This window comes from Cygnus atratus, chromosome 9 (assembly GCF_013377495.2).
Source record: "Cygnus atratus isolate AKBS03 ecotype Queensland, Australia chromosome 9, CAtr_DNAZoo_HiC_assembly, whole genome shotgun sequence".
In the NCBI taxonomy this organism is placed as follows: Eukaryota; Metazoa; Chordata; class Aves; order Anseriformes; family Anatidae; genus Cygnus; species Cygnus atratus.
Genome location: NC_066370.1, coordinates 10,741,015 through 10,811,606, shown reverse-complemented (window position 1 = coordinate 10,811,606; position 70,592 = coordinate 10,741,015). Strand labels below are relative to the sequence as shown.

The window sequence follows — 70,592 nt, the reverse complement described above, 5'->3', positions numbered from 1 at the left end:
GCAACAGGGAGACCAGGGGACATGGCCTCGGCCACCCATGGCCAGACCTTCCTCAAGAAGGCCAGTGGGGACACCTGGGTAACCCTCGGCCTCTTCCATTATTCATCCAGGTCTCACGGCAGTGGTTGGAAAGGTCGGCTCAGTATTAACGTGCTGAATGGGAAGACGCTATAGGCTGGAAATTGAGCCTGTCACACCAGACTGATTCTCATTGACGGCGTTTGATTTGCCATTAATATTAATTGTAGTTTTTGAGGGACACTCAGTGCCACAAGTTAAGAGTCTCAGACACCAGCATTTGCTGCTGGAGGAGCATAAAGGCCATCCAGGAGTTGTTCTCAAAGGCAGAACTTCCTCCTGCAAAGAAGCACAGACCCGAGTGAAGAAGAGGTGCCTGGGAGACCCAAGGGCAGCAGGTGAAATGGAGCCTGTAAGATATGCCACCTTGCATTCACAAGCCATCCCAAAGCTCCTGGGATGGCGAGAGAGAGGACAGCAGGAATCTCCTGAAGTCCAGTCAGGACATGAATGGGATACACAGAAGGCAGATCTATTCTCAGAGAGCCCAACCACCTCAGCATGGATCCCTGATTTCCAGGGTGCTTTTCTGCTTCTCCATCAAGGCTGGAAGCCACATCCACCCTCTTTTCAGCAGTGGAATGGCATTGCTCAGAGGAATGGGGATGGATTTGTAGCACCTGTGGGTTGGCTGATGAAGAAGGAAAGGGAGCCTGGTGTTTCGAGGTAAATTGCACCACAGAGGGATGCCACTGAAAAGTAAAGCACAACACTGGTTTTCTAGGCTCCTTCCATACTCTATGGAAGGTGAGCAACAGCTCCACATTCTTAGGCACTGGGTTTTGGAGAGAATGAACCATCCTTTGGTCAGTCAGTTTGCCCTGCTGCTCAAGGAAGAAGTGCAGATGATGAGGCTGAATGAAGCACTTCGTTTTAAAATGGCCTCAAGTGGTAAAGCGTTATCTCTTGTTGGTCATTTGGTTGACCAGAAATAGCCGTAAACTTTCACCAGTGTTTCCGCAAAAGTCAGGGGAAAACATGCAGGAAGATTAAATGTTTCTTTTCGGTCTTTTCAGAATGAAAAGATTCACATTTACATTTCAAACACTAGCTCAGGATCAAGTGAAACCTAAATGGTATTACCAAAAAAAGGAAAGAAAACTTGTCTCTGCTAATGAGTGTTTCACCAACTTTTTGGGCAAGCAGGCTTCATTTCTGGAGGAACACAGAACTTTTCCAATCTGGACCCAGCCAAAAAAATAAAACAAAATAAAGATAAAGATAATAAGAATAATAAACTGTTAAAACAAAAGCAAAAAATGTTTTCTGCCAGTCTGCTACAAGTAGAGCCTGGGAATAGGCTGGGATGGAGGTGACATGCCAGCCAATTTATGTTATGTTAGCTAAGAATTACTGCTTAAGAAAGATTTTTACATCTGGCTTGCGGACTTTGAGGAAGATCCAAAGTAAGGCTTCAAAGTGTGCCTGGAGGGGACTATTTGTTATGTCATTGTCCCAGACAAGAGTCTGGTGCTCGGGTGAATTGTTTGTTTTAGTGGAGCTTTTAATCTACAGACAATTGAATAGATGCAACCTAGCTTCTGAAAGGGCATTTGAAGATGGGGGAAGGTGCAGGGGCTAGAGAACTTGTCTTGGGGCTGGAGACAAATCTCATTATATCATTCCTTAGTTATCTGTTTGTGTTTTTAAGTATCTTTGTCATCATTTGTTTAAAAGAAGGTGGAGGAAGACTGCTTTAAACTGTGTAACATTATCAGTATGTTACTATTGTATTTTCCTGGGCAGAGAACCAAAATTCAAACCTACTTGGCTTTGAGAATACAAGTGAGGGAAATGTTCCTGATGCAGTCTGTATGGACTGATGTATGGCCCACGAACTGGAGAGGTCCCTAGCTGCAGGAGATGAATGGTGGGCTTCTGCCCCAGCCTGGGTCTTTGACACTCACATCTCCATGGTCCAGAGCTGGTCATGGAGGAGGACTCCAAGCTGCTTCATGTGGCTGTTCAGCCACACTTTAAAGTTCATCCACAATTAACTCAGGGAGATGATGCTGAGGGAGAGACACTGGTTTCTGCTGTGGGGCTGACTTAGAGGCTGAGTATTACCTACATACGAAACTGGAGATGTTAATACCAGAGAGTATTAGTGTCTTTTTCATTCCTGATGTGAAGTGGGGCTTGATATATTTGCGAGAATCACATGTTGAAACTTCTTTTTTTTTTTTCCCAAATGCTGTAGACAGCTTCTGTCAGTCCCACTGTCCCAGAAAAGTTAACACTAATGAACAGAGAATCAGAAAAACGTCATGCAAAAACTAGAGAGGCATCAACGAAATCTGAAAAATGTATACTTCAAGCAACCATTAAAAAAAAAAGTTTTCATACAGTGGATGCTTGAATCAAGGAAGTCCTTTGCACAGAGAGCTACCAAGGCTGAGGACAGAGCAAGATCTGAAAGGTGATGCAACATTTGTATGCACACTAAAAGCTGTCGGAGCTGGCGACAATAACCGATTCGAAAAGGTGAAGGTGAGCACTTATTTATGACTGTGTCCTGACCTCTAAATATTGAAGACCTTTAATATCACATCAATGATGTGATATCAGGGTCTGGGCATGAAGGAAATGGAATGCTGTTTGCTGGGTCTCCTGCATCACCTGCTGAAGCTGACCTTTGCACTGGCTGCTGCATTCAGAAAGGCAGCGCAGCAAGGTGCATCGAGCAGCACCTTCTCAGACCCACCATGGTGATTGCACTCAGGTGGGAGGAAAGGGATATTTGCTGTGTTTGCTCATGAGACAAAGACCTTGTGGAGATTTGCACAAAGCAACCCTCCTTCCAGACTGCTTTAGAGTCCTACAGCCCGCCTCAGTTTAATTGAGAGATGTGTATATCTACCCAAGCACATGCAGCTGGGAAGGATACTCACAGAATCACAGAATCACAGAATTGTCTAGGTTGGAAGAGACCTCCAAGATCATCTAGTCCAACCTCTGTCCTAACACTAACAAAACCTCCACTAAACCATATCACTAAGGACTACATCTAAACGTCTTTTAAAGACCTCCAGGGATGGCGACTCAACCACTTCCCTGGGCAGCCCATTCCAATGCCTAACAACCCTTTCAGTAAAGAAGTTCTTCCTAATATCCAACCTAAACCTCCCCTGGCGCAACTTGAGCCCATTCCCCCTCGTCCTGTCACCAGGCACGTGGGAGAATAGACCAACCCCCACCTCTCTACAGCCTCCTTTAAGGTACCTATAGAGAGCGATGAGGTCTCCCCTGAGCCTCCTCTTCTCCAGGCTAAACAATCCCCAGCTCCCTCAGCCACTCCTCGTAAGACTTGTTCTCCAGACCCCACACCAGCTTTGTCGCCCTTCTCTGGACTCGCTCGAGCACCTCCATGTCCTTCTTGTAGCGAGGGGCCCAAAACTGAACACAGTACTCGAGGTGCGGCCTCACCAGAGCCGAGTACAGGGGGACAATCACCTCCCTAGACCTGCTGGCCACACTGCTTCTTATACAAGCCAGGATGCTGTTGGCCTTCTTGGCCACCTGAGCACACTGCTGGCTCATATTCAGCCTGACTATCAACCAGTACTCCCAGGTCCTTCTCTGCCAGGCAGCTTTCCAACCACTCATCTCCCAGCCTGTAGCGCTGCTTGGGGTTGTTGCGCCCCAGGTGCAGGACCCGGCACTTGGCCTTGTTGAACTTCATACAGTTGACCTCAGCCCATCGCTCCAGCCTATCCAGATCCTCCTGCAGAGCCTTCCTTCCCTCAAGGCAGATCGACACACGCACCTACCTTGGTGTCATCTGCAAACTTACTGACGGTGCACTCGATCCCCTCGTCCAGGTCATCGATAAAGATATTAAAGAGGACCGGCCCCAGCACTGAGCCCTGGGGGACTCCACTAGTAACCGGCCTCCAACTGGATTTGGCTCCATTCACCACAACTCTTTGGGCCCGGCCATCCAGCCAGTTTTTAACCCAACGAAGCAGTACGCCAGCCCAAGCCGCGAGCAGCCAGTTTCTTGAGGAGAATGTTGTGGGAAACAGTGTCAAAAGCCTTACTGAAGTCAAGGTAGATCACATCCACAGCCTTCCCCTCATCCACCAGGCGCGTCACTTGGTCATAGAAGGAGATCAGGTTCGTCAAGCAGGACCTACCTTTCATAAACCCATGCTGACTGGGCCTGATCGCCTGGTTGCCCTTCAAGTGTCTCGTGACGACATTCAAGATAATCTGCTGCATGAGCTTCCCTGGCACTGAGGTCAAACTAACAGGCCTATAGTTCCCCGGGTCTACCCTCCGGCCCTTTCTTGTAGATGGGCGTCACATTTGCTAGCCGCCAGTCAACTGAGACCTCTCATATTCATACTCATATTCATGCCACTCTAAACTGCATATTAAGGGCACATGAATCCTCCTTGCATACACAGGGGAGACCTAAGCATGGCAACATCACAGAGAACCACAGCAAGTCACAGCCCTCTCCTGTCTCCCTGGCATGCACACACCCACACACATTTTAATGCAGGATTTTCTGCAGGTATTAAGTTCCTCTGGGTTTATCTGAGAGCAGGCTGCTCTAGTTAAAATAACACTGTGCAGCAGAACAGAAAATAAGATGTCACGGCAAACTAAACATCTTCACTTTCGCAACATACTAAAAAGCTCTGGGGTGAGTAGAGATGGGCGAGCAGCAAAGGGACCATGCAGCCCTGCCTGGCCCCTCGATGGGTGGGTTTAACCACTCATGCATTTCTATCTTGTCATCATTCCCAGGGAAGGGCTGGGTGAGATGGGCACAGGCCAATCCTATCTTCCAAGCCATCTTTAATTTTTGCTGCTGAAGAATACATTTCATTTGCCGTAACATCTTATTTTCTGTTCCACTGCACAATTTTATTCTAACTAAGGTGGTTTACTCCTGGATAAACTCTGAAGAACGCTCTGGCTTTCTTTTCAGTAAGAAGAGCTTTGGAACCCCTGCCTTTATTTATTGGTTCATTTTATTTCCTGTTCTTTTTCTGCCATGTTTAGTATGACTGAGTGACCAATTCAATAAAAAATGGAAAACTTGTGCGGATTGTGTAATAAAGCAGAGCAGGTTACTGAAGGCTCTGTATTATACTTTCAATATTCTTCACAAAATACAGATCTGAAATAGAGATATGCTGAATAAGATGGGTTGCTGATATTTCATTTCAGTTCATATTGTTATGAATAGGAACGCTCACCAGTATATATCTTCTGAGCCATCCAAAGGGAATACACTCTTGGGAACAGCCCTGTTTCTCCCTGTAAATACAAACCAGAGCCCTGGAAGTGGTCTTCTCCAGCCTCAGGAGATGAGAGTAAAAGATCTTCGGGCCAGGATGTGCAGTTTGCAACACATGTAGAGCAGTGCCTGGCATGAAGGCATGGCACCTCCTGCTCTTAGGAAGCAGTAACTGTGTCTCACACAATGTGTTTTGCTGAGAAGCCCATCCTAACTCAGCACATCTCCTGCACAGCCTCCCTAACTCACAGCTTTCTGCATGCAATATTCACTGTATTTTCCCTTGGCTGGATAAATATTGAAGGCTCAGTGCAGAAGCTGCTAGCATCCAAGGGGAAAGGAAGGTACAGAGGAGAAGCGAGGAGGGCAGGAGGTTGTCTTCTCCATTTAAGGGGTAGTGCACCAGGAGATCTGCAGAAATGGCAACACCATGGCAGTACTGGTGATATATGAGGCACTAAGAAGCTTATTTTCACCTCCTTTTTGTGGCTTTTGGAGAAGTAGCAGTGGGGTTGCAGTGCAATCATACTTCTGCACAACGTAGTTTTTGTGGGTTCATTTCCAGGTGGTTTCCACCCATCTCTGGTGGCAGCACAGAGGTAGCACGGCTCTGTGCAGGTAAAAAGTTCAGCAGCTTATGGAGAAAATGTTATCCCCCAGCAGCTGCTCATGAATTCTTATGTGCCAGCAGCAGTGCATGAACCATTCTTTGTTGTAAGATAAAATCTGACAGAAAAGCATAGCTCCTGACAGAAAAATCTGATGCAATTAAGTTTCTGTGCACAGCTCATAAACTTTGATATGGCAAATAATGGCTAAAATTGATCTTAAATCCAACATTAAAAAAAATCCCCAAGCCCCCCACGTTCCACCAAACTGACTCCAGGTGTCCATCTACACCAACTCTGTGTAGGCAGGTCATGTTTTTCTTTAAAGAGAAATATTAGCCAACAACTACTGCTACAACAACAAAACAACAGGAGGACAACAGGTCAATTCCAGGAAAAAAGTCAGTTTCCAGAACTGCATATTAACAAAACTAATTGGGGGGGTGGGGGGGGGGTGGGGGGGGGGAGGGGGGAGGGAAGCACAAAAATGACAGAGAATAACCCTGAGGATTTTCTCTGCTTGGAATAGACGCCTAAGCAAAACCAGGACCACACATCTGATTTGTCATCCTCTGTAACTGGGAAGTTGCCACCAGACACCTTTGTGTCTCTGCTGTTTTCACCTTTGATCCAAAAGATCTCTTTGGTTGGAGATTAAGCTTTTTTTTGCTTGTGCCACATGGTGACGAGCAGGAGAGGGGGATATTGGCACCAGTGACGCACCATGGCCCTTGCTGGGAGGAGATGTGCACGGAGCGCAGGTTGGAGACAAAGCAGTCAGGTAGTTCTCCATCTGGTGCAAGGAGACTGTGAACCTACAAGGCAACTCAAGCTGCTACATCACCGTGTTCAGAGCCACCTACCAGCCCTTGGTACAGCCTGGGCACCCTTCTTCTATCAGATGTGACTTCAGGGCCATTGTTTTTCCTCACCAAAATATTCCCTTACTCCAGAGAAGCTTCCTCATGAGCTCTCCCATCATCACTGAGAGAAATTGTCTGTCTGTGGCTACTTGACCAGCTCTGCTTTAAAGGCACGGCAGGGCTCGTGCTGCACCCAGCTTTGCAGGTGGAAGGACATGGGAAACACTTCATACTTTTTACAGGATATTAAGAGCAGATCATGTGTATGTCTTGAGTGTGAAACCAGATAATGTGGAGAGGGAAAATGGGAAAAAGACATTGGGAATACCAGAAATACCAAACCACTGCATTGAGCAAAACTTCCTATAGTCTTAGCATAAACCTCGATATTTAGGTCCCTACTCTTGGAAATGAGAACCATGCTAAAGATCAAAAATTAATAATAATAATAATAATTATTATTATTATTATATTGAAAATTGAGTTTGTGCTATTTATTCATCTTTCTGGAAGACAAATTTAAGTGTGATCTCCATTCTTGAGAACACTTCAACTCCTAGGACAACATTTAACCCATACTAAATTTCCTGTTCCTTCTGCCAGCTTGACCAGCACAAATTCCTGCTATTTCAAGCCTTTGGGGGCAGAGGAGCACAGCTCTGGAGCTTAGCATATGCTATTAGCTGAGCAGCGTCTAACATAGTCCAAGTGAGTTGAACGTCAGTGTGGAATAAGCCTCTTTAAATATGAATAACGGCATCCAAAGTGGACTGAATAGCATTCAAATTAACTAAGCTGCCAACAACATAAAAGAAAGACTATTAAAACAATAATAAAACAATATCTGGGAGCAATCTCAGCTAAAGGAGCACAAGATTCTTTGGCTCCATGCACGCAAAATTTGGGGGGTTTTATTTTGAGTGCTGCATGGCCAGAGCCGAGCAGTCACCAATCGCCCCATCACTGACAGGTGAAAGCAGACACCTGAGCCAAACCTGCCTGCAAAGATTTTCCTCAGACACCGCGCTTCAGGAGATGCCAAATGATCCTATTACAGAGTTATCAAAGCAGCGGGGATTAGCAGAGATAAAACAACTTTCAGCACTGGTCTCTGCCTTTCTTTGCTCTTTTGTTTGTCTAAATAGCTGTTTTGGTGAGTGCAGAGAAATAATAGGAGGCAATTATTGCTTCATGTAATGTTCCATGTTTGGTTTTGTAATCCTTCAGTTCCGTTTATTTTCATTTTAAGCAAAAAACTTCCCCCTGGAATATTATAATCGTCTTTCAGCTTTCCACACTCTTCTCCTGAGAAGAGCTCCTGGCCTTGTGTGCACCTGATGGCACCACAAGGTCAGTGGCATCCCCGGGGCCCCAAATGCCAGTTGTCGGGGCTGCAGCACCATTGCTGACACAAGACATCAGGAACAAATCCCCCAAGCAGTTCCCCGGCTGCCTCCCCCTTTGGCGTCTGTGGCTCAGCTCCTTTCACCTTCAGGAGCCCGGGGAGGGATTGTTGAGAGGGGCGGAAAAGCCCGGTGAAGCAGGAGAAACCAGAGGGCTTTTCAAAAGCAGCTTTGCAACAACCTTTGAAAATCTGACCTTATCTGAGCTTTTAACCAGCTTTGAGACCCTAAAAATTTCTAGCCATCCTCTCCTTAGCAAGTGATCTTTTCTAAAATCTCCTTAGGAAGATCTAGTGGGGGGTTCACCTATGCCTTCCTCTGTTTCCTTGCCTTGTTCATTCATTCTCTCCAAAAGAGGGACAAGGACATATCCAAAAATCACTGCTGTCCATAGAGTGCCATTTTGGTGTGTGTGTGTGTGTGTGTGTGTGTGTGTGTGTACAAGGCTCTGGAATCTCTGTCACATGCTTTTGTGGGTAGCACTGGGGATTAAAACTGAGAGCATACAATTTTTTTCTACTGATTGTTTCCTTGGAGGCTGAATCAGCCTCCTTGACTGGGATCTCCAGCCGCCAGGTTGCAGGAGACGGCACCCCAGCAGATTTAAGGCCTGGTGCTCTCATACACATTTTGTATTGGTGACGGAGGCTCTCCAGAAGTGCATCTGCTGACTTGGCCAACTTGGACTGGTGCACCCTCTGGTGTCCCAATGCAGCTCCAAGGTGATGGTGTTTGCTCTCCAGACCCCTCTTGCAGTTTGGCCTGGAGTGCCACCAAACCAAAAAGGTATATCTGAGGAGAGATGTGAATTTTACTAGTTTGAATTCTGTATCAGCCTGCCACAAAGGCACCCCAAACACTTGATGTATGACCACTGGGCCGTTCCTCACCTGCTTACACCACATTCTGAGGACAATACCACTCCTTGAGGCAACAGGCTTGTGGACTGTAACTTCAGCACAGGGATGCTCCAGTGGACACTGAACATAAACATGCACTTAAGTGTTTTGCTGAGCTGAGAGGCAAAACTGCTGTTCAACTTATGGTTTGAAAATATGAATAGCGGCTTTCTTGTTGTGCCTGGAGTGTCTTTGTTTCATTCATGCAAGTTAGTTTGCCTGGCTCCGTAAATCCTGCAGCTGGCAGCAGGGAATTACATGCAGTAGCACTTTGCGTTGGCTTGGTGGGCTTTCTGTTCTCGCTCACACGCCGACCACGGTAATCAAACCCAGGCTCCTCAGCTAAGTGTTCATAGCAGATTAAACACCAAGCCTTAACCGATACTTACTGACAGCAGCTCTCACAAAAAAAGAGAGGACAGGTGACAATATTCAAGAAATATACATAATAAAGCTTTGGACAAGTGTGCTTGGGAGCTGGTGCGGGGGGGGGGGGAGGGGAGGGAAACAGGGAAAATAATGCATAATTCACAAGGCAAGTTAATCAGTCCTCTTCCTTCTGCCTGTTGCAATTATATTGAACACGAATAATCAGCATGTTACTATTTTTATTATTATTATTTTTGTACCAGAAGGCTAAGCAGTGGAGATGGTGATATTGGAGTGAGGATGAGCTGAAAGCTGCAGTCACGTTTAGAGTGGTGCCTAACCAAGATTTCTATCTAGTTGTGCTTTCATTGTGGAAAGGGCTTTTTTTTTTTTTTTTTTTTTTTCTTTTTAATTCCTTCCCCTTTACATTGGTGGGGAGTTGTGGAGAAGGAGGGCGGGGGTTGGTGCGCGTTAGAGCAGAGAGATTGGGTAAAATTATTTTCCTTCATGCTTGGTTGGGCCTCAGTGTGAAAAAGGGGACCCAGCTTAGGGCTGGTGGGAGATTGCAGATAAAAGCAGCTTCATTTCTAACTGACCTTCCATGCATTCGGCCGGCCGGGGGAAGGCGGGGGAAGGAACAATGAGAGCCACCTCGAGAAAAGCCGTCCCTGAATACCTACACCAGCTCTGGTGAAACGAGATGGGAAAAACAAAGGCCTCTGAGGGGCTTTGTACAGCTGTGGGGTGGGAAGCGAAGGGCTTCGACGTGGCTGTGGGGATGGGGATCCCCTGGGACCTGTGGTGGTGTGGGATCTATGCAGCCAGCAGGGCTCTGGCCCAGAGGTGTGCGGGCAGCTGGAGGGTGTACACGAGTCAAACCCAGTTCCCATGTCAGCAAGGGGCTTCATCCAACAACTGTCAGCAGCACCAGCTGCAGGCTTGAAATGCTTGTGTGAACCTTGCTAGCCTGACATTTTCACTTCAAGACCCTTTGGAAAACACACACAATTTATATCTTAGGAGGAAAAAAACTTGAAGTGAGCAAAGGGACTGATTAAGGGCGCAGGGTGCAGCCAGCCCTCCTCGGCAGGGGTGGGGCAATTCACCAAGGGCCTGACGGGCTGAAACAGGGTCTCAGCAGGGCTCTCCCTCTTGGGGCTGAGGGTGTTGTGGTTGCTGTAGCATGTGTTTCTCTATGCAACCCTGGAGTGGCCACTTCTTTTCTCTAGCAATCCAGCATCAAGTTTTCTATTCCTCTTCCTTTGTGTAGGGTCGGGCCTACACGGTGAACTTCTCCAGGGAAGGCCTGGCAGTCATCACCTCAGCAGGAGAGTGTCTTATTGGGGTGAAAAGTCTGTGGCAAAGGTTGCTTGAGCTGGGGTGTGCTTCTTTTTATGAATAGATAAATCTGTGGCAAAAGTAGGCCTGAGACTTTTGGGGGTGGAAGTTGCTGTAATCCTCGGACATTTGGGTGAACAACCTAGGTACTCTGTGGTGTCAGATATCAGAGTTACAGGCTGCTTCACACTCCTCTTTCGCAGCCCTGGGCAGGTGGGGTGGTATCTCAAGTGGGGTGGGTGTCTCAGAGGGGCTCTTGGGGTTCCTCTTCAGCTGCACAGGGCTGGCTACAGGCACCTGGATTCTGGTGTCACGATAGCAAAGGTAAATAGATATTGTTCTTTCCTTGCTCTTTTCTGGTGACTGCCATGAGCGACTCAAAGTGCAGCTTCTTCCCAGCACTCTCATGGTGATTGCATGGTGGGATTCACTCAGTAATTTTCTTATCAAGTGCCTTTAGATTACAGAAAGCTCTTTCTTGTCCCAAATTCTAGGCTTGTTTCTCCATTTTACAGAAAGCCCTCAGCACCTGAAGGTCCTGATAGCAATTTCAAGCCTTCATTGATGGCAGTGTAGCATCGAGATCCTATTGCTTGCAGCACATCTTCAAGCCCTTTTAATTCTTCTGGGATCGCTTAAGTGCTGATAGTGTCATTGAGCTCTTTTGCACCTTTCTCTATGCTTGTGTGCGTTTGCAGTTCTTTGAAGAACTGAGTGATGGGGGGTGAGTCTGCAGTTTTGCACAGGGAAAATCCTGGGACGTGGCAGAATTATTTCCTTTCACCTACCCAAGCTTAAAAGCAGATATAAAATAAATAAGCAGAACATCCATCCTTGTGTGCATGGTTTCCAAAGCAAAGCTGAGACAAAGTGGCTGTGGAAATGCTTCCTCATTTTTTCTGTTCCTTTAAAATAAAAGGGGAATGAACCTTTTTTTAAACTTAAATTTCCACTGGCATAAGAGACTCATCGGCCCTTGGGTTATCTCTGTGAAGTGTCCACATTCAGGGGATGGTTTCACTGAACTGCTGAGGACACCTTCCAGATGTCCTGCCTCCAACATGCTCCTACTGGTGGATGGTGCTCTCAGGGACTCCTCCAAAGGCAGACTGGCCAGCACAATTAAATCAAAAGGACAGTAATTAGACAAAAGACACCTTTTTGGATGATGCTACGTTATAGGTGATGGAAGAAGTGCTTTTGTTTTGCTTGTTTATAAATGGTGTTGGTAATCAGGAGCCTATTTCCTGAAATTTTCTTTGAAATGCCACTGGAAGTTGAGCAATTAGCTCCCTGGGAAACCTCAGCTTGTCACTTTCATAAATCTTGAAGTATTATAACTTTAAACATAAACATCAGATGTATTTCAACTAGCTTCCTAGCTGAAGCTTTTCCAAGAAACTTTATTGTCTTGTTCAAAAGGCTTGCATGTGAAAATAGCTAACAGAGGCATGCTCTCAGACAAAAGGCCTGACATACAATGCTTTCTGTATATAAAATGAAAGGTGTAATGCTTCCTTCTATTCCTTTCAAGTGCTCTTCCAGCAAGAACCAGCCTCCTGCCATCAAGAGCTGGGAACAGCTCATAGGCATCGTTGCTGAGCCCCCCAGGTGCCTGTGCAGGACTAAGCTGAAATAGGGCCTGGGGGAAGCTCGCTGAGAGTTCTGCCACATTTTTTTGAGATACTGGGGTCCTGGGGTTGCAGATGGGTCATATCCCTATCCCTCTGTGCTGCTAGCCTGGGAAGCCCTGCTGTGTGAGCTCTTGTACCTGCGGGATGTTACTGGTGCCTGGTTCTCCCTGGCTTCTAAAAGAGTCCCCTAAATTCTGCTGTCTCCTATTGCTTCAGCTCCTCTGTCCTCTCCCTTGTCTGCCCTGGCATTACAATAAGACAAGGACCAGCCCAGTGAGTCTTCTAGGGAGAACAGATGTGGAGTAAAAATGCTTTATTTCCCTTAAAGGAAAATAAAAATGGTTTCTGATTTCTTCAGAGGGGAAACTGCACCTACCAGTCTGTTTCTCAGGCCTCAGCTCTGTGAAGTACTTCAGCACATTTCTAACTTGAATCACATGGGTTTTCTTTCTGCCTGGCTTTGGTCGAATGACTCATGGGTTTCTAAGTTGGTCATGTACTTCAGGATCCCGCTGAATTAAATGGAGCTTTCCTTTTCCCTCCAGCTCAAGGATGAAGAATCTGAGCTGGTGTCAAACAGAGGGCTGGTCCTTCAGCATCTCACCGTCTTGCCTCCTGCTGAAGCTCATGTCAAAATGTTCTGCTTTGGAAGTTGCATTATGGTTTTGTTTGACAAGAAGTACAGAGACATGCCAGGTACTTCATCATATTTCATGGGGAAGATGATTTAAACTCTTAAGTTTAAAAAAAGAAAAAGTTTTTTCAGTGTCTTGCTAACCTCTTGCTGTCCAGCTGAAGGAAATATTGAGAATTTTGATTCTGAGTTAAGTTAAGGACACCTTCCATCATGAGTTAAACCTGATGGGCTTCACCAGAAGTAGGGCCCTGTGATGCCCAGGTGTGGGCTGCAGCGCTGGGCTGAGCCTGTTTTGACTTCTGCACCCTCAGCACCAGAGAGCTGTCAAAGAGACCTGGAGGAGGCTTTCACCAGACTATAAACTTGATCCTACACACTCAAAGTGTTGCCTCCTTCTAGTGCTCTAAACATCCTAAGGGAAACTGTAGCCGTTCTCAGTGTTTTGTTTTGTCTTGAGCATGTTCTAGGAAGCCCAGTGAGTGTGGTCATTCTGCTCCTTGCAGGCATTGCATTATTTCTCTTATTCTTACAGGGCTTGTCTCTATTAAAGTGTCAGCTCAAGCTTGTGCATTAAACGGTGCACAGCCTGAATTTCTCCTACTGTTTCTGCCCTGAGAGCTGGTGCAGATATTTTCCACTCATACCACCTTCCACTGAAGGAGGAGAGCACTGGTCTCGGGATGTGTCTTGGGAAGGGATCTCAGCAGAGGTTTCTGCTGCTTTAGGCCCCAAAGATGAACAGGAGCTGTTGTTTTCCTCATCCTGCCATATAACCTGGGGTGATGATGAGGGGCCCTGAGATGTGGCAGCAGGGCAAACACTGCTGTTGTCTTTTCCCATCTGGCTCTCTCTGTTCTCTCTTTTTTTTAATAACAACCGACTGTCCTGCTCCTGTACACCACAAGTCCTATCTAATGTCAGGAAAGCCTTCTATCTAACATAGTTTTCAAATTAAAAAAAAATTACTTGTTATCCATCCAATTTCTGTGAGAGGAAATTCTATTAAATTCCCAGAAGAAAGTGCATTATAGCTGTACTTTCAGAAGCAGACCCTTGAATAAACTTTTTTAGTTATTTCACATAACTTCCATTATGACTGTCATTATGAAGCAGATGAACATTTTCTTGAACAATTAGATGCGGGTGTATGGAATAAAGAGTGTAGTTCGCCTGAGATCATTGAAACCTATCTGTTTGGGTGATTCATTTTCTTCCAACTAGGCTGCCCATAATAAGCTTTTCTTCTCTGCCTTTGTCTTGTTTCCCATTTCAGACGGCCACAATGCTCGAAGAATTGAAAGAATGTCTTTCCCCATGTCCTTGTGCTGCGACTGAGCCTGGCAAACAAAAAAATAAAATATTTTTTTCTTAAAGCAGAAAAGAGGAGGAGGAAGAGCAGATTAAAAATAAAGCACTGTTCCTTGTGGTGACAGCATCTGAGGGCATGTAGGCCTTGGGAAACATTGTGGAGGAAAGGATGGAAGATGGACTCTTTCCTCTCTCAGTTGGAAGTGAAAATGCATCTGGGTGCACTGAAAGATGCAAATATCAGCTGTGTTGGCCCAGCAGCCACATCAGGCGGAACTATGTGCAGGCATGCGAATGCACAGGGAACCTCATCTCCTGCTTCCACTGCTTCAGGTAAGTAACCTGTGTTTGGAACGTGCTCCTGCTGACCTGACGGAAAATCAAATGCCACTATCTGGTATACAAGTGCTGCAACCATGTTTAACAACCACTATGCAGAGATGAGCCCAAAGAAACTTAAGCTACGGTAGGCTCACAAAATCCTTACAAATATAGGGTGTCTCTGTGCATCTTCCCCATGCTCCCACCCTGCAGTCTGGGATTGCTCTCAGGGGCCTGATGAGCTCAGCTCAAGGTTTTTCTCAGGTTATTTCCTGACAGCTGCTCTTTGGAGCCGATCCTGATGTTGCAGTGATGCACAACCAGGCTATGTGGTTAATGTGTCCAGCACTGAGGACAACATCTGTCCTGCTGCAGGCATCTCCTCCCCAATACAGCTCCCTTTCCCTAAAGGCAGCAGCTTTAACCTGCATGTAAAAACGTGGCTTACTCCTCCTGTACCTTACATTGTGCCTTAGCGGCTCTGATTTCAAGTGGCTTGAGCCTGAATTTCCATGTGTTTGATGGCTGTATGGCCTGTGTCTTAAAGCCTGCTGTGAAATCATGACTGCACCTCACGTGGAAGCTCAGGAGTGGGTGCCGCTGAGTCTCCTGCTTGGAGAGCTCAAAGCAGTAGGTGTTCTTCCTGCACAGACAATGTACATAAATATATCTGGATAATGAGAGATGCCTGATAATACAGGCAGGTTTGTTGAGGATCTTGTCACTTGACAAACAAGTAGGTTTGTAGTGGGCTAAAGCCTTGCTTCCTTTGTTCATCCAAAATTAAACACTAGCCTGCTAGGCAATCCCTGGCTGTTTTACCTCTTCTTGCAAGCAAGACAACAGCAGCACTGCTAAAATTCATGTCTAGTGGATAGGAGTGTAAGTGTTCATTTCCTGGGGTGGTTATCACCCAAGTCCCCACGCAGCAGCCTGATATTTAGCTAGTGCTGCTGCAAATGATATGGAAATCTCCTGGCCACCTCTAAGAATGCTTTGTATAACAGTTTGCAACTCAAGAAATTGCTGGAGAGTCTAAGAAAATAAAGAGCTTTATTTGGTTCTTTTAAAACAGCAGAAGCAGCTGACTAGGGGTCTGCCCTGGGCTTCTTGTGGAGATATATTAGCAGGGATTGAATTGAATGGAAGCTACTGGAGAATGTGAGGCAAGGGAAAATGTTTTTATAAGAAAAAGAAATGGCAAAACTTAGGGAAAAAAGCGGAGAATGTGAGACCTTGAACTGAGCCTCTTGGGGGGGGGGGGGGGGGGAACTTAAAAAGGAAAAAAGTGCCCGCTTGAATAATAGACTAACTAGCGACCTTGAACATATACAGTGTGCATAATAAGAGTGAAACAAATGAATCTCTGAATATGAGGCATTCTTAGACCAGAGAATAATAATCACAAGTAGCAAATTTTAAAAAATGGAAGACGTGTAATCTAACAGAAGTAATGGGGACCTGAGCCAACCTGAGATGAGAGGAATGACTGAAGGCGTGTAGCAATAGACTGGGCTAGCGAGCGGCCTGGGTGCTACTTGTAGCAAGAAGAAAGCCAAGATTTTCTGCTCCAGAAGGATTGTACTGAGTTATTATATTTGTCCATCTGTAAACTTCTTTCTCAGACTGCTTTCCAAACTGGAGAGGGGGGAGTTTCTCAGCTCTGTTCTTCTGTCCAGCCACCATCTCTTTCCATCCATCCTCCTTCTTCCCTCCCCAAAGCACATCCCGGCCCCAGCAGGGTGGCTGGCAGGGACGGTGACACCAGTTGGTACCACGGGGTGACGGCAGCTCATGCTGGTGAGGGATGGGGTGTGATGCTCACCGCAGGACTCACTGGATCTGGTGTGGTCAGCGGGTCTGTGGGCTCCCACCGGGGTGGACCCCATCCCAGAGCTGAGGGCTGGATCTGTGCTGTCTGGTTTTTGCATGTCATTGCATCTTGCGTGCCAAGGATCTGAGTGGGCATCACTCCAAATGCAGGCATGGGTTCCAATGCTGTGTGCCCAGGCATGAGCTCTGCAGGGCACACAACTCACCTGCTCTTTGGTTTCAAGCCAGTGCAAGTGAGAAAAAACAAAAAGCATAACCACACCTCAAAATTCACTGCTTCTGAACTGAAAAGTGACAGCATTCCCAGGCCACTACCGGCTTTCTCCGTAAGTGCTGGGAACTAATGCATACACTGAATTAGCAAGGGCTGGTACTGCTTTCCCAGTCTACTACAGCGTCTTGGGTGAGTGGTGGCAATTCCCTGAGATGATGTGACTGCTTGTTTTCTTGTTCCATCATGAGCACAGGTCTAAACCAGGCAAAGTCTCTGCCCGCTTGGTAGCTTTCCAGGTTCTGTTCCACACTGGGTGTGAGAGCTGTAGAATATTTAATCCCAAGGTGTGATACCTTGCACTTTTCCTTTATGCTGTAGCCCCTTTCTAACTAACTTGCAGCTGTTTCTGATTTGAATTGAATACTTCCAGAAGAAAAGTCTTAAACACCTTCAAATCAGCACTCAGGGATAGGTTTTTTGGTGGCTTTCCATCCTACGAGAATGCCACTTTGCTGCCAGATTCTTCCTATGAAGAACCCATTCCTTCACATAGCCCAGTGGGTCCTGCTAGGCTCCCTGCTGCTTTGTGTGGATCCTTGTGTTGTCCTCAGTTTTCACACCACAAAAGATTAAAGATAATACTAATACTAATAATATAAAAATGCCCTTCTGAGAATGGCCTGCCAGCTGGTATTATACCATATAAAGACTCTGTGAAATAGCTTGGGTAATTTACACTCATTAGGAGGAGAATGCAGTAGATTAAAGGTAGCAAGGGTGAATAGCTTCCCATTTTTGTCAAACTTGCCTAACCTTTTATTCACCTGCCGAAGCCATTATTTTATAATAAAAAAGAGGAGAAAGAGCCTTGCATGAACCTGGGGAGAAAGGGAGAGAGTGCAAGCTAGAAGCTATTTTCTCAAGAGAGAGAAATGCAGCATTATAGATTAAAGGTGAAAAGACAGCCCTCATTTAAATCAATCCACCTCTCCGAAGCATATTTATTCACAGATTAATTAGAGTTGCAAATGAAAATGATCTGGTTGGTGGGAACATTATTGAGGCCTTTAAAGTGCGGGAGCGAAGATTAAAAGGAAGCACACTTACCCTTTCCTTATGATCTAAAGAGGAGATCAAAAGAGTCGGTGTCAAATTAACAGCCCTGATGATTTCTCTCTTCTCCCAGTCCTTCGTTTATTATCTAAGGCTCATGTTGATACATGCAGGATGAAGACCTGCTTCCCTATGTGGCTGGTGCATGAAGTGTGTAGGGTCCCTTTAGGATCAGTTAGGAAGGCCCAGGGCTACCTGAGCAGGCACACGGGGAATACATGTGTGTGTACAAGGGAGGGAAACGTCAGAGCTTTGGCTGTCAGCTGAGATGGACAGGGGAAATTTTGCATCTCACGTATCGGGGCATTGAAGAGAATTGGTCAGGCCACAGTAATGTAGGACAGCCAAGTTGCAGATTAATTTACTCAATCCATGGTTAAAACATGTTTAATTGAATGCCCAGCCTCTTGTGAGGCAGTGGGATAAATCTGGGACTTGCTGTTGGAGAAAGAAATGATTTTACTTGGCCCGGAGGGAGGGGAGGAAGGTTCAACCCTTACAAGAGTCCACCAGGAGTGGGACAAATGCAGCGAGGGAAGACAATTAAACCCTTCTGGAAGAGGACACCAGAGGTGACTTAGCACCAGAAAAAAAATGCTGTTTTGTTACGGGCTCTAAATATATCTCTGTTAGAGACAGGGTTAACAGAATTGCAAATTCAGGTGCAGACTGGTCTGGAGCAGAGAGGGGACACTGCAGCACTGCCAGGGAACATCCCAGCAAAGTCACACGGAAGCTTCTCACTGGTGGGATCATAGGTGCTCACTGGGCAGAATGATACCAGGTTGAGTACATAGGGGAGGGAGGCGCATTACTGGTTGTGGTACCATAACCACAAAATCTTGCTGGCTGACTTGGTGGATTGGCTAGATTATGGCTAATTTAGCTGGTATTTAGCAGTGCGATTCTACTGCCCTCCAAATGTAAGAGACGTGGCAAGCACTGTGGCTGCAAATAAGGGTTACCAGCTCTGTCTCCCTCTTTGTTCTTAAATTTCAGCCAGGTTTCCAGCCTCAGCCAGGACTTACTGCAAAGCACCAAGCTCGGTTGCATGAAGCAAATGAGAAGAAAGAGCGATTAATAGCATCACTCTCTGGGAAAAACTTCATCTTCCTGTCCTCATCTTGCCCCATGGAGCATGTCATCAACTTGAGAAACTCCCAACAGGAGAGAGAGCAAGTTCACATCCAGCTCCCTGCAGTCCCAGGCTTGAAGATAGCTCTGCTCAGAGAATCTTTTCAGAAGGAGCAGAATTAAATTTCTCTTCCTGAGCTTTTCAGAGCATGAAAGCTGTATTCAAACATACGAAGAGGTAGCATTTTGCGAAAATATGTTCATTTTAATATCATCTTTAAAGAAAACAAAAACAAACACACCTTGGATTGTTCCTTATTTAATTTTTAAAAAATGAAGAGAAAGGAGCAAGACAGGATATACCAAGGACATTTTCCCTAAGCATGCCATCTGTTTTCTGAAATTTGAAAGCTGGAAAAGAAACATTGCCTGTAATCTTTAATCTTGTTTGCTGGTTGTTTTTTTTGTTTGTTTTTGTTTGTTGTGTTTGTTTGTTTGTTTGTGCTTTTACATGGTGGCCTCGTGTGTAATGAATGCTATATATGCTCATCCCTCCCACCACAGACTAGCTCCGCTCTGGTGTTTTGGATTTTTCCCAATGCGTCTAGTGAGGATAAAGGTAGCAATAGCTTAGACAAGGCTCAAGGGGTTGTTCAGCAGGTCCCCAAATAATCAAGGTCTCTCTCCCTTTGCAAGCATGCCAACATATTATAGATGCTGCAGGTGTAACATAAATGCACTTACTGCAGTAGTTCTTTATTTTTTTTTCTGAGCCCTATTAGAAAGAAGAAATGAGGAAGGGAAAACCAGCTGAATCCTCAGTCTGCTTTCAGCGTGGGCAACACAGAATGGCCCTGAAACACATATGGGAAGGAGGAGAAGCAGCAGACAGATGTATTTACCAGTCTCTTTCTGAAACCAGACAAAAGCTTTCATTAAGGACAGCCATTTGGGCATCTTCCTCAGGCTCACCATCTGATAAAAAGGCCGAACATCACTCTGGAGGAGCCGTGCAGAGGGTTGTCCCAGGGTCTGGACTGGGTGCAAACAATTGAGTCCATCCTGAGCTAGAAAGAAGGAGAGTCTTGGCTAGCTGTCGGCAGTCTTCTTGTACCTGTGGGTGCTGGTGAATCCAAACACATCCAGACATTCTGGTTCCTGGTCCTCTTTTGTGGCAGAGGGAGATTTGCTCTAAAAAGTGGTCACTGCTGTCCTGAAACCCAGCCCTGAGAGGTATTTAATGACAACCTAGCCTATCTCTGCTCCTAGCACTTTGGTCTGTTTTCAGAGGATGCCATTGCCCTGAACTCCTGAGGTTTAATAATTTTTTCTGAAGAAGTCTGAAGTGGGAGGTATAAGTCGGGTGCTAAAGGCATGGCACCTTTGACTCCTGAGAGGTCATACAGCACTTTTGGTGACCATTACAAATGGACCAGAGCTGAGTGAGGCAGCACCTAGAATGATCCTGCCCTGCAGTGGCACAGGGCAGCTTGCTTCCATGCAGTGGAGGGCCTCCTACTGCTGCTGGAAAGCAAAGATGGACACGCATCCCTTTTGGATGCACAAAGCTGGACATGCATCCAGTCCAGACGCACAACGCTGGGCATACATCCATGTTGGATGCATGTGTTGCAGTCCCTGGCTTGCTGCTGATGGATGGGATGCCATGGGGATGTGGCCAAGGTGACCCCCCCGTGACAGCAAGGGAGCTGGCAGCAAACTGTGGGGCACATCACAGGGCATGAGGTCTTCTGCAGTGCTGTTGCCTTCTCCACGGGTGAGCAGAACCAGGCTCTTCTGGGCTGCTGGGAAGAAAAGCGCTGCTGAGGTGCTGGTGTCTGTGGCTGAGGGCTGGCTGGGACAAAGGGCAGGGAGAGAAATGCTGGAAATGTGTTTTGGAAAGTGTGCCCTGGCTTTGCCAAAGGTTGGCTTGCTGAGCCTGAGAAAGGGCTGGAGACGCCTGTTCCAGACGGCGTGGGCTCTGCCAGACTTCCTCCTCTCTGCTGCAAAGCGAGCAGGCATCCCAAGCGCTGTGACAGGCACCTTGCTGATGGGGACTGGTCCTTCCCAAAGCCTTCCTTAGTGCTGAAATCTTCTGTATGACCAGAAAAGCCTAATTGTGAAGGTTTCCACGGAAGGGGTTAGCTCTGGCCTCTGCTAGTGACAATGGTAATCTCTCTGCAATGGCTGAAATGGTATTTTTCAGTTTAAAACACCTACTTTTCTCCTTGAAGCAGGGTTTGCATTTGTATGTGGATGCAAATGAGAAACCCAGTCAGGTTTTTTTACTCTAAATGTTTTGTTTCTGGTATGAGAAAACAAAGCAGCTGTGTGTGAAGCTGCCGTGTGTGTCAGCTTTCATGTTCTTATTTTTGTCTTCATTTTGACCTGTCCACAGTAGGACAAACATTTTGCATCTAAAACATTTAAATGAGTCGGGAGACTTGTTCCCCTCCCAGCCCTGCTGACAGGTTCCAGGGTGCTTTCAGATGCTTTCCTGAATTGATGATTTCTAGGTCAAGGAGAGTGTTACCTTTTTTTGACCGTTTGTCTTCTGCTAATCGCTGTCAGCCCAGAGATTTATGCATTGATAGTGACAGCAGATGGGGTCACTTTTAATAGGAATTCACACACCAAAGAGTGAAAGGCATCTCAGGGTGTTTGGAATGGGAGCTTTTACATGGTAGACTACAGATACCTAGGGACTCCACTGTACTGAAAACGTTTGTGTTTTTAATGAAAGTCCACAGGCTGAAAAGTTGTTATTTTTCTTGGAATAAATGCATTTAAATGCACTTTTTTTTTCTTTTCTTTTTTCTTTTTGTAGCTTTTATGGGAAATAGACCCATTTCTTGCCCAATGCCTGTGGGTCTGCCTGTGTGCTTCGTTGTTACCCGGTGTACAGTAACTGGTCCTGCACTGTGAATGGCAAGTCTGGTTCGGGGGGTCTCCAGCTATTCTCTAAGCATGTGATCATTTCCTGCAACGCAGACTTCTGGTACCTAATAGCAAAACATCCTTTTGCATCCTGGTTTCTTTTTCTGTTAGAAGGACAATCTGCTGGGAGAGAACAAACATGGAGGTGTCAAGAAAGCCAGAACAAACCACTGCACCTAAGTGGCATCCTCTACTGCTGGAAGAGGTATAGTCTTCTCTTCACATTACTATTCAAGTATACGTAAAAGTACGATTCCTAGGAAATCCAGAGTATTTATTTCTTGTGACTTTGTCCTGTCAAAGACCATACACATCAAATTCTGTTTTTCTTCATGGTGAATCTGGTTGTTCAAAGGATGACAGGAAACTTCCTCACTTTTGCAGCATGTGCCAGCATTTAGATCAGAATTACAGAAATAAATTGACCAAGTTATGGGAAAGGATACTTCTCCTGCATCTGAGGTTGTTCTGTTTATTAATTTTAAATTAAATTTATCTTAAGAATCATTCCCAGTTATTGCTAACAAAGAAAACAAGTAAAGACCTTTTGTTTCTTGTGTATGCTCAGAGATTTGGTATATACAGTTCTACCCCATCCCAGTCACCAGTCTCTCCCTCATCTCATCTTTTACTTGACCAAATTCATCCTTAGGGCCCAGATCTCTTCATTGTGCTTATTTCTCTCCATCTCCTTCTCTCCTGTAACATTGTACCATTTTGCCAGTACAGGCATGGAAGCACAGAAAGCATATCTTCATGTTCCTTCTTTAAAATGACCTGAACAAATCAGCTTGAACCAATGGATTGTGTTTCACTATAACTTTCTGATGTTTTTTGGAGAGGGGAATTGTGGTCTGCAGTTACTGTGCAACACAAAATGCATAATATGAAATTATAAGGTTGCATTCCTCTATTTTTCTAATGAAAACTCCATGCTACGCATCAGTCAGTCCTGCTACCTGCTAGGTTAATGGTTTGGCTCAGAGGGGACATGATCCTACAGCTTTCCTCTGTGACTAAAGTTACCTCTTTGCCTTCAGTGGTGGAAATCTTGTGCAGAGTGCTGTTGGCTTCAACAGGTCAAAAGATGTAGGAGAAGGAAAGGCTCTTACATGGTGCCAGCTCAGGCTCTTTGCCCTGTGAGCACCAGATGATCAGGAAGAGCTCTCTCATGTCTTTTTCTATGAGGCTTAGATCCCCTGCCCATGGTTTGCAGGCAGAACTGCTCAGTTGAATCAGGGGTACAAACAGCTGTTTGTGGTGCTGGTGGCTGAAGGACAGAGACACACAAGCGCATTCTGCAGACCTGCCATTGCAGGAGATGCTGTGTGCTGGGCCTGCGTGTAGGCTGGCACTGAGGGGGTTAAACCAGCCCAGCCACCATGCCACATTGACTCTCAGATTTATCATCAGATCCCCGGATATTAAATTGAATAAAACAGCAAGACACAGCAAACCAGCCCGTGGGCTGAGACTTTGCTGCCACCACCAGCCACCGATGTCTGTGCGACACCCGGCCGAGGACAGCGTCACGTCCTGGGCTGGGGGGCATGGGATGGGCACGAGGTGTCCCACCCAGAGAGCCCATCCTCAGAAGAGGAGTCAGGAACCTCCGGGCTCTCTCTGAGCTGTGAAAAATGAGGTGACACAGCTGAGAACAAACATTTTGTGGATAGATATTAAAAGGGAAAAAAAAAAAAAAAAAGCAAACATCCTCCAAGCATCCTGTGAAAGCTCCTGAGCGCTGGGAGTGATGCAGAGCTCTGGTTAATGGACACTCCCCAAGGTTTTTTTAACCCCCCCACCATGTACCACAATTGATTGCGGCGAGATTACGATGCCATTAAAATTCACTCGGCCCATAAACTAACGCTGTGGAAAATGCTGACGTTTATAGCGGCTCCTACAAGAGACATATTTCAGTATGAAAGTGAGTCCTAATGCAAGAACTTTATTTAGGTAAAACAACATCCAGGGAGGGGGGAGAGGAGGAGGAGAGGTGGTGGCAATTGCAGAGAATTTTATTTCTTTCAACTAATGGGTATACGGATGCTAAATTTAAAAGACATTTTTAATAAATCTATTGGCCTTTGACAAAATCAATCCAAACCCCATAAACCAAGAAGTCACCCACTTGGTATTAATGAGGCTACATTTGCATTTATTTTTCCTTTACACTAGACAAACCATTAATTTCGTGTTTATGCTTCCTTTGAAGTCTGAATGCTTGTAGATAGATGGCCACATCAAGTCTCCTGCTGCTACATTAATATTTTGCTATAAATGATAAATTTGACCATTTTCTACAACACCCCTTTTTTCTTTAAGAAAGCTGAGAAAATGCGAGCAATAAGTCTTAAGCCCCTGAAAGCTTAGCTGTTTTTTTAAATACTCTGCAGTCATTGATTATTAAAGCAGTCATAGCTTTAACTTTGGGTTGCATTTGATGGCACCCAGCATTTTGCTGCTGTAAATTGTGAGATGTTCATTAACCAATCAGGGTTTGCTCTTTTGGCAAATCGTCTCTCAGTTAGACTGAGGCGAAAACTGGACAGTCACCTCTGCTTCACCCCAGCTCTGGCCTCTGACAGTCTTTTCTTACATCTTTTGGTTGCATCCAAGCACGTGAAGTACATCCTTGTGCCCTGTCAGGATAGCAAAGGTGCCTTTTTCCAGCTTTACCATAATTCACACTTATTTTGTGCTATTCCCTTGAGGATGCTCTGTCGCCTGTGTGGATCTCTGGGAGTTACTGGTACCAGCAGCTCCTGAACTCAACGGCTCACAGAGAGAAAGGGAAAGGCCCTTCTGAAAAAACTTGCAGGACCCTGGGATGATGAGTGGAAGGGAGTCCTTTTCTGCAAGGACTCTGGGAAAAGTTCCTCAGTTTTAGGAGTCTAGGCCTCCTCTCTCAAATCACATTCCCAGACCCAGGGCACAGGTCTGGTGATGCTCCGTGACCCCATGAGTGATGTGGGCCTGAGCTTGACATGAATGAATTTGACCCATGGACCTGACTGGTATAAGGACCTGCTCTGAGGCTGGAATTCACATCCCAGACACGTTCCTGGGCACGGTTAGCTGGGCTGCTGAGATACCGCATGCCTTTGAATGGCACTTTGATGGGACTGGTAAGGGAGGTCCAGCTCTTCTCCACCCAGCAGGTTCAACCATCTCCTGAGACACTCCTAGGAAGCTAAGTCCCCTCAAACCTGCCAGGCTCTCCACTCCTTGCACCATGATGTGAAGCGTGGGTACCGCCAGGGCTGAATGAAGACAGTATGGCTTAGATGTTTCTTACAGACCTTGTACTTTGGAGCAAGACCCAGCCCTTGCACGAGGGCAGTGCTCCTGCTCATGTGCTGTATCAAGGATGGAGATGCTAGCAGACACCTAGCTGCCAGAAAAGAGCTTTTGTGAGCTATGGTTGCTGATATAGGTGCCTAAATTCCTCCTTGATAACTCCCTCAGGGATTGCAGATCTGCCCTCCCACTGCCCTGCCAGCATTGCCTTGCCCCTTGGGGCAGAGCAGCAGGGTGTGAGAGGCAGATTCAGGGCGTCGAGCACCCCTGGGACCCAGCCTTGGCTGCAGCCTGCCCTGGAGCAAACTGTGGATCAGCCCCAGGATGGGTTTTGTTCCCTTCCAAAGTCCTCTGGCAGCGCATACCTGGCCTGTGCTCCCTTTCTGCTCTGCTGCTGTGGCCTCCAATGGCCCAGGGATGCAAGAATTGCATCAGATGCAGGGATGTCCAATGGCCTGCAGTGACACTATGGCTCAAGGGCTACTTGAGCACTTGCCTCTTCCCCTTTGCACTGCTCCTTTTGTCTGCCTGTCATCCAGCAGGTCTGCCAGCTCTGGACGTGGTGCAGGATACTGGCCCTATTCCTTCCTCTGCCCTCATCAGAAATCCTTTGTGCACACAATTCCTAAACAAGGAGCAGGGACCTGAGTGTGAATTGTTGGATGAAATATCGCCTTTTTGTTGTTGGACTTTTTTTTTTTCATTTTTTTTTCTATAATGCATCTTTTACAGCTATGCTGGGGGTAGATTTCATATAACCCTTGCTTATTTTCTTTGCTAGATGGAGTTTATGGAGGAGGGAAGGGATGTTATATCAATAGGGGAGTGACTATTGACACTTGCTGCTATGAAGTGCCTTTATGTGCTTTCAAATGGCAGGATTATGCTCCGGATGGCTCGGTGCCTGAATTGTCTCACGCTCTATTAACAGCACAGATATGGAGGCGTGAACTGATCTTGGGGGTCTGACATGAAAGAGGACTGAGTATTCAATGCACAAGTTGCACCCGCTCTGGCTTTTCCTTTGCTGTTTTTTATTTTTAATATTATTATTTTTAATCAAAGAAACATTCCTACTTCCACAAATATTAAGAAATTCATCCCTCTGGGATTCACACCTCCCTGCCAGCTTAGCCGTGGAAGATTTTAAAGACTACGACGTAGCTGGGAAGTAGCAAGACGGTAGGTGGGCACCTTAGGAGGAACATGAGCTCAGTCAAATGATTGCAGCTGCTGGGAAGGATGGGCACTGCACCAGGCAGCATCCTGCCTGGTGAGCTTCTTTGCAGCAGCTGATGCTTTTCCACCTGGAGCATCCCACTGCCTGCTCTGGGATGGGAGAGGAAGGATGGGCTGCTGCCATCTTTCCCCTCCCATCTCTTGTTTTCTGCTTCGTGGGCACGCAAAGCACGGCAGTCTGACACATCCCTAGCTAAGAGTTCAGCTGCTTGAATCAGGAGGCAGGCAGTTGGAACCCCAACATTTGTTTTTCACTGTTGTGTTATAATTTCTTGTCATTCTCATGCAAAAATTTCTCATTCAGCTCACAGCGTCTGGACTTGAAAGGTGCACATCCAAGCTTCACACCAAACCGGTCGAATGAGAAGCAGACTTAAAAAAGGAACAGCACCTCGATTCACGTCGGGAATGGATGTGATGTTTCAGAGGTACCACTGATCTCATGAGAGTCCTGGTTAAGCCTCTGTTCTCAGCAGCAGCTCCGATGAACACAGTCCTAAGGCAGGTTTTGTGCTGCTGTATCTCTCCCAGCACTGAAGATCTGTGCCCAGCAGAAGCTCAGCATTTAGCCATTCTCCATCCTGCCCTCCTTTTTTCTGCCTGCAGTCCTGCCAGCTGCTCGCATTTTGAAAACAGTGCATGTCTTCTGGACATATCCATGGAGTTTTCCTATCCCTGGCAAGTATGAACCTGCTGAAGATCAAGTGAATGTGGGAGGCACTTCCATCAATAATTAGACAGGAAAGCAAGCATGAAACAAGTGTCTGAGTTATTCTCATGAAAAACTGAAACCCACATAGGGATTTCAGAATACAGTCCCCCGTCTTTAATTTCATATTTCAGACTCTTTCTTTTTTACAAAGTAAATATGTGCCTCGGACCTGGGAACCGCTCCTACCCAACGCTTCTCACTGCTGTCAGTGCCTCTTGCCATGCCACAGCAATGCCAGTGTCAGGAAAGTGCTGCCTGGGGATCCCCCAGTTCTGCAAGAGCTGGGCTCGTGCTCTGGGAGGGGACTTCAGCTGAGGAGGAGGCATTTCCTTGTAGCCTTCAAAATCTGCCTTTAAGTGGAGCTGGTTTGAAGCCACAAACCAAAGGAAAACTCCCAAGCCACAAAAACAAATGGAAGCACAAAGCTCAGATGATTTAAGGATGGTGGTTATTAAGGGTTTGGTTGCAGCTTGGATATGGTAACTTGTACTGCTCAGGGGCAATGCTCACACTAGGAACAACCAACCCTGCATGAGCAGATCACTCTTCTTCACCTCTGGCCATGCTCGCTGATGTGCCTGCATGTCTGTTCACAGAAGGGAATAGTTAAAAGCATCGCCACAGCTTTACGCCTGTGGCAAAGCAGGAGCCTATGCTGGTCAGAGAAGAAGCAGATCCAGACTGGTGGCTACCATCAGTCCCCAGTTCTGCTCATTTAAGAAAATTAAACTGAACCTCCTCCCTGTAGAGATGGTCTGCTGTGGGGCACAGAGGCCGGCACCCAGTGGGAGAAGGCGTTGGAGGATTGCTCACCGCTTCACGGAATATTGCCACGGAGTGGACATGATCAATAACCTTGTCATTAAATGATTCACTATCAAATCTTGGGGCCTGGGCTGTGGCTGTTCCATTGGCCAGAGTCATCATTCATTTACTCCTTGATGGATCAGTAGCAGTTTCACTTATTCCCATTGCCCCCTGTAGCTAGCACCTACTCACCTAAGGAAGCTTAGAAGTGGGGGAGCTTCAATGTAATTCAGAAGGACACAGTGTCTTTGCCCTATTTCCACAGCAGATCACTAAGTGAGAGGAAGATAACAGAGAGTTTCCAATAAAACCAAACCATTATTCTCCTCATTTGTCAGGTTAAATCCTTCCTGAATAAGTCAGAATCTCTTCTGCAGAGTGCTTCATACCAAATGACCTGTTGCTCCCAAGTCCTTTTCAGCAAGAACAGGTCTTGTGAATCAAAAGAACTGGTCTTGCAAATATTTAGGGATCCCTTATGCTGCAGGCTTTCCTTGCTCTTGGCTTCAGCTGGATGCCTGCACAAGAAAACGCCACTTGAAGCCCATGGTGCCCCAAACACGTCCCATCTCATCACGAGCACTGCTTGCATCTGGTGGCCTGGGCTCCCACCGTCCATCCCAGACACGTCGTGGTGAGCACGTCGGCACCTTGGGGCCCTCCAGCTATTTCTACTGGAGGCAGGGGAGCTGCTATGTCCTGTCCATCCTTTCAGCCAGCAGCCAGAGATGGAAAGGGAGGGAAATGGGAAAGAAGAGGAGGAAACAGAGACACAAAGGCCGTCAATTTGATAGAAAAGGAAAAGAGTACTATCCAGTCTAATATCTGCCCTTTATTCTGTATTACAATACATTGAGACTTTCATACTGGACACGATGTTGTGGGAATCAAGGCTGAAATTAGTTTTCAGCCATTCATTCATAACTGTTATGTTTGAAAAAGAAAAAAAAAAGAGAGAGAGAGAAGGTGGGGGAAACAAAAGTAAATACAAAAAGAGAAATGTTAACATGTGTGGCGCAGAATGTATACATCAGACAAAGCTCTGCTTGTTCTTCAACAATGGCTTTGAAAAGCAGGTGTCATAGCAGCTGTACAAGGTTAAAGCACAGAGACCATTATGTACAAAATGAGTGAGTCTTTATCCAGAGTCTGCTTCAGCTCTTAAGAATGTGCTTCCTATTGTGCCGGTGTTTGCTGGAAGGACTCCATCTACACAATGGAGAAATTTTTCATTCTCACCTTCCCCCAACCTCCGTTCCACCATCCAAATCTACAGTTATGGATATAATACAGACCTCTGGCATTCAAGGTCCTCATTGCCCTATACTTCTGAAACAAAAGCTATTGTGCTGTGCCATGAAAGCCTGCCTGCGGCAGAATAAAGCTGTTCAGCAGTGGACCCTGAGAGAGTATTTGTGAGGCTCTCTCTAAAGTTAAAATCCTGGTGAAAACAAAACACTTCCAATTAAAAATGTTCTCTCATTTTGTTTTGTGTTTTTGGTTTCCTTTTCTCTCTCTCTCTCTCTTGGATATGTTCAGAGACATGCTCATATAAAAAGGCAAGTGACCTGTCCTTGCTTTCGTTCTCAAAGGGAAAAGATGGAAAGAGAAGCAGGAATGCACAGCTTGGGAGACAAGCAGTATTTTAAATAATAATTTTTTAGAAAGTCCCCACAGCACATCCAGCATGCCTCAGGTCTCTCTTAGAGGGAATATGAACAGACGGTGCCTATGCTAAATAATTTGTCCACCAGGCCTGTACTTTAGGTAAAACATCACAGCCAGGTGTAGGACAAGCATGGAGCTGGAAGTCCAGTTCAGCCTTGCTGAAAAGGAGCCGTCAGCATCCAGGCAACCGAACCCATACTGAAGCTGAAGAAGAGATCTGTGTGTACTTTGCTGGCACCACCACAGGCAAACACGCACCCTTATTTTGGAAATATTACCTCCCTTGGTCTATTGGATCCTTCTTTCTTTCCCCGCCCCCCTCCCCCCCTCACCCCCAAATGATGAGGTGCCAGAGGTGGAAGCTGCTTGGTGTAAAGGAGAGGGTTATTCTAATAGGTAGAATCTATTCTACACATCCACATCCTCTGTGGCTCAAGTTGCCCGGATTTATCAGTGTGTCTTGTCTTTGGGATTGGAAAAAGGAGGGGGGAAATAAATAGTTTGGGCTTGATTTTTCTGTGGCTGGCTATTTTTGGAATCAAATTTTGCACTTAGTGCACACCTGGTGGGGACACAGAGCCAGGCACGGGAAGCTTTGATTTGGTGCAACCCAGCGCAAGCATATCTTTGTGTAAGCAATGTCTCCGAAATCACCACCCAGCGTATTACTGACCCCAGAGCCCAGCAAAAGTCTTTGCAGTCATGCCACAGAGATAGCTGTGATGCAGGGGAATGAAGCCCCAGGGCCCCAGTCCTTGGACTCCAGCATATGCACAAAAGCTGGAGTCCTTCTTTTTCTGTCTGTAGGCACTTGGGTGGGAACTGAGATGCCAGCTGGGAGTCCCAGGAGAGCATCCTCCTCTGGGCTTCTTTCCAGTGGCAGGAGGAATTCAACCCCACACCGAAGAATTCCCCTACAGTAACTACATCGTTTTCATCAGGACCTGCTCATATTTTATGGGCAGTTCTTCCCTTCTGCTTTCAGCACTGATTGGAGTATGCATGATCAGGTGCAGGTGTTACACACTGGTTGTTAAGCTCTGTGCATGTACAGTGTTGGGTAACATCTGTTTGAATATAAATTATTATACTATATACTGGGCTCTGAAGTTATAAACTAAAGGCTACAATGGATAGGGCAATGAGATTGCAGAAGAAAGTGTCTTAACTCTTGTCTTAATACTTTCCCTTGCAAACGTGTTAGAAAATCCAGTGGAGAACCTTGTTTCCAAATCATTAGAGTCACTTGAACCTCCAACTGCATGCCCCTCAACGCATTTTATTTATTACACATTGCAACTTGCTGACCACTTATTAATTATTGCTCTTAAGAGGCAGCTGCATTCACCACACTTTTATGCAGTGTTATGCATCCAGAAGGATGATAGGTCTGTTCCCAATTTGTTTTTCCTCTGGCACTGCTATGAGCACCCACCCCATGCAATGCTGCACCAGGTTGCTGTGAGTCGCGGTGGGGGCTGCTTGCTCTGGGTCCTGGGAGATGTTAATCTCAGCTGGCACCTTGCAAGTCCCAGCCAGGACATTTCCCCACTGCTCTTGTGTCACACCAGGATAACTTAAACCTAGGCGTGGGAAGAAGATGGATGCCATGGCTCAGCTCCTGGGCATGGAGGTCTTCTGAGAGCAAGAACAAGCATTTCAGGCCACCGAGGTAGAGGGAGGGGCAACAGGATTCTCAGTTCCTTCTTCATAACAAACTTCCCTCCTCATTCCCCTTTTGAGGTGAATGAATATCTTCCAGAATGAAATTAGAGTGGTGAATGGTCCACATATTTTTTTTCTGTCTCTCACCAAATAGTCACTGGGCAATATCACCTTTCTAGTAAGAGACTTAGTGGAGTCGTAGTTCTGTTGGGGTTTCAAGGCAAAGGGAGTAATGGAGCCAGGAAAGCAAGCAGATGTAAAGAAATGAGCTAATGAAGTGAGATCACAAAGTGTGCAACCCCAGCCAGTGTTATCTTTCTCTCCAGTTACCTTGGAAACTGTGTAATGATATAATGTTACTTGGTTTTGTATCCTTCAAGTGAAAGAAGCTCAAAGTACCCACCACTGGCAAAAATATTGGTAAGATATCTACAAAACATCACAATTAACTTACGGATTCACTAGCTACTGTATCGAAGGGGAAAGTATATCTTCCCTAAAGCCTGAATAAAATGACTTGTATTTTCCTATGAGCCAGCAATTTAGCACATCTTTTGATGGGATTTCTTAGGGCCAAATCAAAGGGATCACAACAGGACCACTTTTTTCAGTGGTACGGTTAGTTGAATCTCTGCATCCTTTCAGTCTCAGGCCTTTCTGCCGATGGTAATGCTGGTTAAAGAGAGATATGGACTCCTGTTCAGTAGGAACAGGACTTAAACTGGATTTAGATGGGGAAGAACTTCCATGATGGTGAGTTGAAAAAAAAAAAAAAAAGACAGCTCACAGAGGTGTAGAAACAGCTCTGACTGATGATAGATATTGATTGACAATGGTGGTGAGTCTGGGCAGACTTGGACCCACCATCCACCTTTCATGCCATTGTCAAGGGGGTGTTATGGACTCACCAGCGGGATCTTGAAATGATAGAGGGGGTGGCTCAGTGGTCTTGTTCTTTCCCCCAGGTGTCAAATATTGAGGATTTTCTTCTCTTTAAGGGTGAAGGAGAGCGCTGCTGCATCCCAGTTACCGTCCCCATCACTCCTCCTGCTCCATGGCCATTGAACACCATTGGGTAAGGTAATTCAAGGTGGTCAGCTGGAGGCATGGACATTCATCTGGCCACCCTGCCTGACCAGCTGCCTGCTCTTGTCCCTATATCCTGGGACAAAGAAAATACCCTGAGGGCTAGGGCATATGGCTTTCCCACACCAGCTGTGCTCTCCGATGATGCTCTCTTCACTTGACAACTCTGCTCTCAGCCTGATGAGGAAAGGGCTGTCTCTGGGGCACCACACACAGACATGCTGCTGTGTGTGTGTGGAAATACCCCACCCCTCTCTGTCTCAGGCCCCAGCATGCCCACGGCTGTGATAGCCCCACACACATACATCCTTATGTGCAGCAAGCTGTCTGAGTTGCTGCTGGAGGCTTTCTCAGGTAGGGTCTGTCACAGGTGAATGCGAGTAAATTGGGACAAGGCAGGAGCTAAGCAGATCCCTTGTGCTAAAGAGACTAAGACACACAGTGCAGAGGAAGAGATCTAAATCAGCATTGGCAGACACTTTAGCAAACTGCCCCTAAAGCCTGCACTGAGTTCTGGAGGCCAGCGAGTGATAAACCCACGATGGAACAGCGTTGAAAAGTCCTACGGGCATCCTTTGTAGATAAACTCTGCAGGTAGCCATTCGAGCTACCGTAATCCCCGGGACACTGAAGCTGTAAGACAGCCCCAGAACCTTGCTCTCAAAGGGGAAGAGCTTCCTTGGTCTCTTTACAAAACCCGCAGCAAAATATTAAAATGAAAGGCACTATTTAAGTTCAGGCATGATCCACAGCTTTTGGCAGGGAGTTTTGCTTGCTGCTGGGCTATCTTCTTCCCCCACTTGCTGCCCAGACCTGCCCTTGCTAAGCACTGCAAAGAAAGCACCTTCCTTCATCCCTGCTCCTGCAAACCTGTTTTGGGGACTTTTTCGTGCCACCCATCCTAACCATGGTCCTCCCAGGCACCATATTACCCAGTGCTGGCTGTGGATGAGAAAGCCCCTCCAGATTTGTCTAACGAAAGGCCATCACTGAAGTATCCCTTGGTCATCACCGTGTACCTTCACTTTTGGCTCTTTGGCCCATCTCCTCTTTGTCTTTCATCCAAGAGGCAAGGAAGGAGCACTCTTCCACTCTGGGGCAAAAAATGCCCCGATAACTTCTTTAATACCAAATGACACCTCCCTTCCAGCCTCTGCACCTGCAGGGATTAAAATAGCACTAGGAAGGTCAGGCTGGGGATGCTGTCAGCTCTGGATGCAAATCTGAATTCCCAGAATTTAGTGAGAAAACCTTGAGAACTGTGTGCCAAATTTAAGTTTTTGTGTGCTGGCTGAACCCATGGAAATGGAAAACAAACAAACAAACAAACAAAAAACAACAAAATCCTAGGGCTACCAAAATATTCATTCACCTTCTCTTCCTACAAAAACATCTGTCATCTACCTGTTAAAGGAGAAAATGCAGCCACATTATTGTAGGTAGAAAGAAGAGGCAGGGGCAGTAGCACTGATTCTTTGAAGTTTGCAGAGTCCCCCTCCTAGGGACAACATAGCTTGACAGGTCAATAAAAAGGGGGGGAAACGAAGAAGAGAACAACGCATCTGAAATGGGCTGGAAAGGCTAAAAAGCCTAAGTGTGTGTTTAAAGGCTGGCTAAGCACTGCTGGTGGTGCCCTGGTGGAGTGGAGGTGGGCAGGGTGAACGAACAGCCTTTATATATACATATGTGTATATATATATATATTTATTTATTTATGGAGAGTTCTCCCATCAGCTAGCCTTCAAGGTGTGCCTGTGTCCTGCCGTAGGAAACCCGTGTGCTACAGGCCAAAAGTGTGCACACCGCTACCCTCTGTCTTCATGCTGTCTCCTTGGAACACCAAAGTAGGTCTCCGGATGGAAAAGTGGGGAAATTTCCTTCAGACAACAAATGATTTGGTTCTCTGCCTCGAATAGGGAAAGTCCATCACCGCAGGGTGAGGATACAGGCCAGGACTGGAGCTGGAGGCCATCGACGAGTTTCTGCTGCCATCCTGTGGCCGCGGTCCACGTTGCTTTTTGGATGAGCCTGGTGAAATCTCTTTATGTCAAAGCAGGAGCTGGTCTGAGCAAGGTGGAGGCAGATGTCCCACGTCCCCATGGGACCAAGGCAGCGTGGGCTGGGGCTGCTCCTCTCCACGCTGCTGCTGGCATCTCCCTGCTATGTGGATGCAAATGTCCCATGCCGCTCCCTCCCCTTGTCTTCCCCCCCCCCAAACATAAGATTTTTGCAAAAATATTTTGTCATGCAAATTTCACCCTAGGTTTAGATCTGCAGGGTTGGCTTGTGTGCTCTTCTCCACCATAAAAAGTCCATTTCCTACAAGCTGTGTAGATGTGTGCCCATCCCTCCAGCAGCAGCAGTCATGAAATCCCAACCAAACCAACTCCCAACAAAAAACGTGTGTCAAATTATAAAAATTTTCATATTCAGGTCACAGCACAGAGATTTGGTTTATTCATCGCTGTCGATACACTTAAAGCCAACTGCAGCCAGACACTGTTTGCATTGTCAGGGTGATGCAAGGACAGAGGGGTTCACGGTCTGCAGGATCTTCCCCCACATCCAGCACCTCATGTAGAAGCTCATCACTGAAATGTTTGTTAGCTGCTTTGCAAGTACAGAACCCTGGAAATATTCTTGATATGGCCAGTGACAACACTGATAGGCTTTTTCGTTGAAATTAACCACATACATTAAACTGAAATTTTGTCACGGCTTTGTATGTGCTTTTTAACAGTTTCACCACCTGTCATATTGGGAGGCAGCTTGAGAGAATAATAAAGGTGAAAAGGAGGACAAGGAGAAAAAAAAAGCTACACTTACAAATGGGAAAACCCAGGGGTAACTCTGGAATTTTACCCTGGTTTGCCTGATGAAGAGGAGGAGATGGAAGCAAGGTTAATTGGAAGGGAACAGGCTGGTGCTCTGCATGAAATTCCCACTCGGGAGGTGAGGTTTGGTCAACACAAACACAAAAATTTGACACCCCCTTGTACTTTTAAATGAAAAATCAATCCAAGACTAGCAGAGCTTTGACTAGCTGCCACCTTCCCATGCTCCTGCCCTTGCTGCTTTCAGGAAAGGTGTTCTGCTCTCTTCTCCAGATGCCTTAACCCCCTCTCTCTCCACGAGCAATTGGAGGTTTCCTCGCTTTCTCAAGGGCTGTGTCGCAGCATTGGGGTGGAACAGACCCCCCATGGCCCTTCTGGCCTTCTCAAGGGCTGCTTCACCTCCCTCCAAAGCCCTCAAGCATGATTTCTGACTCAAAGACAGAGATGACAGAGTCAAAGATAGGGTGCTGACCCTAACTCAAGCACGCACCTTTGGTGGTCTCACAGGAGGCAACCAATAAATCGCTTTACTGTCTGCTCTAAAAGCTTCTCTTGCATTTTAGCATCGCATTAGACACCCTATGACTCTGAAATGGGGGGTCATACAGCCTTCCCTTAATGATATCACACAGGAGCATCTATACTCTGCAGCCCAGGGTTATATGCCAGGTCCATTTCTGTTGCTTTTCCAGCAAAGTTTACTAAAAATCAGAGTTTTAAAAAAATAAATAGAAATTTAAGACTTTTACTTGAGGGAAAGAGAGGGAGAGAAAGAAAGAATATCTGCTGTCCTTGAAAGAACAAGAGACAGCAGCAAAGGACACCAAGAGGACAAAAACAAGCAGACAAAAAGTGTATTTTTCTGGAGTGAAGCTGCCTTTTTCTTTGTGACTTTATCAGCCAGCTACACATAAGGCCAGTGGATTGTTCTGAATGCTTTCGAATTTAAGAAAAAAAAAATAAAAAACATTGATGATGAGTTTAAAATACTATATATATAACACCAAGGATCTGCAGGCACTTCCTGTAATAGGGTAGAAAGTGCTCTCCTTCCTAACAAGGAGCTCCCGTGCAGTGCTGGGACTCACCAGTGGCAAAAGCACAGCTCCCAGGCTCCTGGACTGTGTAGAAAGCTGCCTTAGAGGCAGAAAATAAGTTGTGAGTCTTAATGGCTATGCAGAGGATGGTGCAAGAGTTTATTCCTTGTCCTCTGTCCCCAGTGCTGAGTGGACTTTGCTGGAGCTGTGCAGGGACATCTGTCCTCATTCCTCACATGTTGCATTTTCTCTCTTTCATTCATCCTAAAATTAGAGGCTCGTGAAATCCTCTCATATTTTTTTCCCCTCTTTTTTTTTCCTATTTTGTTTTCTACCCAGAGCAATATAATACAAGGCTGAAAGGCACCTTGAGAGAAGTCCTCTACTTTGGCCCATTTAACCTTTCTTGGAAATAAGAAATAAACATAAGGGAAAAAAATTAAAAGAGGATAATTCAGAAGAGTGTCTTAGATGTTTTCTGCCCACCAATGCAGAGGAGCACTGCCAAAGTAAATTTTGTCTTTCCAAAGAAACCAGAGGCAGACACAATCGTTCTCTTCAATGCCAGACTTTAGGTCTTGAGAAAGCTGGGGCTGTATTATTTGCAAGCACAATTCCTGTATTTCCGGAGGGAGTCTGTTGGTGTCAAAGCAATAAGAAGAAAACAAAGGCTTGGAGAAGAAAGACTTGAAATGGTGTTTGTGACAGATGCATCTGAGCCTTTAGATTCTGGCCACAAAACCCGATGCAGGAATTTACCATCTGTTTGGACTTTAGATGTTAAAAATCACCCTCCTGCCTGCCCCCAGAATGAATTGCTGCTGGCAGAGCAGGTTCAATATCGTGGCCCCGTGACGGGAATGGTGGGACTGGCATGTGCACTGCAGGTGTTTCAGTAACTCAGGGAGCACCAAGCAGTGTGGGGCGCCTGCGGGTGAGAGGGAGGAGGTGGGATGTGGTTGTGCTCCCCGTGGTTTTCCTCCAGTCACCTCTGGTTTCACCTCCCAGCAACCTCTCCACTCCTCCAGACTCGTTGTGCTGATGGGCATCCATGCTGCAAAGGGTGATTTGGGGACGGAGTTCGCCAAGGAAGCTTAAGGTTGGATCAGAGCCTGACACAGACAGATGGCAGGTAGGGTGAAGAGGAGCTTTTCTGGTGGTGGAAGTGATCAAGAGGCTGAAAAGCACCATGCCATCAGCATACACAGGGCACCAGCACACGCTGATGAGAACTGATACCACGAGATGAAAAGAAACCCTGAGAAATGCCTTCTGTGAGCAATGGAGAAAACCTCTCTGCATCGAGAAATCCCGGAGAGAGAGCATCATCCCCTGGCTCTGCTTGTGCCCAGGGCATGGCCTGCCCCAGTCTCCCTGCAGCCTTGCTGCGACCTGCTGAACAGCAGCACCACACTGACTTCCAGAGCCAGACGTTGACAAACTCATTGCTGACTTCTCAGATATGTAGAAGCTGAAAAATGGATTGCTCTGTGGCTGAAAACAGTCTTTAAATTTGCCCTGGGCAAAATTTGTCAGGGCATAATTCCTCCAAGGAAGCCTCAACTCTTTCTGCCTACCTTGCACAGGCAGAAAACTTTTTCATGGATTATTTTCAGCACAGAAATAAATGAAGGAAGCAGGCTTTGGTAGCCTGCGTTGCCTTGGATTGTTTGAGCAGCAGCATGCGTCATCACCCCTGAAGTCCTTATGGACAGCAAACACATAGACCTCTTACAGGAGCGCTCCTCAACTGCAGACTGTGGGGTCTGAGTGGGTGCCACAACATGCACGTGTGATATCATAGTTTCATTCCACTTTTAACCTCAGTTTCTACATTTCCTGGCTTTTAAGTACCTAAATATGCAACCTCAGTGTTGTGTCAGCACAAGGGGAAGGTTTTGTATCAAGTTGTAAAAATAAATGCCCTGGAGGGGGCTGAAGTTGTGCAGCAATTGTGATACAAGATTAGAGAGTATGATTTGTGTCCTGAGTTGAAGGGATAACTCCAATGCCACCTAGAAGAAAGATAACAAAAGTGGCACACATGATATTTATATACAAATTTGTGAGTGAAAATAACACAAAGTGATCAAGAAATTATTTAAGGTGGGAAAAGAAGGCCTATCGATCCAAACCTGGGAAAGAAAGGAAACCCAGGCTGGCTGTCAGCAAGTGCATCGATTTATGGCCAAGAGCATTATGAAGAGGCGCTGTGTGCCTGTAGCAGCTAATCCCTGGGGACCGCTCCCGCTGCCTCACCGAGCATACCTGTGTGTTTGGTTTGCAGCGACGGGTTCCTGCTGCCACCCAAAGCCACCCTGTCAAAGGTAACGGGGTCCGTTATTTCAGGCAGTGCTCCTATTCTTCTTGCAAAACTCTGAGCTTGGGAGAATATCACTGCTTAGGAATATATTTAATTGCACTGTTAATAGCACTTATGTTTAGCCTGCGTTCATGTCAGTAAGACAAGGTCCTGTGTCTGCAGCCTGTTGCTTGTCCTTCCTTGCTTGTGCAAGCCTCTGCCTGGGGTCCCACACAGAGCTCACTGGGTCACCTCTCTCCTGGGACTTGATTTAAAGCCATTTCCAAACACATAGAGAAGAAGTATTATCAACAGTTCTGCCAGATAGGTTCATAAAGGTGTCCAGGTGTCAAATTCAGGCACCAAAGCTGCTGTAGCAGGGTATGATGTTCATTTGTCCTCAAGACCCACTCGAAGGTCCCAGCTCCTGTGTGCTTGTCTGGTCTTTCTGCTTCCTTTGAAAATGAGTTTGTCTGGGCCATTTCAGTGAGGGTTAATATTAACACTGAAAAATCAATTAAAATGGAAAGAAAAAAAGAAAAAGGAAGAGAGAAGACTGTCAAGATAAGCTGGGTTCAGATGGGAAGAGAGAAGGCTGTCAAGATAAGTTGAGTTCAGATGGGTCCTGTGCTTGCCCTTCGTCTTCAGGTGCTGCCTCCTGTGTTGCTGCTCCTTCAGGGTTTTTCTTTATCACAAAACAGGGAAACAACCAGCAATTCATGAGTTCTCCTGAATTCTGTTTGGTGGACAAAGCTCTCCCTGCAGTACATTTGCTCCTCCTCCTCTTCCTCCTCCTCCTCCTGAGGGCAGGCAGGAGTGTTGTTTCACTGCTCTTAGGGATCAGATCTGGATTGAGAGGTGGCACGAAATTCACCCTGCTTGAGAAGTTAATCTTGCTTGGCCATGCCCAAGAAGGTGTGAAGGGGGAGCTCACGAGCCTCTGGAGGGAAATTGCTCCTTTATGCCCTTTCCCTGGAGACCCTGAGAACGTGAAGCAGTGGCTGCTGCTCTGGCCATTGGGAAAACCAAAAATGTGCCTGCATCTTGCCTCCCTTGCTATGAACAGTTTCTTATCCTGCTCCTTTGAGTCACCCCCTCCACCTCGTGCTCCCTGTGTATTTGCAAGATGCACTGTCTATACAATTTCCTGGTGCACCCAGCATTTCTGGGCTGAAACTTGCTGTGGCATGCTCTGTTAGAGGCCACCCAGTGATGGAAGGAGGGACTTCTCAGTGTGGCACGGCTCTTCTGATGGTAGCTGCCTTTCTCTCCTGTTGACTAACACTCCTGAGTCAAACTTGGCCATAGAAGTCACGGGCAAGCAATGCCACTTGAGAGCTCTAACGTTATATAGGTAAAGATATGCAAAAGTCATTTTGGGGTGGGTCTTGTGGCTAAAAAAATCACAGGAAAATACATTTGGCTGACCGACTGTATTTGAATGACCAACACATTCCATCTCAAACACTTTTTTACATCCTTTCCTTTCACTTTCCTTTCTTTTTCTAAACCCCCTCATGTCCCTATAAGCGAAGTTAGAAAGAGAAATGACATTTCAAAGTGAAAAGTAGAAAAAATTTCACTTTGCAAAATTCAAGTATGAGGTTTATGGCTTCCCTCCCCCCAGATTATATTTTTTAAATCCAGACCTTTAAGAAACCCATCCTGAGCTCCTCTGCAGCCCCACTCACTCCAATCGTGCATGTCTCAGTGAGTTCGTTCTTGGCAAAAGACAACCCAAGTCCCCCCAGGCACTCCAACCCGAACCCGCCTTATAAATAACAATTGCACTACTGCATGCATAGCCCTGAGGGTGGTTAACCTAAGTTTTACTTGGCCATATCTTGTTTCAGAGAAGCAGCCGAGGCCCATACCGCTTCCCCAGCTCGTTTCTATTGACCTCCAGCAGGTACTGCAAGTGTTGTGCCCAGCATTTAATCTGCTTCACCATGTAGGAGTTCAGCCAGGCCAGGAAGGAGCAATGCAAACAAAAGCGTTATTAGCATCTTATTTGGCTCTTAATGGATAGAAAAGATGCAAGATTATTTTGGCACAGTAGCACTTTTTTTCTCCCCCAAAAAGGGAGGAAAAAGGACTTTAATTGAAGCCTGCAATGTTGTATAAATGGAAGATCTAAGTTTTAATTGAAAAATAATTATAACCACTTAATCATTTTAAATGAGGGCTGTAATTGCAGTCAGTTCATAATAGCCAAATACAGACACTTAGATTCCTGCAATAAAGCAGGGATGGTACAGCTTGATTTGCTAATAGCTCTTCCACTTCTCTCCTCTTTTGTCTCAAAGATTAATTCAGGCAAGGGCTATTAGTGCCGTTAATTGGTTCTGCAATTTAGACCTTGTGCTTGTGAATGAGTGACTGATGCGGACCTATCAGCCAATAATGTGAACGCTTTGTCAATGTGTTCCTCATTGTCCAGCTGAACATCACTCCTCCAGCAGCTCCTCCGCCACCCAACCCCAGCTCCCCAGAGGGATCAAGAAGACTGGGTCCCCTCCGGGGTGAGGGATTCACTTAGCTTTAGATAGGTCACCTAGATGTCTTTGAAATTACAGCTGGCTTATGAATAAAATAATTAGGCAGACGAGGCGTCCTCCTTGGCAGGGATGAATCCTGTATTCGGGAGAAATCTTCACTGCCATGCTGGAAGAAGGAGGCTCAGTGGAATTGCGAAGGAGAGGAGATGTGTTAGCTGGAGCGCGGATGTTGCTGATGGGATGGGACTGGTGGCTCCGGCAGGGTCCTGTCGAGAGTCTCCTTCTTTGGGGCACCAGGGATGGCTAAAGCCAGTCTAAGTCACCAAAGTCACAGGCAGAGGAGCAAACCCTGCTCTGAAATAGGCGTTATTTTCCACATGGCCTGTGATGCCAGCGAGGACAGTGGACACAGCTGGCTGGACTTGGGCTAAACAGAGGCCAGTGGCCCTTGGAAAAACATGGGAAGGCTTCAACCTCTGCATAGCCATTCTGTGGGAGATAACTGGCTGAGAGGAGATTGTGCCACTTAGTCCTTACCAGAAACAGCTATAATTTGAGGCCCAGAACAATTGAAATTGCAGGTCTGAATTCCTTGCTTCGTCTTCCTTTTCCATTATGTCCATTTTTAAATTGGTCTTCTCCCAAAATGTTTTATTTCTAAGTTGTATATAATTTATTTCTTTATTCATTATATTAATTTATTAATGTTTTATTGCATTATAATAATACAGAACTACAATATTTATGTATTCCATTATTTATTATTGTAGTTGTTGTAGTTGTTGTTGATATTATTTTCATTGCAGTAATTTTGAGGCTGATTCACACAAAACACTGAACCCACCAACACCACCGCTTAATTTTACTGAAAATCCCACCATTGTGAGCAGTGTTGGCAGGTTATTTTCCCCCAAAGACAGTTTATTAACACGAGAAAATGAGAATGGGGTGTCCTGATCTGTGTCACTTTCTAGTCACCCCAATTCTCCAGTCTGCATGACCATCAGGTCTATTCAGAGGTGGAAGCTGTGGAAAAAAATCAAACTTAACTGAGTTACTGAGTTTTGGTGATGTGCAACAAGCACGTGAATATTCCCAAGCACATCTTTATGCTTTGATCTTATTTGTAGCATCAAAACTATGTTTACAAGTATGCTTCTGTGGAGTTCGGCTCTGGTGCAGTACTCTTCATTTTGAGAGGAGATGCTGTGAGATCTTTGACCTTATGGAGATGTTTTCATCTCCTGCTGCTTTTTTTTTTTTTTTTTTAATACCGGGGTGGCAGCTGTTCAGAAGTGGTTTAAACTAACATTATTCCACTTTTTAGAAGTCAAAAAAATGTTTTTATAGCAGAAATCTCCCAGACCTAGGAGGTATGTTGGGGCAAGCTTAGTTTTTCTGTTTCAGCTGTTAAATTAGGTAACAGAAAAAAAAAAAAAAAAAAAAAAGAAAAAAAAGAGGAAAAGTCACATTTCATCCTTTTTTTTCCCTCTTTTGATTGTTTGAATCTGTTCCTTTAAAATGAATAAATCCCACTGATTAAAAGCACCTACATTTCACACCAAAACTCATTCTAACACTGTTCATGGGAAGGTGGACCAGTCCTCACTCTTGGATACGGCTTTGGGAATACAACAGTCTAGGAACAAGCTTTTATGGGAAACCTTGGTAGGGCAGGATGTGTTTGGCTTCAATGCTGGGAACTCAAGGAGGAATGTCTCGGATGGGAAAGGTGGACAGGGGAGGGGAAACAGCAATGGCAAGAGCCCAGTGTGGTGGTGTGGATTGCACTTCAGCATGAGAAACAAGTGATAAAGGTGCCGATGAGTTTTGAATGAGGGAAATAAGTGGTGCTCTCATGTCAAGCTGGTGGGCGAAGGTGGTTGAAGGAGTTCAGTCCTTCATTATTCTCACTGTAAAATGCTGTCAGCAGATAAAACTGTCCTCGTGGTTACTGCCATGAAATTTGTGCTTGTGAATGATTCTACCCAATTCTTCTGGCTGCTGTAAATTGGCACAGGCATTGAAATAAAATGAGGGGTGATCTGTCCCTTTGCCTGCAGACAGCTTTCCCGTGCGTATGTGTCTTCCAGGCCTCACAGGTTGATCAGATGTGAGGCAAATCTACCTTTAATTCAGTTTATTCAAAGCCATGCCATCTGCCATGAGTCCTGCCTGTCGCCAGGTGACCCTGGTTGTGACAAACATAGTGAGTGTATTTGCGCTCCAGTTTTGGGCTCTATATTTGGCGGTGTGATACCGGGAAAGCTTTCTGTGATTAAGCTCTGTTGACTGATACCGAAAGTAATTGCAGCCACGACACACAGTGGGTGAGGTGTGTCACCGGGGCTGGTATTGCTGTGCCCAAAAAGGGTCTGGGAGAGGGAACTGTGAGAGTGAGCGTGATTCACCAATACTGCTCTTTTGGAGAAAATGAGGAAAACAGAGCAATGCCATATTTAAACCAGAGGACTATTGGTGAGAAACATGGAGTCATCTTTTCCCTTTTTGGTGTCTAGTTTTGGGCACTATTTTTCTTGAACAATGAGGAGCAAAACTCAGTATTAGGCACAATACTGATTTTTGAAACTCTGGGATAAATTTTCCTAGGCAAAAGCAACATCTCCCTTGTGGACACTGTCCAAAGAGAGCTCAGAGCGTTGCCCTGCTGTGGGTGTGGGAATGGACTGGACGACTTTCCGAGGTCCCTTTCAACTCCACTTCTTCTAAACTACCCAGCCTGGACCTCCAAGTGCCCTGCATGAGCCTGGCACTGCCAAGACAGGGCTCATCTGTCCTCTCCCTCCCATGAGAGCAGCTCTCCAGCAACATCCCTGACTGCAGCCAGGTCAGCACCTGTGGAAAACTGCACTAGGAAGGAAGTGGTGAGGGATGCGGCAGAATGGGCAAAAAAGACATTACCCAACAAAGAGAGCCTCTAGGAGAAGGTCTGGTCTCTAAGATGTTCTTGTCTCACAGCAATACTTAGTGACATACCTGCTTTCTCTTCAAAAGTGATAGAGAGTGAGGATACACGTTTGCTTCTATGATATTTTTCCTTCAGGCTGTCTGCCAGACTTGGTCAAGCAGCAAAACGAGCCCTCCCCACTGCTCCCTCAGCATCCTGCAGGTTCCCACCACCCACCCTTTGGCAGCAGCTCCCTTCCCCTTGGCTCCCAGCCTGGCTTCACCATGCAACAAGATCCATCCCAATGCCTGTCCTGCTGGGGCACTGCCCTTGGCTACATGCTACTCTCTGCCGCACATCATCCTTTGCTCAAATTTTGTGGTCAAGCATGAGGCAGTGGTCTATCCCATGGCCCCCCTGAGCTTGGTCCTGGACTCGGTTGTGTGTAGCTGAGATGAGAGCAGTTTGTAGAACACTTTGTCCTACACATACCTACAAACACCCCCCCCAATAAAGGGGTGCTAATAAATACCTCCCCACTGGGCTCAGAATTGCCAGCCATGCCAGAAAAGGACTAGGCTCTCCATCATTTTTATCTGTTGCATCTGATTTAAGCATCTCTGTGCCTGCCCCCCTGGAGCGTGTGGCTGCCTCTGAAGGTTTAAGGGACTGGTTTAAGGGACCTCCTGGTCCCCAGCTGCCCAGGCTGGCTGCACCTCTGCTTCGAAGGAGAAGGTAAACAGAGAGCGAGGCATTCACGCCGTCTGCAACAAACGGCCCTTGGTACTGAGCGAGGAAAATTATCTCACCGAAACAGATAAAGGGAAAGGGTAGGTTTGTATGGCGCGGGCCAGACCTCTCCTGACTCCCGTCCATGACGTAGGCTGTGCCTCCAGCTAAAAGTCCCGTCTGCCCTGGCTGCGTGCCCCAGAGCCGGCTTGTGGAGGCTTGTGCGCGCCAAGGGCCTGCCCAGCGAGCCACCAGCACCATGTCCGTCACAATATGCCAGTCCATGGGCTTCGTGGTGTCCGCTTTAGGAATAGGAGGCATCATCGCGTCGACATGCATGGACCAGTGGAGCACCCAGGACCTGTACAACAACCCGGTGACGGCTGTGTTCAACTACCAGGGCCTGTGGCGCACGTGCGTCCGGGAGAGCTCCGGCTTCACCGAGTGCCGTGGCTACTTCACCATCCTGGGGCTGCCAGGTAGGGCCTGCTGGTGGCGAGGGCCGGGAGGGCAGAATTGTGGGTGCACTGCCTCCTGCCTGGTGCTGTGGGCAAGTGATGACGATGGGGGATTGTCGGTGCAGAGTGGGGAACCCACCTTTTAGCCATAAGGGACATGGTTTGGAGGACAGGGCCCTTGGAGGCACCTCGGCTCCCGTGGCCAAGCTGGGGTTCAGCGAAACTCATTATGGGTGATTATGCATGAGGTAGACGAGCTGTTGTCCTGGCAAGGCACCTGGGGCTGACCTGGGTGTACACTCGCACCCCAGCTGCATGGTGCACATGGCTTCCCACCAGAACCACTAATGTTGCTGGCGTCCGAGAAGATCCTTTTCAAAGAGGATAAGTCACAGTTCAGCTCACCCTGCTACTGTATGGGCTAACAACACCAGGCTGGATGTCTCCCTAATTCTCCCTCAGTTCCAGTTTTTCCTTCCACGGGTATCCTTCCTGTCCTGGTTGAGCCCAGAGTACCCAGGGCTGTGAAAAATTAGGTTGCAACAGGATTATCAGGATTTCCTTCTTGCCTTAATACACTGAGGAGAGGGGCACTTAGGCTATTCTATCCATCTACCCTCTGTGCTTCAACACAAGAACAGAGGGAAGAAGCCAATTATATCAGCAGATATTGCAGAACTTCTGCAAAATGACATTTCCAAAACAGAAATTCACCCACCTCTGGATCCTTATTCCCAGCTGGTGTTAGCATCCTCATGCAGGTGCCAGGGATGCCCATGAACATCTTCCACTTGCTGGAGCCATGGCTTTCTGTGGCTGTGGATGTCCCCATGTGTTCACACCATGTCCTCGGTGCAGGCATGCGTTCTGATAGAAGGACATGGTGCTGATCCTGCCTAGACATCCTGTTGTGAGGTCCCTGGCAAAAGCCGTGAGTTGCAGCAGGTGAACCACGGACAACATCCAAAGGGGGATGTTACAGCAGGGCTTGGATTCATGCTACCACTGTTGTCAAAGTCGAGACATCTCCCCAGGGGAAAATGAATGCAGCAAGGGGCAGGACAGGTTGGAAAAACTCGACTCCAGCAGGCTAATTGCTTATACACATAAAGATTAAAGTTGCCTTGCAAGGAGCAAATAGAGGTGTAAAAAGCAAATCCTCTCCCCATGTAGTCTTAAGTTACACCCACACACACTCTCCCACCACACACCAAAGAACTTCCTCAGTTTGTAAAGCTTAAAATTATGGAGAATGTAACTCTAGAGAAGGAACAGTTGAACTTTTCAAGTGTTCATCTCTGGGAACTACTTTCATCTTTGAAGAAATTGGAGAATCCCTGAGATATGGGGTCTTTTTGTTGCTGTGAAATACCTTCAAAAATCCCAGCACTGCAGTGCGCGATTACAGCCCTTCTTGCAGGTCCCAGCCCCCAGAATGCTGGCTGTAGAGTGGGCATTAATTTCCTAAAATGCAAATACAGAACAATCAGGCTGGGGGATGGATTTCCTGCATTTATCCGACTGGTTGCTGGAGATGGCTCTGTCCCTCCCAAATCCTCTCCTAAATGTTGAGATTTTCAATGAACCGCTCACCTTAGAGGTTCAACAGAGCTACTGGGTGAATTGCTGGGTTTATTGCACAAACAAACAGGGATTAAAAAATATATATATATAATAAAGCACAACTTTTAAAAATAAAGGTGGGTGGGATCCTGACACTCCTGAAGTTGCAGTAAAAACCCCCAAATGTGCTGAGGGGTCATTGCCTTCCCCGCTGGTGTGCAGCTACGTGAATATTCATGTGCTTTTGTCCCGACGAGCTGATTTCTGCAGCCAGTGCTATCAGCACTGCCCTGTGAAGCGAGGTGGATTTTTTCTTTCTTTTTAATGAGCAGGGCTTGCTCTTTTTCTCAAGTCACTCCATGTACCCCCACTTTCCCCTCCATTATATATCATTTGGCACTGCCAGTCTCTGGAGAAGCTGGTGCAAAAATAAGCTCCAGGCCTCTGTGCTCCATCCCCTGTATTCATCTGCTCCTACGGGCATCTCATCCCACCCGCTGCTGCTGAAGGGCAGCTGCATCCCAGCCGGGGGGGGCAAAAAGTGATGCTAAAAATGAAATTATTAATTTGCAAAGAAATTATTTAAGCAGATTGTCACAACATTTATTCTAACCATGCTGCACCTTGATCTCCATTAAACCCCCCTTGCAAACCGCACCATAGTTAATGGTTTGTCAGCATTTCCATTATAAACCCCTATTTATTATTCTGACAATGGCAATTTATATTGGGAACAATAGTGCCAGAGTGAATAAAAATAATAGGACTCCAGCAAAGCAGCGAGGTGACCTGAGTACATCAGTGAAGTTTGGGTTTCTGAGGATTTTTTTTTCAATCCCTTGCTCCCATAGCAAAGATTAAACTTGCCTTGCCCATCATCTATCTTCAATTTAGTTGGGAATTTTAATTTCAAATAGATTGAGGAAAAATCAAGATAATAGATGAAAATGAGAAATAACAGGTACTTTATGTCTCTCCCCCTCACTGCTCGGCTATAAACAGTCAGTCTCTGGTGAAATGTGTCACTTGAGATCTAAGCCTGTTTGTTCTGATTTTGCTTTCTCTTATTATTTTTGCTGCTTGTTTCGGTGTGTGGGCAGACCTTACTGTGACTGTCTGGAGGACACGATCTGAATTTGAACATACAAATAATAGAGAAAAAGAGGTAGCTAAGCACTGGTGAAGGTGATTATTTCACCTATTGCAGAAGTCACACTTTCTGCAAAAATGAGAGTTTTTCAGTTGCTTACAAGTTTGTTAACCTACAATAACGTTGGCAGTAATCTTCCTCTTTTCTATTTTGGTCTGTTTTTTTCCAGTCATCTTCAGCTAGAGCTGTTCAGCCATTTCTGAAAGGGCATTTTGGTCTTGAGACAAAATCCCTTTTGACCCTCCTAGAAAGGCTGAGACATCTCTCAGCTCTGTAACAAAAGGCTGGTGACTTAAAAAATAAGAATATTTCAGATTTTCCAACAGCAAACTTTGAGTCTGAAAGCATCCCATTAAACTTCTGTAGCTGGTAACTTTTAGTGGCCATACAGGCTTATGTGGCAGGGTATTTGTGTCCTCTAGGCATTGGCTTGGACTTGTCATGAACTCTAGGCTATGAAGGGTCTTTTGCTGTCTTGGATTTTTTTTTTCAGTCTATTAATGAAATTCTAAGAAGTTTTTATTTTTATTTTTTATTTTTATTTTATTTTTATTTTTATTTTTATTTTTATTTATGTACAACCAACTCACATTTTTTGGCATAGCCCTAGGAAAAACCTTGCTCTGGGTTTCTGGGTGGTTTGGTTTTGTTTTGTTTTTTGTTTTGTTTTGTTTTTTTGAGATTGGGCAGCCCACTAGCCAAGGAAACAGCATTTCTGCGGGATGTTCGTAAGGATGGGGCTGCTAATTGCTGTGTCGGGGCTGAGCTACAGCTCAGAGGCTTGTGGGGAAGGATGCATCTCCATTCACGCCAGCTCTGCTGAGGGACCTCCAAAACCTGTCTGGACCACCTGAAGACCAGTGGGGTAAAGGATGCCTGAGATGTGATGGGGTGCTGCCACTACCCCTTTCCCCACCAAGGTTCAGAAAGGCTGGGCAGCCCTTCTCATGCTATGGACCTGTGGGCCACATATTTCGGAGGTTGCAGTCATCATAGCAATGGAGGGACAGAAAGAAAAGCGTGGGTTTGCTTTATTTCGTCCTGAACAAGCTGGAACTGACTGGCAGGGTGTGAGCTATATTTGCAAATTTTAAAGTCAACATGAGTTGTAGGTGATTTTTATGGGAGAGGCAGTGATAACATTCAGGAGTTGCAATGGAACCAGTGAACAGTTTTGAGATAATACATAGCTGACGCCTGGGTAGATAAAGCAAGAATGAGCTGAAATAAAGGTTGCAGAGGGGAGTGGTCACAAAGTACCCTTCCTTTTCCTCGTTTGGTATACCTCGGAGTGGGGAGCAGCCCCATTCTCTGCTTCTTGGTGAGGCAGCTTGGTCTTCGTGAGAGATGTGCCATGTCGTGCCCCTTCCTCTGATTTGGCTTGGCATCATCATGCAGCAGGGCAAGCACTCTGGCCCAAAAATTTGACCTCCTTGGTGGAGACTGAACAACAGGTCCATGCTTGGGGAGAGGTCCCCCACCATCCAGCCACTCTGGGCCATAGACAAATGCCAGGAGTGGCTGGAGGAGGGTATCGGGGTGGTAAAGATGCTGAGACATGCTCTACAGCTGCCCACCACGCAACGATTTTTCAGGTCGTGCACTGAGCCAGCAGTTCAGACAAAACCTCCAGGTCATCAGCTATTATTGGACTGGGTGCTGGGAAAATGGTGCGATGAGATTTTTTTTGCAAAGGGAAATGTATTTTTCCCCTATCGTGTGCGGCTCAGAAGCAACCATTAACAACAAGCACACTACGTTTGGGTTTAAAATAAGAACATTTCAGAAAGGCAGAGAAAATAGGCTGGAGGAAGGATTGGGATGGAAACAGGTTTGTGTGTTTTTTTTTTGTTTTTTTTTTCCATAACTTTTCTACAAACAGCCACCAAGGAAGGTACCTGTGGGGACTTTGAGTCCCGTGTCTACAAGCATGATACGAATCAGAGCATGAGAAAAGGCAAGCAGCTAATGCTGGGCTGGCTGGATAGCACCTGAAGCAATATGCCCAGCAATGAACAAATAAAAACCTCCCCAAAAGTTAAAAATCCTTCAAATACAGCAGTGCCTGGGGTGCTGAGCGTGGCTGAGGGTTTATTTGTTGCTCAGCTCAGGACTCAGCATGACCCCCATTGCCCAAGCTGCTGCTCAGCTCCATTTTCTGGGGGAGCACTCCTGAGGATATGGGGGAAAATGTCTGTCCCTGCCCTGGTTAATCCTATTCTGAGGCATGATTCGGTTTGGGCCCTCGAAATCAGAGACAGACGGGTTCATCCAGGCTTTCTCGCATGCCTGGAGGCTGTTGGTGATGGTTTTGGACTGCTCCACCATGCTGCATGGTTTTCATGCCCCTGAATAACATTGATGAGAAGCAGCATTACCACCTCAGCAGCAGAAAACAGCATCCCCAAGGGAAGATTAGTGAGGCAGCACTGCCTGGGTGGCAGACCACCAGGCCGAGGCACAAATAGGGACAATCTGACGGACTACACTCCTTCCAGCAGGTGTGTGGGACGAGAGATGAGGCTCGGGGTGTGAAATGGTGCAGAGGGAGAGGAGAAGGGAACCTCCTTGCTGGCTGGAAGTGCCGCTCCAGCTGCAGGCAGCCGAAACCAGCAGAAGGGGTCAGAGGAAGGAGTGGTTGCTCCCCTCCCGGCAAAGCAAACACACGGACACGGCGTGCAGGAGGGCCACCGCCATCAGCGAGCTGGGTGGAGGTTCTTGGGAAAAAATCAGGAAGAAAATGTTTGTCCTTTGCATTTCCCTCCACTATCTATATATATATTTTTCTCCAAGGGGTTATTTTTAGCTGTGACCAGCCCTGGGGTCCATTTGTGTGTGTGTGTGCAGCTCTGCAAGCCATTGCATGCAAATCCTGCAGGGTGACACCAGCCTTGGGAGCAGGAGTGATGTCCTGGAGGAACACCGGTCACTGGGACATGGCTAGAAATGGTCTAGCCTGGAAAAAGAGAGATGTGGCCTCTTGGCACTTGGTGGCAAGAAGAAGGCAAGAGGGAGAGGAGTCCTTCGGACCTGCTGGGCAGCATCAGGCTTGGACATAACCAGCCCTTCCGGAGTGATGCACGGGAATGGGGACAACATTTGGGCATCTCCTTCCTCTGCTCCCATCTGCCACAGGCTGTGGGGCCATAAAGGTCGGGATGTGGAGCTGGCTACATTGCTTTTTCTAGCCGTTATTGTCCTCCCGGCTTCCAGGTCCTCCCCAGCCCTGACTTTTCACTATGAATTACCCCAGATGAGGTATGTTTGATATTTGTGAGCGTGCCCTCTTCCTCACTGAGGATGAGCAGCTGCTAGCATCTCTCATTCTCGAGGGCTCACTTCCATGGGTTTTGGTCACATTATTACTTTTGCTGACTACTTCTGACCTTTAGATATGTTGGAGCTGGCCCTTCCCCTGATGTAAACTTGCCAGTGGAAATGACTAAATTTGAATAAAATTGTTGGAAGCAAAGACATCTTGTGCCTGGCCCTGGAGGGCTTTGATGGCTGTGATCTATAGCTGTACACAAGATGTGAAATGGCTTTGGTTGCCATAGGAGGAGCTACCACACTCCAGTGCACTTCCTGCTGCCCACCAGCCCTCTGCACAGTCCCAAAAGCAAAACGGGTGCCCCAGGTTCTCCAGAAGGAATAGCCAATGTGTAATAACCCCACTGTAAGTCATCCATCTGCAGAAATAAGCTTCTCCTCCTTTCCTTGTAGCTTTCACGTGGCGTCATGACCAGGAGATTGTATGGAGAGGGATGGTGGCACAGAGCTGGGCTGGATAAAGCAAGAATTTGTTTCTAGGTCAGGGCTGAACTAAATCTCTTGGAGCAGGGTCTTGGATCAGAAGGGATGAGCGTGAAGTCCGGAGGGTACTTGTATCTCACTGCACTCCATTGGCAGAGCATCACGGCAGATTTGTATTACTCCCCTGAGCCTAGCACTTCACTGCTGTGCCAAGAGATAATTCATTTCCTAGTTCTTATATCCCCTGCCCCATTTTCCAGGACCACTGCCATACCTAATGCAGACAAGCACCTGCAAAAAGGCACTTTCTGAGTGGTCCCTGCCCCCCACATAGGTTTTGGTGGGGCCACATGATGGTGGTGATGGGGATGTGGGTTGGAGGAGAACAGGGCTGGGGGAGCATTGCTGGGTCATTTGGGGGCTCTTGAGCATTTGAGGTGACCTCGGTGATGCTCCAGGAGGCTGCAAGGAGCGGCGATGTCCCTGTTTGTGGTGGTGGCCCCATGTCACTCACCGAGCTCATCACTGGTGTCCCTATCCACCTCCACACCTCTTTTACGGCCCACAGGGACGGCAGGGCACGGAGGTGTCCCCATCTTGGCCCACTGGCAGATTTCCTCCCCTTTTGTGTAGTCAGAGAGCCAAGGAGGTGGTGAGCTGTGGGTGCTGAGCTCTCCTGGGAACGTGCTCTTTCCCCCTGCCCCTCTCAGCATGCTCATGCCGTGCCAAGCATGCAGCAGGAGCCCAATGGGCAGTGAAGGGTTTCAGCGGGGGCCGGCACAAGCTCTGAGTGGGTTGCCCAACACTTGACTGAGTGTGGCCGCTTAGCCTGAGAAGGACAAGCACTTCTAAAGGACAAAAGCTCGTATCTCGGGCCCTGCCAGCACAAACCGACCCAGTGAGAGTGAAACCGGACTATCTTGCAAAAACACTTTGTGCAAACACACCGCTCAATGGAAAGCATCTGATAAGGGCTGCTGCGTTTCTGGTGGCTCAGTCGGGAGGACTTCGGTGCTCCCATTAGGTCTGCGGCTTCCCTGGGGCTGTCTCACCTCCTTTCGCTGGGGGAGACACCATGTCCACCACCATCTGCCAGGTGATGGGGTTCATCGTCTCGTCACTGGGGGTTGCGGGGTGCATGGTGTCCACTGCCATGGATATGTGGAGCACGCAGGACTTGTATGACAACCCGGTCACAGCCGTCTTCCAGTATCAGGGACTGTGGAGGAGCTGCGTGCGGCAGAGCTCAGGCTTTACAGAGTGCCGGCCGTATTTCACCATTCTTGGGCTGCCAGGTAGGGCAAAAGATGCACCAGGTTTAACCCAGGAGCTCTCTTGTAGCTCTGCACCCGCAAACAGGAGCAGAAATCTTAAAGCACTTTGCAAGGAATAAAATTTCCAGGCTTCTCGGTGCATGGGCATAAAAATATGCACGTATTTGTTACCAAAATAATACCTTTACTCGGTGCAGACTACAACTTGGAGCATGTGTAGGTGATCTCTGGATGAGTGCCAGGGGGCTCAGCTCCATTACTGATGTGAGGAGAGTGAGGATGCTTAGACTGCAGATATTCTGCCCCTTTGGATCAAAGCACAAGGAAAGCAGCTGTGCGCGGGTATTGTGTTGTTATCAGAATTGCAGGTTCTGCTGAAAACAATTGTATTATTTTTCCCATAAAATACAGATTTTTTCTATAATGGAAGAAATCTGCCTCTGAGCAGTATGGGCAGGGCGAGGAGGGGAAGGGTGCGCTCAGTCACCGCGGAGTTTTAGTGGTTGCAGCAGTAGGTTGCAGAGGGGTTTTACTTTCTTGTTTGCTAGCGATTTCCACAGTGTTAGGTACAAAAGGAGCAGTTTTTCCCACATCCATGCATGCGAGGGTATTCCAGTGCTCCCAAGCTAGCTGGAGCCATGGGAAGGGGGCAGCCAGCCCAGCTCCACATGCCTCCCGGTGCCCTATGGCACCCATGCCCTGCCACCAAGCACCAAATAGAGTTCTGAGTGCCTTTTCACTCTTGGTGCACTGTTGCAGCTAGGTGCAAACAAGTGCCACTGCATGCAGGCCTTTTGCATCTAATGACTGGTGCAGAAGAAAGCACAAGGCAGGCTCTCAGCCCGTACCCTCACGGATGCCCACCATCCTCCCCTTCTGCAAGGCAGGAGAAAATGCTGTGTTGAAGAGCAGGATGCTGGTGGCGGTTTTTGCCATTTGAGAACAGGCTGTGACCATCCTGAGGGGTGTGATGGAATAAATGTGTTCCTGGGGCTCCAGCCTTGGGATTGCCAAGTAAATTCTTGCTCATTTTGAAGAACAAAGCTGGTGGATGGCATCACTCCTTACCTGGCCACATTCATTTGACAGAAGAAAATATATTTATTAAACCATACATACACATGTTGATCTCTACATTTACATATCATAATAGTGCTGTGTGTATGCGATTGTGCTTTAAAAGAGCATTGAGGCAATGCTAACCATTACTTAGATGCGAATTAATCATTATCAAGATTCTACTTTTCATTTTATTTTTAAGTCATAAAGCAACAAAGAAATGTGCAAGGCATTCACAGACACTTTCTGTTGTGTCATAGATATTCTGTCAGTTTTATTCTCTTTATGTGCTCATTTAGTTGATGATGACCTTAAAACATAAAGAAGGAATGCCCTAGCTTCAATCTGGTTAACTCAAAAAAAAGCATTTTCCCCTAAACTTTCTATATTCCATGGATCACACTCATCATAAACTTACATTTTCACCTTTGTATTTTGTATTAGTAACAGAAATGCTGGTGGTGTTAGTTTGGATGACTTTAAGTTGCTTTGTTTCACTCACCTCTCACTACTCACAGCAACACTGGGGGGAAAGACAGCTCTCCAGTTCCGCTTAGGGCTGAAAAAACATAGTGATGCAAATTGATTCAAAATTGCAGACTTTTTATTTATTTATTTATTTATTTATTTATTTATTTATTTATTTATTGGTGATGTGCTTGCATTGATACTGTTTTCTGGCAGACAATCCCTTTGTATGGAAATCGTGTGTGTGCAAAACGAGCACAGCTGTTGTATCCCATGCAAAATACACATGCAAAGACAGGCAGGTAGTTTCTGTGCTTGGCTTCAACTACAGGGCAGTATGGTAGCTAGTGCTCCTGGTACAATTATTTTCCTTAGCCTCCTGCTTTGTTTGTCTGTGACCTTCCCCTCCTTCCTGCTAGAGGAGGTCACTGCCTTTGAAAAGCAGCTCTCTTCAGAGGACTTCTGACAGATGCCAGAATTCACTTCATACTGCAGTGCTCTCACTTTTGGTCCCAGGATCCCTGTGAAGGGGTCTTAATGCCACAGCAGACCTGAGAGCACTTTCTTTTCCCTTCCATCCCTTTGCAGAAACAATGCATAAGTCACCCCCGTGGCACCGACATTCTGCAGAGAGGAGCGACAGCTGATTGCTTTGCACTTTTTTGTGCCTTGCCATGTGTCCCTTCTCTACCCTTCTCATGGTGGCAAATTGCTGCTTTTCAGTGGAGATCCACCACACTTGGACTTTGGTGCTCCAGCAGAAGTCTGGTGTCTGCAGGAGGTGCTTGGCTTGGCCTGCCCCTTATGCCCTTCCATGGGCACTCAAAGCCCTGGGAACATCTCTCCTGTGAGCCCATGATATCCTGGTGAGGTCTTGGCTTCGGATCACCTATTCTTAAAGGTCTTGAACCACCCTAGTGATGGTACAGAGAGACCAGAAGGTCTGTAGAAAGCATCCCAGGAACAAAGGACTGTCCTGGAGACAGACTCTGAAGGCTACAAGGACCTGCCATCAGGACCCGTAGTGTCTTATACATAGTGTCTGCCTTATTAGCCTCTGTTGCCCGTCCTGAAACCAAGCAGTTAGAAAGAAACTTAAGTGATTGTAAAGACAAATGAGTATTGTGATTTTCTTCTCTTTACAGCTCTCTGCTTTGCATCAGGTGCTGCACGAACACCTTTTGAGGGCTGATAAGGCATATCCGCCAGCTTCTTGTTCTCGGATGAATAATAACTAGTGAGCTCGCACCTGGGGGCTGATGAATGGGAGATTGAAAATCCCAGGCTCGTTAGCACTTGTTATCAGCTGATAAGGGCAAATTGAGTCATAAGAGCAGCAGCCCCAGTGGGACTGCCAGATGGGAGAAGGTGATGTAGTCCCAGCTTGTGGGATGGCAAATGGCTGTTTGTCCAGGTGTTGTTGTTCCGGTGTGGTTCTGCTCAGGCTCCATACACCTTGCCGTCCTGGGGAGGGTTTGTAAACAGTTCCCTTCCCTTCCCTTCCCTGGGCCAGCCCAGTAAAAGGGATGATGGGCAGAGTTACCGCAGGTGCTGGGGCTGTGGGATATGTTGCCTGTCCCTCTCAATCACTCACAAGCTCTTGTCATCTTCCCTGAGTGTCATGCACAGGGAAGCATCAAAACCAAACCCAAGGCTGCGAGAGCTCATGGCAGGGCAAAAAGAGGCTTCAAAGTGTCCTGGCCAAGTCACAACAGCCTTTGAAATACTTTTGACAACATCCTCCCAATGCCCTGCCAGCACTGCCGCTTTCCTGTCTCTGCTAGGGTGAGGAGCATCAGGCTGCAAGCAAGACAGGATATGTGCCTGTATTAGAAAATCATCTTGGTGTTCAAATGCCTGGTCTTTTCCCTTCACTTCTCCATTTTAAAAGGTGCATGTTCCTCTTTGCTTTTCCCCCTACTTTTCTATTCAAGCCAGGAGGAGCCTGGAGGGGTTTTGCTGCCTGATGGACAGCAGTGCTCAGCTCCCACCAGCATCACAGCTTGCCTCCAACCAAGCAACCCTGCCTTGATGGCAATGTGCTCAATAAATTCAGGGCTAGGGCATTCGCATGTCATATTAATGAACATGGATGGGTGTATACAAGTCTAATATTACAAATAAGCAATCAAAGGACATGCTGGGTTGGTCGTTGCTGAAGCCTTGTTGCTGTCTCTTGGCCTATGTGCAGTATTGGTCAAGGTGATTTTCTCGTGTCCTGTGCCATGTGTTTTATAAAGGAGGAACATACAGAACTCTTCTTGGAGTCACAGAGTGGTTGGAATATCATGGACAACTGCGTGGAGCTCTCTGTGCTCATTGCTGCCTGGGGAAAAAAATCTTTCTCAAATCAGTTCAGTTATGGAAAAATTCCAGCTTTTTTAAAACAGATCAGCCAAACAACAACAGAGCAATAGTGTGATGTAAGTTAGAGGTGCAGCAGCGATGTACATAAATACAGAGAGGTAAAATGAGCAAATCCTTACAAATTAAATGAAGAAAAGAAAGTTTCTATTCCACTTTGAAATGCAGGTAGAAAGTTGTGGCATTTCTAACAATATAGTTTGGGGCTCCTGCAATATTTAAATTAAGGACCTGATATATTCCTGCAATGTTAAATATCCATTATCACACTGAGAATGAGTAGGAATATCAGTATCTTAAGATAATTTAGGCTTTATTTTAACTTTCTCACATTAGAAAGTCATGATTTTTCCACTCTTATGAAATATTTTTCAATGCAAATGCAATCAGCTGACATGCTTTATTTCGAGCAGCAACAGAGAAGGCCACCCAAGCCTGATTCGCACTTGCCCCAGCTGTATACCAACCCCTTTCCATCAATTTCAGCAGAATAAATCATGACCAATACCCATGAACATTTCCAAAAAGAAGTTGTTTAAACCATCAAACTCTTTGGGAACTTGAGACAAACAGCTGCATTTCCAGAGGCATCCCAAATTATGCTGAGAGTAGATGTGGTGCCCGTTTTCCATTGGATGGTCTTTGCTTTCAGCAAATTAAACTATTTTAGTTGTTCTTTTTTCCTTTAACATTTTTATTTTTAGATAGAAATAGTCTTTAAAAACTTCCCAGGCTCCATCAAATCTCAATTCAGTTGTTCATTGTGGCTCTTGTTAATTTGTTTTGCAGCAATGTTCCAGGCTGTGAGGGCCCTCATGATCGTGGGTATTGTTCTGGGCATCCTTGGCCTTTTTGTGTGCATTTTTGCTCTGAAATGCATTCGTATCGGCAACATGGAGGATTCTGCAAAAGCCAACATGACTCTGACCTCTGGCATCATGTTTATTGTTGCAGGTAAGTGGGTGGTGTTGTGTCTTTCATATGCAAATCATTGTGTTTGCCAGAAATTGAGGACTGGACTAGTCTTCATCACATATGGTCACAGGCATTTCTGCTGGTAGGACTTGGGATTTTGAAGTATGAAGTTTTATTCTTGCTGCTGGAATGTAAGTATGTAGAAATTGTGTCAGAAATGCAAACACACAGTGGATCTCCAATTCTCCATAAGGCACCAATGCCAGGACACAAAGCAGTGTCTCAGCCAAGCTGTAAGGTGCTTCCTCAAGGCCCAAGGTGACCGCTTGTGCTACGTGGGTCTCAGTCAACCCTTCTGTCTGATCTCAGGTCTGTGTGCCATCACTGGAGTGTCCGTATTTGCCAACATGCTGGTCACAAACTTCTGGATGTCCACAACCAACATGTACCAGGGAATGCAGAACGTTCAGAACAGGTAGGTGATTGTTCAGCTCAGGATGCTGCAAGGTGCAGATTTCCCTCAGGGCCAGGGCATGCTGCAGCTGAAGGAAAAATAAACTCTGGGTGCATATTAATCTGGTCCCATGACTTGGAAGATTCATTGAGTCTAGTTCTTATCTGCACTGGAGATAAGGATAACTAGTCTGAGCAAATTGACTGGGATGTTGTTGAAGAAACACCATGGACACGGCAGTAACCAGGCACATCGCTCTTTTGTAGGTACACTTTTGGCTCAGCCCTCTTCGTTGGTTGGGTGGCGGGCGGCCTGGCCCTTGTAGGAGGTATCATGATGTGCCTTGCTTGCAGAGGAATGGTTCCAGAAGAATCCCGGTAAGTCTGTCTGTGGTGGACACAGGAAGGTATTGCATGAGGCCTTGGGTGGCAAGACAGCATGCAGCCAGTACACCACAAGACAGGTGTAGGCATAATGACCCCATTGCAAAAGTTATCATGGTTAACAAGTCTTATGAGGAGCTGATGAGGGAAACGGGGTTGTTTAGCTGTGAGAAAAGGAAGCGCAGGGAAGACCTTGGGAGGTTCTTCACTCAGCCAGCGATTTACTCACAGGAAAGAAAGGATAAGTTTATGAAAAAATGTGAGAGAGACTTGTAGCCTGTCTGTGGGTGGTTGGCGCTTATCATATTCAGCGACTTTAAGTAATGACAGTACAGTTTTCCAAAACTCAACAGCAAACAGGAGCACAGGTTGCAGCACAGGGGAGTCACAGAGCCCACAGTAGCTGATGCCACCTCTCATGTCTCTTCCAGTTACAAGGCAGTGTCCTACAACGCGTCGGGGCGGAACATCTCCTACAGAACGGGGCCCTATAAGGTCGGTTCGGGGTACGAACCTGAAACGAAGACTAGGAAGGGTCCAGGGTATGAAGAAGCTCCTCGAAGCGAGGACGGAGGACGCTCGTACCCTTCAAAATATGACTATGTCTAGTAGACTTTCTGAGCTTGAGATATGCTGTATTTTACAGAACATTTTTCAGTTTAGAAACAGGTATACACAAACAAAGCAGTATGTAAATAGGGTTGTGTTTTGTATTGTTTTTCCCCCGCTTGGAGGTGGTATCCTAACCACATTGGTTTTATTTGGTTGATTGCTATAGGCATGCCCTCCCTCAGCATGCCTATAGCAAAAGTAATGTCTCTATGCTTTCAGAGTAGAACTGTTTCTTCATATTTTACATATAAACTCTAATAGCCAGGACCAGGATTCTGCCTTGTGCCATTTTCTAATTCTCCTAGAAGTTTTAAATTCCCATTTAGTAATGGTCCTGTTACGTTTGTGGTCACCTTGGATGTCTGTGATTGAAAAACACATAGTGAGATTGTATACAAAAAAGCCTTAACAAATCAAGAAGCTAAACCAAAAACATTGTGAAAAGCAGAAATTATAATCTGGAAATCTCCTGTATTATTTTGTGGTGTATTGAATGAAAACTAAGTCATGTCCCTTTGGTGATGGCCAATGTATACAGACCATGTAGTCATGGCATTTTTTCTCCCTGGGCACTATTTCTACTCAGACACACCTTTGCTTTGCTGGTGGTACTACAGTGCTGATCTGCTGTGATATTTAATCTGATTTATATTACTTAGACATTTGCTATAACCCGTGATACCAAAGTGTATTTATTTCTTCTGATCTCACTGGGGGATATATATAATCCATTGTTATTCCTATACTAGATATTTGCTGTAGTAGCTGAAAACCTCTGTGTGACCAGTGTTCCTGCAGATGTCATTGTTGATGAAGCCAGAAGAATTTCCCATTTAGAATTAATTAGAGTTACATTTGGAGCAGGAATCTGAGGGAGCACTAGATGTGTAACTCCATATTAACATCAGGACTTTCTTTCTTCCCCAAACAATGTGAAGATTAAATCCTTGGTGGGACACTGACCCTTCCAGCCAATCCACAAGAAAGGATGCTGATTTAAAGGGGCTGAAGAAAGAGACACAAGAACTCAAGAAAGCGCCTATGAGTATAGTGAAGTGTACTGAGGGATAAGTTAAAGAGAGAGAGCAAAAAAGAGTCTGAACACTCCAAAGTAGCCATTTTGATAGATTTCTGCAACAGGTTTTTGTCCCACTCCGAACAATTGTAAGTTTTCCACAGGCACATTTGTTTTGGCCAAACACTGATAGTCCCTTGGGTAGTTTCATGTTGTGGAGGCATCACGGGTAGAGCTGAACATTTCCTTGGAGTTTGGCCTTCAGGGGTGGAGGGAGCACCTGGTATGGGCAGCACTGGGGCTGCCGGTCAGCAGAGGTGACCACTATGAGGAGAGGGGGGAAGATCTTTCATCCAGCAGAGGGTCCTGGCCCTTTCTCTGGTGGGAGTCTGGTCCCCACTGCCACCTGGGGAAACCAGTGGATGCCAGTGCTGACTCTTCTGTTTGTACGAGTGGAGGACTTGTTTTAAGGATTTGTTCTGAACGGAGACCACTTCAGTTGTGCAGAGAGAAACCCTGTCCTCTTTAAAATTAAATATAGTCTTTTTGGAGGATTTTCCCCCACATCTCAGTATGGACTTAGCTTTTTTGCCTTTTTTCTGCATGCTGGATTTTGTTTTGTTTTGTTGGTTGTTTATATTTTTTACTTTAGTATTAAAAAAGAAAAGGCCTTTGCGACCCCAAATCATTGTTTTCATTTGTTCTTTCCTCGCCATGAACAGAAGCTGACAGCTTTCTTGCTCAGACAAACTTGCCCCATGTAGGAATATTTGCCCTCACTGTGGAGAAGCCGCCGGGGGAGCTGCATGCAGCTGCTCCTGAACCAGATTCATCTGCTTAAAGCATTTGCTGGGTCTTCCCTGCTGGAAAACCAAGGGATTTTCCTTGAACTCCCTGGGCATGCTGAGGAGTGCAGCTCAGCAGGTACCCAGGGCTTTTGGGGGTTGGGACCACTTTGGTCAGCCCAGCATCTGCCTGACTTTCAAGGGAGCAATTAAACACTTCTAAATACCTCATTGTTCTTAGGAGGGCAAAAAAAAATTGCTGGTATGCTTTCACTCCTGCCAGCTTCCACTGGAAAGGGGCTGAAAAGCACAGGAATGTTTAATTTAGATAGGAAACACTTAAGTGGTGGTTAGGTAGAGGTACACAGGGTAATGAAAAATACAGAAGAATACTCAGAAAAAAAAAAAAAACAAAATACTTTTTCATTTAGTGCACTTCATAATTAGTGAATTTCACAATGCACTAATTCTGTATTAGAACAACAAGAGAGAAGAGAAGAGAAGAGAAGAGAAGAGAAGAGAAGAGAAGAGAAGAGAAGAGAGAAGAGAAGAGAAGAGAAGAGAAGAGAAGAGAAGAGAAGAGAAGAGAAGAGAAGAGAAGAGAAGAGAAGAGAAGAGAGAAAAGAGAAGAGAAGAGGAGAGAGGAGAGGAGAGGAGAGGAGAGGAGAAGAAGAGAAGAGAAAAGAGAAGAGAAGAGAAGAGAAGAGAAGAGAAGAGAAGAGAAGAGAAGAGAAGAGAAGAGAAGAGAAGAGAAGAGAAGAGAGAAGAGGAGAGGAGAAAGCACATACATAAAATTACAAGGACACACTTTTGAAAGTTGCATTTTATTTTTATGCTACACGGATACTCTGACAAACACACCGAGCTGCCTATCTCTCAGTTTCACTTAGATAGGAGCAGGCATATAGATGACAAGATTGCAGGCAGGAGCATTATGGAGAGTGGCAGAAAACTGAAGCAGAGCTGGATCCTCCGATTCCTGCCCTCAGTAGATTTCTAATCTTCCAGCACCAGTTTTCATTTCCTTACCTTGGCTGAAAATTTGCAGTGTTAAAAAAAAAAAAAAAAAGGAAAAAATTGTATTCTGCAGGCAAGAATCATTTATTTATGAGCTTGTCTGTTATGTAGCAGCACCCGATATTACAGATGCTCCCCTCTTGGTTCTGAGCTGGCCATAAGGGACCCGGTCTCGTGTTGGGCACCACCACATGGGCACAGTCATAAGTGGTGAGCATCGTGCATTGGGGGGTGACTGCATGGGGAGAAGCAGTGCCCATAGCCATGGAGCCGCCTTTCCTCAGCAGAAAGCACTTGGTGTTTCCCTGTCTCAGGAGACAGACGCAAATATCTCCTTCCGAGCTGATCTGACTCCTGAAAGCCCTGTGGCTGAAACCATCTGCTTAGAGAAAGCTCTTGGCCTTTAGTGAGAGCAAAATTCCTATTTCCAAGCTTTCCTCTAAAGCCCTGCTGGCTAAAAATGATAGGGTTACACTGAAAAAAAATCCTATTTCTTAGAATTTTGGAAAAAAACAAACAAACAAACAAAAAACAATATTCAAGCTTCCTGAAGGTGCAATCACCCTCTGAGGAGCAACAAGGAGGTTTGTTCCTCAGAAGCCTGGAAATACAGGAGCCCAGCTCTTCTGGACCTCTTGGTCCTACAAAGAAATCATGTATTTCCTCCTGCAGCTGCCACTGGTGGTGGACAGAAGACCTCCTGCCAATTATTTTGCCTTTATCGACAACAAACAGTGGGGCAAGGGGTGCATTTGGTAGAGCCGCACAGCCAAGGGAGATGAGTTGGAGAAAAAAGCGTGGTTGGCGATGTGAGCGTGTGTGCCCACACTCAGCAATGGTTTTGTTTCCATGAATTTCATCATCCTCTGAAAGTGCATGTCCTGCTTCAAAGCAGCTAATTAAATATAGGCTTGTCTAATAAAGCAGACACTGAAAAGGCTGTGTGTATTATCTGCCAGCTGAGCTCTGTATAGGTTCTTTCTGAGCTTCTGCAACATTTATAAGTCTATGAGAGCACGGCAGATTTGCATGGACTTTGACCAAGGGAAGCAAAGACCCATATCTGAAGCTACAAATTGGACTATGAGATAAGAACTCTCCTGAAATCTATATGCAATTAAAAGCCCAATCTTCCTTCCTATAGTGACAAGGTTATTGCTTTTATATAGCTGAACAGAGATGAATGAGTCTATGGATTAATAGCACTAAGATTTATGACACCATGCTTGCACCAAATATTATGGGAGAATAGCTCTCTGGGTGAGATATTCCAGCTGAATAAATTTGATAGGATTTTTCTTTTCCTTTATTTTTTTCAGCTTTGTGTTATTTGGGAGCGTTGCATTGCATTCACAGATCGTTAGTGCTGTGGTTTGATTATCTGCTAATTGTCCCACACATATTCATGCTTTATAAGAGCATTATCAATAAATGGCGTCCCATGAAGACAAATGTCACCGAGAGAAACAAAACACAAAATATATTCTTTCAAAGAGCATTACACTCCAATGGCATTAGGCTCCTCCTAGGGCCCAATAGGCAACTTCAGCGGATCTGTGCTGCATTGACCCATGGAAGGGGGTCACGCGTGTGCCCCATGGATGTCCTAAATGGTATGGCCATGTCACAGTACCTGCAATAGGGAAGCTGCTTGTGCATGCATCAGCTGGTTTTGTCAGGTCATCCTCGGGTTTCTCATAGACCCTTCAGTGCGACGTGGCAGTGCAAAGGTCCGGTTTCCACAGGGGACCTCTGATTTGCGTGGTTTCTCCTTCCTTAAATCAGCTAGTCCTTTGCACTGCTGGCTTTGAACGTGCTTCACCCAGAGACTCCAGAGAGGATGAGCTAAAGGGGATGCTTCCAGTGTGAAAAACTAGGCTCGGAAACTGGTGAAGACTGTGCAGAACTCCCCAGGCTGCGATAAACTGAAGACAAGGTCAAAAAAATGAGGGGGAGGAAAACAAAGCCCTGTGGGAATTTAAGGGGAGCATTTGAGTGTGGGAGGCATGGGGCTACCTGCCCAGGGGCTGGTGGGTCAGGGCACAGGGGTGAGCACTAGGCTGCTTGCACTGGAGGACAGGCAAAACCACAGCCCACAGCTGGACAGGATTTGACCTGAAGAGCAGGTGCAAAGGATGGAGAGGAAGAGGATGCATTCTGGGGCTCTGAGAGGTGCTGGAGGAGGTGGCAGCATGCAGGATGGCTGTGGTTTGCATGGGGCATCACTGCCCACAGCAGCCTCCCCATTGCTTTTGCTGTTAAAGTTGTGTTGTTTCATGGCATTGCAACATCTTGTTTTTACAGGGCAAGGGAAATGCATTTTGGAGTCAGCTTTTGTTCTGCTCTGGCTCTCCCACAGGAGAAGCTGAATTTGTTTCCTTAATGCAGTTACAAAGACATCTTTGTGCGGAGGAATTATCAGGACACCTGTCTGCCTATTGAAACCCAGCTGTGAGCGAGAGTCCCCTCTTGCACTTCTGACTTTCCCTGCCACCACGTGCTTTCTGTTGGCTTCGTTTCAGTTGGTTTTGTTTTACATCCCCCCGGCTGCAGTGATTTGCCTGCTCGGGAGCATCCCTGGTGCTCTGGCATCGTGCGGCACAGCAGGATTGTGCGGCACTGCTAGTGGGCACAGGGCTCATGTCAGCTCCCCACCACTGCAGCCCATTGAGGACAGCATGCTAAAAAGGGGCATGGGAAGAATCAGCTTTTCCTGGGGGTAGGAGTCCATAACACAAGAGAAAAAACACCTCCATCCTCTCCCATTGTCTGTGCTAACCCATGGCTCTTCCATGTCCACTGTGCATCCTCCTATGCTCGCTGAAGCCCGTAGCACCTAGAGAGCCATTTCCTATGGACCATGCTGGGTCAAAACATTCAGTCTGAAACAAAAATGCCTTCTCCCTGTGTATATCTATTTATTTGTTTCTTGTAGCACAAGGGTACTTTTGGCGTTTCACAATCTTAGGCAATTTTTTCCCCTTCCTGCCTGGCACCATCTGGGCTCAGCATTGAGTGCCTGAAGGCTCATTGGAGCAGCTCGAAAGCACCACAGGCATGAGAACTGCTAGAAAAGTGAACACAAGCCTGGTTCTTGCATTTGTCTGCAGGTGAACATGTGCAGGAGCTGCACATGCTGAGGTTTGGCCATCAGTGGGTGGCACAGAGCGATTTCTTTGATTCTCCAGCAAAAGGAAGGGAAGCAGCTGGGAGAGGGAGGTCCTGGGCAAGGCACAGCCTTGACACTGAGCTTGCCACGTAGTAGGGGTGAAACAGCTTCTGCTGGCTGTCCTGGTCCTGCTGTTTGCTCTTTGGGGCAAAAAATGTCTTTTCCCATTAGTTTTGGATCATGCCAGCACAGCCCAGAGTTGTATGAATTGCCTTTCTTACCACCCCTTACACAGGAGCAAATGTTTGCTCCTACCTCCACCTATTTTACAGGTAAAAGGCTCATTTCTTTTTCTGAGACACCAACTTCAGTTCTCTGAATGGCATGAAAACATCCCTCCTTTATTCAATTTATTAAAAATAGTTCTCCTTATGATCACCACTCACCAAAAAGAAAAACATTTGTTAAATTAGCCATAAAGTAACATGTCTGGCAATAGCATTCTAAAGAAAGAATAATACAAAGCAGGTATAGTTCTTATTTCACCTTGAAAGATTAAAATGAACAATTCCTCCACAAGGTATGTAACTACAGACCCACACAATGTGGGAGGGTATAGGCACACAGTGGACTGCATACATCCCTGGGGACTTGTGGATTTACAAATCATGTGGTGGTGTTTTGCATGTTGGCAGACAGTTATCTGGAAGGCACTTTTGTTATTTGATGGAATGAAATGAATTCACCCTGTTCTGCTCAGCCCTGGCCGGGCTTTCTGCTCCCTAGCATTAAAATGCACGTGCAAATGTTTGCGCTCAGGAACAGGCAAAGACAGAAATTTGAGCCGGTGGTGGAGTGGATTGGAAAACAGAGAAGTTGAGAAGCTGCATTTTTAAAAATTTTGTACTCTGGAGAGATCAAGATCACCTCACACCCTACACTACAGCTGTACAAAAGCCAGAGAGAATTTGGAAAACACATTTCATTTACACCAATGAGCATTATAAGCAGAGACAGCTTCACTTGGTGATGCTGCAGAGGGTCGTCCTTTGGGTCGGGGTTCTCACTCAAGAAGGAAGGAGGAAGGAAACCACAGCTGGAGCTTGCTCCTCTGCCCACGTGTGCTTGGGCCAGGGGCTTCCTCAGACACTCAGGAGAGCAGGCAGAGAGGGACACAAGGTCAAGGAGAGCTGCCTTCTCTCCCTCCCATGCTGCTCTATGGGCTTCTCAATAGGTACAGCAGCCACAGGCACTGGGCCTGGTGGGAGCAGGAGGCCCCGGCCCGGGGGATGCTGCTTGAAAGCTCCTGGCACGGCGGGATGCTGTGCTGCAGCTCGTTCCTGGTCTTGTGGCACCATCCAGTGGCTGCTGGCAGAGGACTGTAATTTCCCTGCCACCACCAAGCGTCCCTCAAACAGGGCTTGGCCGAACGGGGACCCTCACCCCCGTGTCACCAGCCACCAGTGCTGGTGGCTTGGCCAGGCCCCCAGGGAGGAGGTCTCCAGGTAGCTGCTGTCACCTGCAAACTGAGCCTGGGGAGGGTGAAGGGGGCAGCGGGGCAGGATGCTCATCCTGTATTTGCAAAATTAGAGCAGATGGTAAAACCCAGCTGCATCAGGATGCCACGCAGGAGACCCCCCCTCTCTATTTGCATGGCGTGCAAATTGTCCAAGAAATCTCCGCTTCTTTTTTTCACTTTGCCAGATAAAGGCAAGAATTTCATCCTCACTGCAATTAAAAAGAAAAAAAGAAGAAGATTTTGCTTTGGTAAAATCCCCCTCCCTCCCCCTGTTTTCTCACCCCCTTTCTAAAAAAGCAATATGATGCTGACACTGCCCACACTTTAATTATATCAGCTCTCCCCCAAAAATTGAGGTTATGTTTAAGTCATATTCAGTAATTTAATAATTTCACCATTGCATCACTCCAATTATCTTGGGATTTTTTTTCCAGAGACCTTTTCTTAATCTGACTCTCTAACACTTAGTGTTTTGAAACCAGTTGCATGAACACTGTTTTTCTTTCCCCCAAAGAGGACAAATGGACAAACAAGAGGGGAAGGACGCTCGTCTCTACCCGGGGAAGGGACCAGTGGCCAGGTCTCCCCTGCTCTAAGTTTGAGCTCCTTGCAAAGGGACAACCTTGTGGCACTGCTGATGGATACAAAACTTTATTTTCCTGGAAATTACATCCAAAAGCATCCCTGGGACCATTCACATGAGATACCTGGAGTTTCCCAGTGGCTCTGGGAGATGTTGAACTCAGGGCTGGGAGGAGCTGACCCCACCAGCTGGTCTCCGTGTGGTTGCAACCAGGCGTCTCTCCATGGGCTTCTCCCTTGTGGACATGGCTGTCCCTGTGCGGAGCACAGCAGGTGAAATGGGGGCCTGGTGCTGGCACAGCTCCACGGGAAAGGATGCAGCTGCCAGCCGCCCAAGGCCTGCCCTGCTGCCTAAGGGGACAGCATCCCACGGCCATCAGCAGGCGGCCCCAGATCCCCACGGCTGCTCTCTAGGGACAGGTCGCCTCACCTGGGATGATGGAGAGCTGTCGAGGGGCAGCAATGCCAGGCTCCTTGCGTTGCTTGACTTTCTTCATCACCGCTTGGATCAGCTCACTCCTTAGGTGGAGGAGACCAGGAAATTTCACAGCCCTCTGCTGCTGCTGAAGCCTGACCACGGCCCGGAGGCGCTGGTAGGTCTGAGTGGAGATCCCCGTCACAACCTAAAGCAGAGGGTGGCCAAGCTGTCCTCCCACAGCACTGGGCGGTGACACGAGCCATCTCCAGCATTGCCCATATCTCACGAGCGTCCTCCGAGCTCTGTCCCAAGACCTGCCCAAACCCCAAGGGTGGTACCAGCCCGGTGCCCATTGTTTCCCCAGTGCAATGCTCTTATCCCATGCAAACAGTCCAACGAGGAGGCTTCAGCCACTGTCTGCTGTTGCACCAGCTCAGCAAGGTGCTAGGTGGTGATGTTGTATTGCTGGGAGCTCGGCAAGACTCGTAGGAGGTCCTGTTTAATATGCTTGGCATGAAAAGGACCAGTGAAAGTCCTCTCGAAATCCCCGTGACAGAGGCTGCCGTGCCCTCACACACCCTCCTTCCCTGGAAGAGAGGGAGCCCTGGGTGATCTAGCATATGAAAGGCTGCTTGCGAGAAAGAGCTGCTGGGTATTTATTAATAACCAACCTCAGAGGCAGTTTATTCCCTGCACTACCATGTGCTTTCTGCCTCCATCTTCCTGTTTGCCTCTCAGGCTGTGAATGCTCCAGGCATGGGCTGTTTCAATCCCTGCTAGTGTTTTGGTTGCTCCAAAATAATTAATCTGTTCGCAGCACTCTTTGCATCCCTGCACCGGCTCAGGGCTGGCACTGGAAGTGCCGGCAGTGAAAGGACAGACTTACCCTCTTGACACCCATGCTCTCCAGCTTTTCCTCCAGTGCTTCCTCCAGGATGGGCCGAAACTTCTTCAGGAGGTTTGGGTTTCTCCGCAGGGCTTCCAGCAGCCTCCGCCTCCCACCCAGGGCATCCTCCACCCTGTCTGCAGTGAAGGTGAGAGCAGTAAGGCACAGGCTGTGCCCTGCAGAGGCAGCTGGTCCCTGGTGCCCTTTGAGGTGCCTTCCACCTCCAGCTTGAGTCATTCCCAGCCACAGCTTTTCCAAAATCCCACCCACAGCGCAGCAGCTGCCTGGGGCAGCTTTCTGGGGTGAAGCATTCCCCACGGGGCTGGTCATGGTGCTGCTGTACCTGGCATGGAGGTACGTGTCCCCACCCCACCATGTGCCACCACCCCTCGCCCTCACTGTGCAACACCCCAAAAGCCAAATGCTGGCTTCGTCCTGGTGTTCCCAGGACAGAGATAGTCTCACCCCCGGTGCCCACCTTCTTCTGAGGATTCTTCAGCAGCCAGCACTTTGGTCACCTGCCGGGTCACTGCAGGAATGAAAACAGCCTGTGAGGGCCAAGGCGAGCACAAAAGCGAGCTCCAACATCCTTGTTTCACTGTATGGAAAGCTCTGACATCTGTCCCTGTGGGGTCCAAGGATGGCCCAAGTCTGGCCCCAACCCTCAGAGAGCATCCTTGAGGGAAAGCCCGGGCTGCTCAGCAGCAGCACCGCCACCCTCCGGGGCCACCAGCCGGAGGATGTCAGTGGCCAAACAGCCCTCTGCCATCCCTCGGGGCCGGGGTGGACAGCGTACCCGCGGGGTATTTGCTAATAGCCATCCATGTCTGAAATCTTATTTTTGTTTGTTTTCTGAGGAGCAGCTGGACAGCAGGCATCAGGGAGCTGGGAAGTCCCTACTCTTCCTCCCTGATTTTAGGAAACCCAGGCTGTAAAGAAGAAACCACAGCATGTCCCAGCTTCTTATTTTTATGGGAAAAAAAAAGGACCCAAAGAGACAGGGGGGTTTCTGCTGGCAGCTGGAGCTGTGGTCCATGCTGTTGCAGCAGGCAGTCAGGAGGCTGGAGGATGTCTACTCCGTGCCTTCAGGTAAAGGACACACAGCCAGCTCCCCAGAGAGGACTCCATGGCACACTTTTGTAGTGGGAGACAGAGAAGATGGCATGCTCTGAAGGGCTCCTAGCTATGAAAAATTGATCTAGGCCCAAACTGATTCACCTTAAAAAAGCAATCATTACCTTCAGGCTTGTTTGCAGACAGCAGTTTGGTCTGTAAAGAAATAGACTGTGCATCATTCAAAGGTCATTTCTTTGTTGACACTTTTGGGTGACTTTTCCTCTCCCTGGGGAGCATTACTATTAAATACACCAGAAAAGGAGCAGAAAACAGCAGGAGCGTAAACTGGGAACATACACCCCCAAATGCTTTTTGCTTTAAGCAGACCATACCTTCAAGGGCATACTCCTCCATGGTACAACCACCACACAGCAGGTGCCAGGCTGTTGTACCTCTGTGCTATTCACAGATCAGATAATGAGCAAAAGATGCTTCAAAATGTAATGCAAACTGTTCTGGTGATCTACAAGCCAACAGACATCTGCTTAAACACCCTGGGTCACTATGTGAGCCCAATCGGGTCATCCTGGCATCCCCAGGGAGGTGTCCTCCAAAGAGCATCACTGACCTTGCAGAAGACCTATGGCCAGCTTCAAAATCTGCTGGTGGCAAGCCTATGTCTTCTCATCAGCCGTGATAGCTTTGGTTGCTGCATTTCATACAGTCTTTCCCCTTTATAATAAAATAACTGTATTCTCTTGACCTGGGCTTTGAAATCCAGTCACAGTCACTTCAAGTGTGTACACCCATTCTTTCCCATTATCAGGAGTCATTAAGCTGACCTGCAAAGAGGGTCTCCCCCAGCTTTTCTGAGAAGACCTATATCTCTGGGATTTGAAGCTGAGATAGAGAGAAACCACAAAGGCCTTTTCTGAATGAGGTGCTTTGGCACCTGGGCAAGGTGTCAAGGATTTTTGTGTGCTCCTTCCGCAGGTCCTTCAGCACCTGCCTCCCCTCTGTCCTCTGCCAAATTAAACACACCCATGTGTCCCTCCTTGGGCTGCAGGGTCCTCACGGGCAGGGG

At 46.8% G+C, this 70,592-nt stretch overlaps 2 protein-coding genes across 5 annotated transcripts in view; one reads left to right on the top strand and one right to left on the bottom strand.

The window, feature by feature from the left end:
- The first annotated feature begins 44,927 nt into the window (after nucleotides 1-44,927).
- Nucleotides 44,928-59,118, top strand: CLDN18 (claudin 18). 2 transcript variants are annotated; one of them, XM_035544892.1, is made up of 5 exons: nucleotides 44,928-45,147; nucleotides 57,547-57,711; nucleotides 58,042-58,147; nucleotides 58,393-58,503; nucleotides 58,941-59,118. In XM_035544892.1, the coding sequence occupies exons 1-5, from the start codon at nucleotides 44,928-44,930 to the stop codon at nucleotides 59,116-59,118; spliced, it is 780 nt and encodes a 259-aa protein (XP_035400785.1). The 2 variants fall into 2 exon arrangements, with proteins under 2 accessions (XP_035400785.1, XP_035400784.1); XM_035544891.1 differs by lacking the exon at nucleotides 44,928-45,147 and adding an exon at nucleotides 52,668-52,887.
- A 6,922-nt stretch (nucleotides 59,119-66,040) lies between these two features.
- The window catches only part of DZIP1L (DAZ interacting zinc finger protein 1 like), a 10,922-nt gene continuing 6,370 nt past the window's right edge, over nucleotides 66,041-70,592 (bottom strand). For 2 of the 3 annotated variants that reach the window (XM_050712557.1, XM_035544726.1), the window contains exons 7-12: nucleotides 69,691-69,721; nucleotides 68,931-68,981; nucleotides 68,453-68,589; nucleotides 67,579-67,771; nucleotides 67,274-67,403; nucleotides 66,041-66,775 (exon numbers count right to left, since the gene is read on the bottom strand). In XM_050712557.1, the coding sequence (XP_050568514.1) occupies nucleotides 67,309-67,403; nucleotides 67,579-67,771; nucleotides 68,453-68,589; nucleotides 68,931-68,981; nucleotides 69,691-69,721 (507 nt within the window). In that variant the 3' untranslated portion in view covers nucleotides 66,041-66,775; nucleotides 67,274-67,308. The remainder of the gene's footprint in view (nucleotides 66,776-67,273; nucleotides 67,404-67,578; nucleotides 67,772-68,452; nucleotides 68,590-68,930; nucleotides 68,982-69,690; nucleotides 69,722-70,592) is intronic. The other variant, XM_050712558.1, reaches the window with a different exon arrangement.

Excerpts from the sequence above, each read along its gene's own strand:
- CLDN18 (XM_035544892.1), top strand. The coding sequence starts at position 44,928 with ATGTCCGTCACAATATGCCAGTCCATGGGCTTCGTGGTGTCCGCTTTA. Across the intron at positions 45,148-57,546 it reads CACCATCCTGGGGCTGCCAG|CAATGTTCCAGGCTGTGAGG; the intron begins GTAGGGCCTGCT and ends TTTGTTTTGCAG. Across the intron at positions 58,148-58,392 it reads ATGCAGAACGTTCAGAACAG|GTACACTTTTGGCTCAGCCC; the intron begins GTAGGTGATTGT and ends GCTCTTTTGTAG.